We start from the raw sequence: 60,948 nt of genomic DNA on the forward strand, positions 1-60,948 counted from the left end.
ACAAAACGACAAAAACGACAAGATGAAACTTTAACAAAGAACATGAAAAGAGGCCTGATGAAGGTTGGCAGCACACTCTGGTCAGTTGATACCAAAATACTTTTTTTTTTTTTGGCGTGGACCTGGGCAAGATTTGCAGCAATAACTGCACAGTGCTGACCATGAAGGTGCCAATGTGCTGATAAGGGTCCTGAGTGCAAAAGGTGTTGGGCAGATGACATTTATAGATGACACCATGAATGCAGGTTTGTGCACACAAACACTGAATGAAAAGATGGCTCCCACTCTCAAAGAAAAAAAGTGAAAGCTATGAACTGGCCAATTATGCCCTCTGACTCGCAATAGAAATCACTCCGGCTAAAGGCAATGAAAGGCAGAGCATCTCTCCGCAGACCTGTATCATCCAAGCCCAGGAGGATCAACTGTACCATTGAAAATAAAGCTGGACGTACAAAATAAGAGGAAAAAGATTCACAAATTTATCAAAACCCACCCAGTAACAAAGGATGCAAGGTGGTGCTGTGTTCCTTATTTTTCTCTGAATCTGCTAGATGTGTAACTGTTTTACCTGATGTCAGTATACTTGATAATAATCTGTGTAGATTTCCTGCCCCGTGGAAGACAAAAAAAAGTATTCACGCATTTGAGGCTTAAATGTCTTGTATTCATTTTATACCTCTTCAAAAATGAATCTTTTTACTTGGCAAACAATAAGCTTCAGACACCGGAGGTACAGAACATCAAACAGCAAATAGTAATAATGCTGTGTTCACTTTCATTTTCACCTTTAAAAATCATCTGCATCTCTGTTTAAGACCTTTTTGACCACCATCCCCTTTGTGATTTCCTCTTGTTAAGCTCTGTCTGCACATCCAGTATTGAATCCACTGGATGAAAAGGAAGAGACTGCATTGACTCAAAATCCTCAAAGAAATAGAAGCTGGTTTATGTCACAGCTTAAACCTCGGTATTCTACTTTGTAAATGGTAAAGGTTTCTATGTTTTCACAGGAGATTTGACAGCATGTTGTTGCATTTTCATTGTCTGCAAGTTATGGGCAGGATGGGCTCTTGGCTCCCTAATCAGTTAAAGGGAAAATCTAAAAAAGCCATGAGAAATTCCACTGAATTTAGGTGACAAACATTATTTGAATAGGACACGCCAGCTGTGACTGTAGCAGTGAGGTGATGTCATCACCCTGCAGCTCTCCATCAGTGATTCAAATTCAGACCAGAAAGTTACACTCTTTATTGTCTATATTCAAAGAAAGGACCGCACTCTGAGGGTAAATGTCAGCACAGGCCGTATTATTATTCACAGTGTCGCCATCAAACGTCATCACTCGGGTGGGAAGACATATAAGCTACTGTATATGGACTACCAATATTACAATTTTCTACTCACTGTCATGCCAAGGAAGGGTTTGGAGAACTTTCTGAAACGTCCGGCTGGCAACACACACTATGAAACATCCAAATACCTTACTGACATTGTAAACCATTGGATGTATGATGTAAACACGGAAGAACATCTCGCAGCAAATCACGCGTATACGCACAAACATCAACAGAGCCACATGGAGCTACTAGTACATCAAGGCTAAAACAGAAATCAAATTATGTTTTTCCTAACAACTTTTTCATGTCACGGCTTCAGGACACTTGGGTCAGTATGGACGAGCAGTATGGAGGTATTTGGATGTTTCATAGCGTGTGTTTTGGACGATTCAAAAGTGAGCACTATCCACCGCCATTATATGAAAATCCAAAAGCGTTTTGATGACTCCGAAAGTTCTCCAAACCCTTCCATGACGGTGAGCAAAAAAAATGGTGAATTATCAATTTTGGTTGAAGTATCCCTTTAACGTCCAAGTGTTCACCACAACATCTGATATTGGCTAAAATACCTTGTTGTATGCAAGGTATATGCTCAGGTGTGCGTTGACTATTCACAGTTTTACTGCTTTTCTATCTTACATTATAGCAAGGTGGTCATATCAACATTCATGTTACTGCTAACGCTGGCTAATGTGTTTTTTAAATGTATTTGTATGATGACATTGGCTAACGTATTGTTTACCCACTCCGAGTGGTGACGTAAGGGAAAATGGCGACGTTGTGAATATGGCTCACCTTCTATTTTCACTTGAAAAGTTTTTGTATATCCCTTTTATGCATGTTTCACCTTTTCTCAATTTAATTGAACCTGCGCCTCTCTGTCTTTGTGTTGCTGAACCTGAATTTTTCCTTTGAAAATCAGTTTCAATGGCTTTCTTTGCTCGGGCCACAGAGAATCTAGGAGTAGGTTACTGCAATTATACACCAGCCTTGATAACCGATGAATTCATGTACTAATGATCAAAATTATGTGCAAAAGATTGCTTGTGCTGCCTTTAGAGAGACTCAATGTTTTAATGCATTTACACTTATCTTATTAATATTGTTCATGGTTATCAATATCAGCAGCAGCTTTTCCTGTTGAATGTGATTTATGTAAACCAGTGTCCTTGTCTGTGCCTTATCTCTGGCAACTAGTTTTTCGGACTTTTCATGTTTTAAAAAAAAAAATGTTTTTATGTCACGTGAATATTATGTTGTGTTTAGTCCACAGTGTATCTTTGTGGAGTTTTTCAATGTGACCTGCACCCTCATCTATGGAGTACAGTAGGCTATTTCACTTCTATTCATATTATGGAAGTGACTGTTTCTGTCACATCTCTCATGATGCCTGACCTTGAAACATCCACCAGGAGCCACTGATTGTGAATGTGTGGACGTCTCATTCAGCGTCCACCCACTCCATTTATCCGCTGTTGTGCAAGTACAGCAGCACTGAACTGTGGAGATGTGCCATTTTGACTTTAGTATGTATTAGAACAACAATTTAAAAAGTTAAGTTCCCCAATCAAACTTAGTGACAACAATGACATTAGTAATTTTTAATCTACACCGAATATCACATAATTACATTTTTTATGAAGGAAACCTGGAATGTTCTTGATGTAAATATACAGAGCATTTTCTGTTACATTTGAAATTTAGCTCAGCATCCTCTGTTGTTAATTTGACTCCATCTGTGGTCAATGCAATTGATTAGGTGTGATTAGGAAAGGTACACACTTGTCTACGTAAGGTCTCACAGCTCACAGCATCAGAGAAAAAAAGATCAGACCATGAGGAGGAAGGAGCTGCTGCAGAGCTCAGGATTGTGTGGGGACACAGATCTGATTAAAGGTTTTTGCTGTGTTGGAGGTTCTTCAGAGCGCAGTGGCCTCATGGTATGTATCACCTCCATGCATGGGAAGTGGTGGCGATTACACCGTCCCCTAAACCCAAGAGGAAGTCAACCACATTGAATTTCATGTGAAAATTTGAGCACTGGAGATTGACCATCTCAGCCTCAAATTGTGTCAGAGCAATTTCAAAAAGAAGTGTAGTTTAATTTCTCCATGTCTCCAACTGTCGTGTCTTTCTTTGACAGAAGTGTATATAAATCATCAAAGTCTTTCCACCAGAGAAGCTGCAGGACGTAAAGGTATCTAAAGAGCTAAAGCCCATGTAAAGAGCAGGTCACTTCACTTTGGTTTACACAAAGGACTTTGGCCGAAGAGACTAATGTTGAATTGTACTGTAGTTTTTGACTAGAGTAAAGTGGGGTGAGACATCCGTTGCCATTATTTCAAACATGTATTTATATTTATTTAAGCTATTAGATATTTTATGCATATCTCATGAGTCTTGATTTACACAGACTTTGTATTTATGAATAAGAAATAAAGAAATAGCATCTTCACCTTTTCGCAGAGAATTAGTGTAACTGTTCTATATCACACTTACTAGTATATAAAACTTGCCTACCACCTCTGAGGCTCACTAATTAATGCACTATATCTCTTTTTTTAATTGAGAACAAGACCAAAGTGTAAACATAGACAGAAAGGGTGCAGATTCTACTCTTAAATGAGCTACGCAAATTTGTAAAACAAATCAGCACAAAGAAGTTTTGTGTAAGTCTAGAAAACATTTGTCGGCCCAACAGTTTATATTACTAGACTAATGTGAATACAGAAGTGCTTTTGTGAAAGTCTGTGCACAGATGTTGAGATGTTGAACTAGGAAAGCATGAAAACAACACTAGTGGGCTTCATGAAGCCAAACTGGTTAACCACTGTGCTCTTAGATAATATTGTTTCATGGTTTACTTTTTGTATTTGCACAGCATGTGATAACACTTAATGCAAACCTTTTGTTCCAGCAGTTACTGCGCATACAGCCAAGCACGGGTCCCACAGGCCCTTTGGCGCACACGTCTTCCCTCAGCTCGATCGGTCCTGTCAGGCCCTTGAGTCGTGATCCATGTTTCCCCTCATGTCTGCCAGGTATCTGTATCATTAAGTGATGGGTTGTCCATAGTTTGTGAACATGGGCCGGCTGCTGCAATATCAACAAAAGGCTTTTTCTGCACAGACTGTAATTCACGCAGGACAATAGCTGTTGTCCTCATAACCGCTTGTCTCAGAGGACAACGAAACACAGGGGCTGTGTTTCATATTACCAGAATCAAGAGCCGCACATGGATAAAACCAGTCTCCCCCTCTGTGATGCCTGTGAGGGCTTTATTTCATCTCAGAGAAGTATTTTATCTTGCTTCCTGTTTTTATGTCCTCTTGAAACTGACACCTGCTCACAGACACACACACACGAACACACACACACATTGGCAGCAGATCCCAATGAAGTGCCTAAATATGGTGAACAAAAGGTCTGCAGGGGAGTGAAAGGAGAAGCAGAACAAAAAACAAATAAGTAATGAAATTATAACAATACAGAGAGAGGGGGAGATAGAGAGACAGAGAAAGAGAGGGAGAGAGAGTAGGGTTGCCACAATGGTGAGGAACAATCGCGCCGCGTCAATGGAAAAAGAGAGGTGGGGGGGAGAGGGCTATCTGGACAATAGTGCCGGTGACAGGAGTACAATGGCGGCAGTGTTTTCAATTAGACATTATCTCATAGACAGAGTGGCAGGTCTCATTGTGTGAGGGGGCTATTTCAGGGCTGCCTTTGTGTGGGGCAGTGCCATACTCCCCCAGCCCCCCACCCACCCACCCCCGCACACACACACACACACACACACACACACACACACTAATACACACACCCGCAAAGGCCCTGTAGAGAGAGGCCTTTTATGCCAGTTGTTATGTGCTTTCCATCAGTGGAGGGCAAAGTGGAGCCGACTACATAGGGCGGACGCTTTACAGAGAGAAAGAGGGAAAGGAAAATTGGAGGTGGGAGTTGAGGAGGTGTGATGGGTGTTGTTGCACCTGGTTGGTGACCCTAGCCAGCTGACCCGCGATGCTTAGGCCCAAGTCAAGTCACATTCGCCAACGCTTATCCGAGCATATTCTCTTCGGTCCTCTCAGTGTCAAAAAAAAAAAAAATTATTGTGCACATATCGGCCCAATCAGGTCATTGTGGTCTCCATATCTCAATGGGTAATGTTTTAGAAAAGCAGCTCTCGCTCTTCGACATATGTCCGCAGTGTTGTTTTGCTGCATTCAGCGGATGAGGGGTCGGAAAAGCGGGTGTTTCGGTGTGCTTGCTTCTCAGAAATAATGCGAACTTTGCTTATCGTATAGGAGCATCTGCAACACGTTGACACGCTCACAAAAAAAAGGAGTTGTTTCGACAAGCCTCATTCAGCCGACTCTCTGCGGTTTGCTGTGTGTCGGTATACGTGCATGTTGTTTGCCTTTTTTCGCATCTAGCCAAATATGACACCTTGTTCTGGGTAAATGCTCACATAGGCAAATCTGCACTTTCTCTCAGATATTGTGTCTGTTAAGCAGAATAATCTTATGAGGTTTTTCCACTGTTGGTGTTTATCTCAGTGTTGTCAGTCAGTCAGGGGCCCTCCCTCCCTCACTCCCTCTGGTGTTCATGGTACATTCCACTTTAAGGCTGGATGTCATGGGTCACTTCTGCAGGTGAAGAGTGTTACTATAAATCTTTAATAGCTTCAGGATGAAAGGTTGAATCTCACTATATACAGTACATATATATATACAATTTGTTTACATATTTACACACTTTAGGAGCACATTCATGAATCACCTTAAAATAATGACAAACCAATGCAGAAAGTTTACAAAGTCACTGTTCTCCAGTTAGTGCCACCATTAGTCACATAAATTCACTGTTATTCTAGTGTTTGGGCTGTGCATATGTATTTGCCCAGCATGGTAATGTGTCAAATTAGTCCTTCAGAACAGCCCCTGGTTACGTTTTGCAATCCAGTACATGTGATGGTGCTCACCCCTTCACAAAGGGCTTTTTTTTCTTTCTTTCTTTTTTTTTATTAGCATATTTCAGGATTTCCTTTAGATATCTGACAGGAAATAACAAGCTTTTCAATCACATTGTACATTTTGCATATTTTAATGAAGAAATTCTGAAACCCACAAAATCAGTTAGTAAAATTTAGTAAGTACACTATTGTAGTATACACAGTCTGATTTTAGGATTGTGAAATGACATGGAAAACCCCACAAAATGACCAAAATGTAAACCAAAGTTACACACAAACCAGTAATTGGTAATTAGGTTTTCAGGGTTGTTGTTTTTTTGACACACAGAAAAAATGTAAAACAGTAGTCTGTCCATTGCAAAACCTAACATAAGATAAAGGACAATAAACAATGAAGTTAATAAAAACAAGAACAGAAACCGTGTGTATCAACCTCTTCCAGTTTAGGATGGAGATGTTAGAGAGTATAAAAGCGTATTGGAATTGGTTTGTTTTGGCTAAAGGGAGTCTGAGGGAACCAGATGGCAGAAGCGCAAACTCATGATTCTCTCTTGATTTTATATTGCTGCTGGTCACTGCTTCTGCAGGCACCCAAATGTATATGTTTGTGTTTAATTATCCTTAAATGTCCAGAAAACAAAATATACTTAAATGTTGTCCTTGAAAATATGTTGAATTTTATTATCTAATATGTTACATGACAGCTAGGAGTTTTTTTTACTTCTGAGCAAAGATCTATTATATGGCAGGAAACATCAACATAGTGGTATCAGGCATCATAATCAGCACATGTTAACATGAGAAACTGGATTATTACTAGTTTGAATGAGCGAGTCTGTGACCCAGAACCTCCGGCGAGTGATGGCTGTAGGCCGACTTCTCTCTTTGCTCCAGTGTTTCTTGTGTCTATTTCAGCGCTAGAGCTGAACCACTTCTGTGACCCAACAAACTCCACTGTGCCTTTGTGACGGTCATCTTTTTTTTTTTTTTTTTTTGGGGGGGGGAGGGGGGTTTAGTCTCTCTGTGGTTTCCACTTGTCATATGGTCGACCAAGAGGGTGAAGGATTTTTTTTTTACTCTAATGCTAAGTGGTTATCTCCTTTGGTGTGGTCGAGTCAGCGTTAATCAGCTGATATTGTGTTTGGATGAAGGGCGAAGGCGACAGGAAGCTATTTGTCTAGTATTAAATTACACAATGATTTTTGAGAGTTAGATTAGTTCCTCATGAATTCCAACAAGAAGGAAGTTTTTAATAGTATGACATAGCTGAACTGCTAAATGATCCCTGATCTTTAAAAGGTCAGGCTGAAACATGCAGCAGTCTGAAGTTTGGTACAATATTTGCACACGTTTTCATTGCCGGTGCAACATCTATCAAATATCTAAATATTTGCCGGATATCACCCTGGACATGCCTGGTTGTTCGGCGTGTATTATATGTGTCTGTGTGTGGGAACGAAGCAGCAGGCGGGCTGTGCAGTCAGCAGCTCTCAGATAGAGCAGATATCTATCTAATAGCAGAGAGGAGATACAGCAGCCGAGTGACCTGATTCCAATCTCTACCATCAGGGTGTGACAACCCCAGAAAAGAGGGGCAAACTGGGACACAGGAAGGCAGTGTGGGTAATTGACTTCAGTTGAGGTTGGGGTTGTTATGACATGTTGCGTGTAGATTAAGTTGGGCTGCAAACACACAGCCTCCACAAGCCTCCAGCAACTGCCACTGCGGCAGAAGGGGTGTGTGTTGCTGTGCATATATATATATATAAAACCCACTTATCTGCTCTATTAACATAATTTCTGGTATTTGTCACCTTGCACAGTAAAATCTATGATGAATTGTTACGCTGTTTATAAGTATAAGTCAATATAAATAAACAATCCAACAATTACATGAAGAAATAAAATATTATATTCTGTCTGCCACATGATGCCATTAACTTGTATTGTACTGAACTCTAACTAATATACAGTATACAGTGTATATATAATTGTAGAATTAGAGCACTGAGTCTGATGTAACCTACTTATAATGCCTTTTTGGTCGTAATGACCTCAGCTTTACTGTGTGAAACCTGCAACACAACAATTCACCCATTATCTATTTATATATTCCACATTTTCTGATTTGTAAACAAATATATACTATAATGTCTGAATCTCCTGGTGCTTCAGTGGTGCAGCGGTCAATCCTGTCACCTCACACCAAGAGGGGTCTGGGTTCAAACCCCAGGCCTGACACACAGGTCAAAGACAACAGGACGTGAGTATGCTTGTCTGTCTCTATATGCAACCCTGTGATAAACTGGCAGCCTGTGCAGGACTGTATCGAACTCTGCTCCAATGTCGGCTGTGAATGGCTTCAACTCTACTTCTGTATGTTGTTTTGATGAAGATGGTGGAACACTCGGCTTGATCCATTATACCACTGATTTTTAGATTAAAACCTAGGTGTGAAGGCCATAGTAAATAAGTCACATAATTGTTATGCTCTCTAAACCTATTTTCAAAAGTATGTGAAACAACATTAAATCAAACAATGATTTCTTGTTCTGCACAAGTGAAATATGACAATAGGATGTTTTAATTTGTCACTCCCACTGATGTCGTTTTATTTGATTTGTCACTTTGTAGCATATTTTGATCTGTTTGACTCCAAAATAGCTTGATCAGAATTTTCGTTTTTTATGAAACAAAACTTAAAGCACAGCACAAAGGTGTATTGATTGTAAAGTAAAACAGAAAACGTGTAGCTGTGTGGACGGGCTCTGCTATATCTCTAAAGGGCAGCCGAGCAGCAAATTCATGCATGTAACTTAAACCTTACAGCTCGTATACTTCTGCTGTGTTAATAAATGATAGTGGAAATAAATACCGTCCTGGATTAGACAAGCTGTATATTTCAACCATTAACATAACCCCACACTGACAAGGAACTGATGTGCAGTCTGATATTATATTATTAGCCATGCAGCTCTAATGTTGTCCAACAAATGTGTATTAATTCACAGCTGGAAATAGTCCCAGCATAGTCCCCTGCAGTGTGGTGCTAGGAAGCAACAGCTGCCTGATTCCGGTGATGAGAATTGATGAGAACCTTGAGACTAGACCAAAACATTTAAACTGGTGACAATGGAGGCTGTAGAACCAAACCAGTGGGCTGAAACATGCCTAAAATTAGCATAATACCAAAGAATAAACAGAATACACTGATTAATTGTTCAGAACAAGTACCTACTTGTTACATAAGCCTCAGTATCTCCAGGTTTAGCATGCATTTCATTCATACTTTGGTCACCGGTCTGAGGCTGCCTTTACAGGTTGCAGTTCAATACCCCTATTTACTCTATACCTGTTTCCCCCTTTGTCTGCTGTATCCTATTATTTGTTGTTGCAACAGCTCAATATCCTCATGGGTATCATTAAAGTTTTATCCTCTAAACAACCTGGCACACTGCTATGGAAACTCTTGGTGCTTCCAAGAGTACAAATAGAGGCTGCGGTTGTACAGTAGAGCATGGTAATACAAGAATATGCAAAAACTACAGTCATCAGTGTCTGAAGGTGCTGTAGCATGGTCCAGACCTGAAAAGTAGGAGGGAGAATAAGGACCGAGATTTTTTTGTATTCAGGTTTGTGTTTACATCAATGCCGATCAGAGCTGGAGCTGATAAAGATCACTTCTTGACCAGGATGTGATTTTATTGTTCCCATTTCCATTGCCAACTATAGCTAGATGCTAAACATCTTGGATTTTTTTTTTGTCCTGTAGAAAATGGGCTTCATTCATGTTGCCATGCTGTTGCTAAGTTCAGACCAACCTAGCGGGGTGGTTCAGTTCAAACAAAACCAAAGCAAGTCTTTTTGACTGACTCGGCCCAGTGTCCCAGCTCTTATCTCTACGGCACCGCGACACAAACACACCCTGTAACCCGCAATCTCTTGTTTATGACAGATAAGACGACACAAATATACACATTGTAAAATTGTATATGATAAGTAACGTTATCCCCCGCTCCATGGATTGCTTTCTAGTCGGCTTCGTTAAAAACAAAAGCACATGGCTGGGAGGGGGCTTAGCAAAACAGCGGAAAAGTGACCGGACTTGCATAGTTCCCCTTTAAACTACAGTTCCCATAATGTTGTGTTGTTTGGAGATGTCAACGGGAAGTGTCACGATACCACAGAATCAGAGTGTTAAAGCAGAAGTAAGTGATATGTTTGTGTTAATATAAGTCTTAAATAGTTATATCTTCCGACAGCAATCACTTACATAGAGTGTTTGGACCGAAACACGGGTCTCTCAGTCCCTCTGCTCTGCTCTGAGCCGAGGAGAAAACATTTATCGTATCCTACAGTTTTTATCCAATGAGGAGAGAGAACGGCATGCAGGGCTGTGTGTGCAGCCAAGGGACGCCGTGAATGTGGCGACATAGGGACGAGGACTGTTATGGTGCGTTCAAGGAAACTCGTAGACTCGTGTTTTTCCGTCCTGTGAAGTTGTATCAGTTTGATCTGGTAGGAGTTCACGGGTCGGAAGTTATGAGTGGCCGTTATAGTGACTTTCACAGGTAAAACAGGTCGGAAAAACACGAGTGGGTTGCCTGGAACGCTACAAAGTCGTAAGTTGTGACTTGAAGCTGTAATTTACGATTTCAAAAGCCTGCCTCGAACGCAGCATTAGCGAAAACGACCGGATCGCTTACTTCTGCTTTAACTTCCAATAAATCTCAGTGGCTGTATTTGTTCACCATTGTCCGATTTGCTGTCGGCAGTTTCTGTTTGACTCGTGTTACTCTGACACTGAAGAAATTAAAATAAGATCATTCGCAGGCAGGTTCTGGATCATCTTAGCTGAGATACTGACTTCATTGGAAAGCACACTATAACTCAGAAAAGAGCACATACGAGAATATGTGTGTATCATGTCTGTGTTCAGATTTAACTGAGTTCAAAACAGTTTGAATTATGATGTAAATCCCAGCATTTAAGTGCTAAGTTTTTACATGTTTACTCGCCTCCTGGAGCTGAGTGGCTCACACTTTCAGAGTCTACTCTAGAGTAAAAATACATATGAGCATCAAAGTTCGTGTTTGACCTTGAAAACAGCAATTTGACTAAATATTTTGAACTCAACCTCCACTTTCTATCGTTTTCTTCTTGGCCCACCTAGTATCCATCTGTTGATGAAGACTGTGAAATGTAACTGTGTACTCAAGAAAAAGCTTGTATGTGTTAAATTTATTTTGTCAAAGAACAGGTAAAATTATTTATAATTTGATTGGATGTGTGATTTTGCGTCTCCATTATCTGTGTGGGTGTGCTGTCTCAGTGCCCTTTGTAGAAACAGTTTTCAGAGTGAGAACTCTATTGTAAAATAATTATTAAATTACAATTGCTATATTGGTTATATTGGTCACCCTATTTTGGTTAGTAGCTACTACAAATCAGAAAAATCAATTTGATAGTTTTACTAAGATATCTAGATAGCCACTTTGCTAAGAGCTAGCTGAACAATAATGTAATCTTAATCTTAACACAATACCAATATCTGGATCACAAGCCTGTCTGCAAACACCAGACATTATCAGATCATGTGGGCCAAACATCACGAAAACCCTCACTGTCCTTCTTGTGCTTTCAATTATACTAGTTTATGCTCCTTTCTGACTGAAAAAACTAAAGTTATTGGACAAATCTGTATGTATTGGTTGTCCAGTGTAGGTTTCAGCAGTCATCAGGTTTGTCCCCGGCTGTTCATGGTATAAAATGACTTCCCCTTGCAGCAAAGAAGGATTTAACCACAAAACCTTTGAATACGCCCCCTTGATTTGTCTAATATAGTAATAGCACTGGATAACAGAGATGTTACTGTAAGCAACAGTTCATATGTTTTATATGTAAAGTCAAACAGAACCTCTCGGCCCCATAGCAGATGGAAGTTATACATAACAAAATGATAATAATCAAAACATTGTGTTGCCACTAGCAGACTAAAGGTAGCCTAGTCATTCAGCAAAAGACAGTTTCCCTCTATTGTTCACAGTCTTTGTTAGAAACAATGGTGTGTGCTTTTCAGAACAGGTGACACAAACAACACAACCATGTTTCAGATTGCAAACTAGTTAATGCCCACTCTAAATGTTATTGTGTTCAGAGACTCTTTGTAGTATTATAAATCAAATTACTCTAAAAGAAAACAATCTACAGCAAAAAACAACAACAACAATAACAACAAAACCTTTGCTATAGACAGAAAACAAACCTCTGTTTTTGAAAGAGTTCACGTCTGCAGTGATGTGACACACATACACAAAATATCCTTGTCAATGTTATGTGGCCTGAATATAATAATGAAAATATGATTGGTTAAGCGCCTTCTTGCGATATAAAGATGACATGAAGAAGTACAGTGAGAGTTCTTGTTAACAATACAACACTACACTTTACAGAAAGTAGCAATTGCGAGATGAATGGTAACATTTCCTGGGGTTACCACATCTCATCATCATACAGTTCAGTTTTGGTAAACAGCTGTCACCATGGATACCACCCCTCTTGGTTTATGACTGTATGTGCTCGGCTACTTGGAGAAAACCGGCTCCTGTGTTTATTTCAGGTGACACACTGTTGCCAGAGAGTTTATAGCCTTGATTTGATATTAATGGTCGCTTGTACAGAAACAAACCTCCTATCTACATGTCAATGTCTGCTATGCTACTCACAATAATAACTTTTGTATTATTACTGACCAACAGGCTTACACAATATTTTACTAATAATTACTGCTACAGCTTGACATTTGTATGATTTCACAGCTGCACAATCACACACTTCTTCTTCTTCACATTACTACATTATCATAATGTAATTTCTACATAATGAATTCCTTATAAATTTAGTGATTTCTTAATTTACATTTGTTTTACATTGTATTTACATGTCTCTGTGTTAATAAAGTAGATGGTCCTTCATCAGCACAGAGTTGTATTGTGCTTTGATTGAGTGGAATGATCTACTACTATTTTATTAAACAGGCTCTATTGTAAAAGCACTACTGACTGACTGGTGCAGTTGTAATGTTATATACTAATAGTAATCATAACTTCCACTGCAGATCTTTTGAACCTGCCTTATCTCAAATCAAGAGCTATCGTTGAAACACAACTCTACTTTGAATTGTGTGGTTTTGCTTTGTCGCATTGTTCTAATTGATTCTGTCAGGTGCTTTGACACATACCGAGAAGGCTTCAAAGGCATATTTCATTCTCAGACATGTTGGCGGACAGATTAAGTTACTAACCAGTGGTGGTACAGTAATGAATGATAAACAGATACTAATGCAAATACACTTAAAAAAAAAAAAAAAAAAAAGCTGTTGAATTTGTGCCATAAGCATAAGGGATTCAAAGTTAAATCTTTTCAATTTAGTCAATGTTTCCCAGTCAAATAGTCAGGACTGAACTGGGTTCTCCTGCTTCCTCCCACACTCCAAAGACATTCACAATGAATGAATATCAATGTTTGTGTATGAGGTTGCTTGTCTCTGTGTGTCAGCCTGTCCAGGGTGAACTTCCTGGACTGCCTCGTTCCAGTCCTATACGACCCCTGCACAGGTAATAAAGCAGTGTAGACCCCGGATGGAGGAGCTGAAAGTCAACAGCTGATTTTAGCAGCCAACATATAATCACTTGATTGTGGGGACTGTATGACGATGGGTTTAGTGCTATGAAGAGAGGAAAAGTGGGGCAGTAAAACCTCAACTTTACTTCCCCCCAAATTGAATAATTTGGATGCATTAGCTCCACTTGCTCTGTTGCTTAGGTGGCTGCGCTTCAACCTGTGCTGCTGTGGTCGTTGAGAGGGTCAGGAAGTGAAAGCTGCAGCTAATGAAGAGAGAGTGATGTAAGCGAGGAGGAGGAGGAGGAGGACGAGGAGGAGGAGGACGGCAGCCAACATGCTGCTGTGGGAGAGCCAGCTGGAGCAGAAGCAACAGGTGAGACTGACAGCAAACACAGAGACAAAGCTGTCGATATTATTAATTGGTCACAAAGTACCTGACAAGTTGAGCATGGTGTTATTATTGAATGATTAATTCAAGGAGCCCCCACCACTGTTGAAGGGGCTCTTGTGTAGCAAACACTACCAGCGGGGCACTGTGACCTGTTTGTAGTTTAGCTCAATCCACGCAACTCCTCAGTGCCCCCCCTCAAAGGGCCCCCACCGCTCTGTCAGTCTGACTGCCACTGTTGTGCCAGGCTGTTAGATGGATTTCGGTTTCCTTCACAATAAGTGTAACAGAAAGTGTCAAAATCAGTAATTGCAAAAATCAATTAGTACAAAAACTACTAGTACTAAAGTACAATAATAATAATAATAATAATAATAATAATAATAATAATAATAATAATAATAATAATAATAATAATAATAATAATAATAATAATAATAATAATAATAATAATAAATACACAGAAAAAGACATTGAGGAAGATGAAAGTCTCTAAACTCCCCCTGTATGTTTTATAGATCATTCTGAATTCAGTTTTCTTGCATTCTTAATTTTATCACATGAGAAAAAAAATACAGACTAATTTATGTCTAAACCCACAACAGGCCCTTCATCTCAAGACATCTTAATTTTAAAACAGGAAAAAAGAATAAAAACGACTCAGGGTTTTAAATGTTTGTGACGTGTCATGTATGTTTGGGCAATTAAAATCAGTATGCAGCTGACTCTTGCACCTGTTGAGTAGGCCTACTTGTCACGTCTCACTGTTTCCACTTATTGTATTGTTATTGTGTATTTTATATAACCTTGTTTTTTTTTATTTTTAGCCACTCTCCCCCTCCCCCCTCAAAGAGCCTTTGCTCTTTGGTTCAGGCTGCATTTGTAAATAAGAAATTGTTCTTAATTGCTTGCCTGAATAAAGGTTAAATAAAAAATAAAATGAAAAAAAGAAAGTATCCTTTCATTTCCTGGTTAAGAATGTTGAGCCGCTGAATAAAAGTGTAATGTATATTTCATGGAAAAACTGTATTTTACTACTAGTAGATTTCTCAAATTTAGAAATCGTAAAAGATGCGTTCATGGTCAATTTCATTTTATACACTGATGTAAACTAGTAAATAACATTCAAAATAAAATATATTTCCAGATTTAAGATTATAAATCTCAGCAAACACAGGATCATTTGCAGTGCACAAACATTTATGAATGCAACCTCTCTCTCTGTCATCTCATCTCAGCTAACACAGGTCTTCAGACTCTCTGCAATGAGTTGTTGGCTGAGCTGTTGGCTCACAGCCAGAAGCTCCTTGGTTGAACCTGCTCTACAGGTTAAGAAAGTGAATGAGGGAAAGTTTGGTGATAATTCTAATGCTACCTATCTAACCTGTATGTGATGTTTGTTTTGTTTTTTTGTCCCCAACTACTGCTCTGATTTCATTTGATCTCTCTCTGAAGGCCTCCTCCAGTGCAGCCCTGCCTCTCACAGCTTCACTTCCTACACCCTCCGCTTCCACTTTCTGACACACTACAGTTTGTCACCATTGTTCAGATGCATTGTTGATGACAAAAGACTCAGTTTTAAAGAGAGACGACAAAAATAAGACAAAAAAAAAATGTGTTGAAGTTTTTGAAATTCCTCACAAACTGCAGTCAGGAAAATATAATCCTCTAGCCAGTGTCAGTTTACTGCGGTCGGTTAAAAGCTCTGTGTGACTGAAACAACCTTGACGTGACTGCAGTGATGGCGTTACGTGTCGAGTTCATGAAGCGATTTGAAGATAATTTCTCACTTTGGCTGAGGAATGGTGAGTATGTTGGCAAGTGGATCGGTGCTTATCTGGAGTTTCATATTTTCCAGTGTGACACTATAACAAACCGCATTCCCTCTTTGCTTCCACTTCACAGCAAGCACTATTACTTTGTCTCTTAAGTATCATGTGGATCTCCCTCATTGACAGTGATCTCGAAATACACAGAGTACAAAATTAAAATTAAATACTACTCTGCATGAACTTGAAGGCACAGTTTACACTTAAACATGGGGACCACCATCTCCACTAGTTCAAAAATGTACAACACCTGCAAATGCGCAAGATGCTGCAAAAACTCACAAAAACAAGTTATGGACCTGGCTGAGCTACATATTTGCAATGAAATCTGAATCATTCAAACTCACCTTATTTCCAAACACCACTAACAAGAACTAGAACTAGAACTAGATTCTGTGTAGAAATAACTCATACAAAGGTATTTGAGGCAGCTGGACCTAGTTTTCCTTTGAGTGTCCTTACAAACATTCTTCTCTTTCTTGTGTTTTAACATTCTTCTACTACTTTGAATGACAGACAGATGGTTTGACACTCTTTTTTTCCAAAGCTCCTGCCCCTTTGAAAAACACTTTCTCCTACTGAGGATGTAGTGAGATGCATTTAAGCTTTGCATCTCTGTCCGTCCATCCTTCAGAAGCCTGTTTTCCACCACACAGAGACAGCATGTCACCACGCCATCACATGTACAGCAGCACATTAGCTTGTTTACTGTGTCAGAGAGAAAAAGGACCAAGGAGATGAACTGAGAAGAGAGAGAAAAAAAGGCAAACGTTAATTTGAAAGTGGAAGAAAAGAGAAGAAGAGGAAAAAAAAGTGAAAGGGTAAGAGAGAAAAGGGTAGATGGAGAGAGAAAGAGAGGGAGAGAGAGAGAGAGAGAGAGAGAGAGAAAAAGAGAAGTGTAGAAAAGGGTTTTGTAATCTCGGTATAGTGGTGTTGTGCCGTCTCCATGGCGACAGGCACAAAGGCCCGTGGTTGGCCATTGATGGCTAATTGTATTCTTCACAGCTCTTTTGTTAATTGTTGTCTGCCCAGCTCCCACTTCCTGCTGGGCCACGGCACAAAGCCACGAACAGGAGGGATTAGAAATGGCACATCATCTCCCCCAGTGCACAGCCAAGCTCTCTCTACCTCATTCTCTCCCTCTCTTTCATTCTCTCTCCTCCTCTCTTTGTCCCCCTCTTTCTTTCTCTATCTCTCCCTGTCCCCATAGAGCCGCACCTCCTTTTATCTTCTCACCGTCTGCACTCCCATGACCTCGCCGCTTCTTTCTTCCTTTCTTTCTTCCTTGATATGAGGTCTTCACTTCTTTTTCTCACATTTCTGTCTCCGTCTGTTGTTCTTTGCCTCTTTCACTGTCAGGGTTATTCACTCAGATGCAGATGAGACGAGGCTACTGGACAAGTTGTCGACGACGCTAATGCAGACACATCTTTTAGTCACAGTTTCAGCTATGTCACAAAACCATCGTTTTCACCGTTGAACCCTGAGCATCGGAGTAAAGATAGTTGCTCAGGAGCAAGGTGGTGTTGGTGATGTACTGTATTTTGATGTTTCTACGGATCAAACTTTGATGAAACCACCGTTCTGCACAGATCTAGTCTTCTGACAGCAGAGACAGAAAGACATCAATGACAGCTACAGGGTGATCCAATATACTGAGACACAAAACAAGTAATTACAGAGTCAGAGGAGACAGACCCAAACAGAGTAACTGGTCCATCAATTCAGCCTCAGAGGGCTGCAGTAACACTGTGTTTACCATTTCGTGGCAAATACAATGAGCAGGAAGACGAGATTTAAAGATCCCATGAAAGAAGCACTTGAGCTGTCTTGGAAAACAAAGGCTTCCTGTAAAAGCTGTGCATCTTTCTCATGGTGCACCTGTAGGTACACTTGTGGAGTCATATTACACTCACATTCTGGATATATCAGCTCATCCTTCCATTCACTTCAACTATTAAATGCATATACGTATGTAGAAAAAGTCCACACTTGTTTATGTTTTATCTTGTTCAGTGGGCCTGAAGACACATGGATTATTTAGAAACTGAAAAAAAAGTGTTTTTTTTAGTGACGCACAATTGGTTTCTTCTGCAAAAATGTTATTTATTGGTCACACTGGAACTGTATCTCCCATCAAACCACGATAGCACAACAAACTGACAGATTGTGCTTGATATTTGGTACAGACATTCATGTTCCCCTGAGGATGGACTCGTCTGGAATAATGTTTGGTGATCTCTTACCCTTTTCTTTTGCAGCATCATCAAGTCAAAGTTTACATTTAGTAAACAGCTATTGAAAAAGAAGACCTTTGAGGATTTCACCTTGGGAACTTGTGACTTTAGGCAAGGCAAGGCATAGCGCATTTCATACCAAGGGGCAACTCAATGTGCTTTACATAAAGACAAAATATTTAACAGTAAGAACTAGACACGGAAAAATAACAGCATAAAATCATACCACAGAATAGTACAATTTGTAAACATTAAACATACTGTTAAAAGCAAGAAAAAAAAACAATAAAGAAAGTATTAAAGAAAAGAATATACATTAAAACCCTAGCCATTATTAAGAGGATTTACAGTGCAAATCCAAAATTACGATTAAAAGTTCTTAAAAAAGAGCTCAGCCATAAGCACATGAAAAGAGAAATGTTTTTAACCTGGATTTAAGTGCTTATGCTACGATTGGGGCTGATTTAAGTTCTGCTGGTAGTGTGTTCCAGTTGTGTGCAGCAGCTTTAGCAGCTTTGAATTGGATATTGATGTAATGAAAAAGAGAAGAGAGGCTATCAATTGATGGGAACTAACTCATCAATATCCATCGATAAAGTAGGTCGATATGTGTGTAAATTTGAGGGGGGAAAACACTCGCTCTCTCCCTCCTCCTCCTCCTCCTCCTCCTCCTCCTCCTCTCTCGCTCTGTGGCCCCAGCACCGTCACCACCTGGAAATCAGTCCCTCTCCCTTTAAGTGGGAGGTGAGCGGCAGGGCTGCAGCGGACGGTGACTGTTGGAAACCCAGACCAGCAGATAGAAAGTCACCGGGAGTGAGTAAGTGCGAGCGGAGTTCCGCTCTCTGCCTCCTCCACATTCAGGCACCGCGGCTGTTCCCCTCAGACTCTCTCTATCTATCTATCTCTCTATCTCTCTCTTTCCTTTACTCTTCCTTCTCGCGGCTCTCTCTCTCCACTTTTCTGACCGGGACCGGGATCCAAGAAGAAGAAGAAGAAGTGCACGCGCGCAGGCTACCGAGCCGCCTCTGTCCCAACCACCGTGCTTTGCATGCGGTGAGCAATTAAAGCGGGAGAGGAAGAAGAGAAGAGAAGAGAAGAGAAGAGGGGGAGGACGGAAGTTTTTTTTTCTACTCAGGGGGCGCACGGGGACTGGTGAGTGGAGGCTCGAGATCACACTGTAAAATGCTCATGTCAAAACTCTTGTCACCAACTAAATCCTGGAAGTGTGTGAAGTGAGAAGTCAGCGCGAGTGTAGCAGCCTATGTGTGTGTTTGTGTGTGTGTGTGTACTTATGTCAGGCTTCGTCTGCGTAGAAAACTTCCACAACTCTCACTGTCACGTGTGGATGTGATCAAAGTGTCAACGCAGTTTTTTTTTTTATCCTAACAACTTAGATCATTGTAAAACGTCCATCCTGATGCAAGCACATCAACCACTTCAGTCTGACTTGAGCCAACTCCTCTCCTCTGTCTCTCACCCTCATCCATACATCTCCTCTCCTCTCTCTGGTGACATCTTCATTTTTTCCCCCTCCTCTGCTTGAGCCAGAGAGAAGCTTCACTGCTCTGCTCTGCCTGGATGGCAGCGTAGCCTACACACTTCTTTACATTATGATGATGGTGATGGTGATGATGATGATGATGAGGGTGATGTCAACTCTGTTTGCAAATGCAAATGAGCAGGTATCAGCAAGCTGGTTGGCAGAGGTGTACAGGCTTCAACAGTATGGAGAGTTGTAAAGTGGCTCCACAGATGGATAACATCCTGTCAGGTGTCATTTATCTAGAAAGATATAGTTGATGTAAAGCTCAGGGTATAAAAGTGATAGTTAGTGCGCAGTGCTAAGTATGTAAAAGCCTGTGGGCATTATGCCACAGCGGGGGTCGCACTGAACAGTGAAGTTGTGCAAGTGTGTGTGTGTGTGTTTGTGTACATGTATTTTACAGTGGCTGGCTGAATACAAAGCTGTCGTCAGTGGGGAGTCCCTGACCTTTCTTTCCGTCAGTCTCCTTTTCTTTCGTCATCCGCTCTTTGCTCCCATCTTCACACCCCCTACTGCTGCCACCACTCCTTTCTTTCTTTCTTTCTTTCTTTCTTTCTTTCTTTCTTTCTTTCTTTCTTTCTTTCTTTCTTTCTTTCTTTCTGCATCTCTGTTGTGTGTCCAGCAACAACTGTCAGTGGTGAACCGGAGTGATGTGAAGAATCTGTCCGTCAACACCACTGGATAAGTGTATTTACACACACGCGCGCGCACACAGAATAATCTCAAGGAGTAGTTTGGCATTTCACCTTTCACCTCTCACCCCCCTCCTCCCCCTCTTCTTCTCTCTTTCACTTGGATCTTTGTCTTTCCAGGTGAATGGGTTCATGGAGGAAAGGTGACCCAGTCTCTCTCCCGCTATTGGTTGAGTTAAGTCTGACACCACAGCCAGAGGAGATACTAGTTTATGATTGGCTGACTGATGCCTGTTAGAATTGTACAAATCAAATCATTTATCCATGGTTTGGAATTATTGTGTAGTTAATTAAATATTAAACTACAAAACAAAACACAACAACAGATAAATTGACATCCATTATTGTCAACACTGGAACACTGTGGAGTGCATCAATAAGATTATAACACAGTCGCGGGAAAGACAGATAGAGAACCAATGCAAAGAACTGTCATCCATTTCTTTTTATTATTTTGTAAACCCATGCATGGGTTAGTTTATTATAGCCCCATGACATTTAATTCTTAGTGGTAATTATCAGATTTACCACAAAACAAATTCCCAGAGAACACAAAGGGTCATTTAACATCATGTCCTGTCTGACCCTCTCAGTATACATTTTTTTTTAAATCCATTTCAGAAGTTGCAGCAACAAACAAAGACCTAAACCTAAACAAACAAAGACGATGACATTTCTACTAAGATGGTTGGAACGATGTAGCTCCTTGCCTTTGTGAGTGGAATATAATGGAAACACGTAACAAAATGGAACCATGACAAACCAAGCCAACCACTGGTTTGCAAAAAAAAAAAGAATAGGAAAGAAAAGAAAAGAAAAGAAAAGAAAAGAAGAAATGGATGATTTTTTTTCTTTGTGCAGCTATGTCAGAATTGCTGTAATGCACTATGTTGTGTTGCAGTGGACAAAATAATGGACTTAGTCTTCTGCATCAGAGCACTGTCTTATGCAGTGTTTGCGCAGTTTTTTATATACTTGCACTAGAGCTTTGAATTTGCATGCAATGAAAACACTGCGTGTGTGTGTGTGTGTGTATATGTGCACTACTTCCTATACATCCGACATCTCCATAAGGGCAGCAGAGCACACAAAGGTTTTCCCCCTCTCTCCTCCTGACCTTCTATATCCTCTGGACATTGTTCTCTGAATCCTATTGAACCAGAGTCCACAGAGAAACACCACAATGGAGAATAATGGTGTGTCTGCATGTATGTATGTATGTGTGTATGTGTGTGTGTGTGTGTGTGCATGTGTGTGTGTTGTATGCTCCTCAGCCTCTCCTTTAGCGCAGTGTGAGGCCAAGCCAATCACACAGAACAATGCTGGGTTCGGGGGAAGCCGTGTGATCTCTTTAAATAAAATCCTGCGGCTCCTTCGGATCCTTTGGACGAATCAGTGGAAGTGAAAACACTCAGCTGGTCAACTGAAGCAGCCACAGTTTCCTCCACATGTCAGTCTTCGGGCCGAGTAGCGTCAGTGAGCGCAGTGCAGGGCTGAATCAGAAAGTGACTTTGACCAAGTGGTTAATGTAAAATGAAGTTTTTGTTTTACACATATAAAGACATTGGTGCTATATGTCTACATAACAGTGGAGCGTCAGTTTGATAATCATTAGAGATGAGTTGACAGTAATAATAAAAATAACAATTCATCCGCCAGTCATTGCAAACATTTCAAACTATCTTCCAGCATAGGTTTTGTTCAATCTTCTAACATTTTAACAAAAAATAATTGACACATTAATAAAAAATTAAATTAGCAATAAGAAGCAGCCTTAATTATTTAATTTTGCATACACGTTTAAACATAATGTGAGCCAGCCCCAGTTGAGATGTTTATTCAGTCTCATTTCCCTCTCATTTAACCATATGAAAAGTTTCATTGAGATCAACACATGTATCTGTGTTTAAAGAGCCAACAGGGCAGCGTAGGAATATTGTTAAACAGAAAATATAATATACACTGAAGACTTAATAACATCCAGTAGGAGTGAGTCAGAAATAAAAGCATTTGCAAAGGTCTTAGTGAATGCTCTTTCATAGATCCTCTAATTGGCCTAAAGTGCAAGTTCCTCTGCACATTGTTCCAAGCTTACCTGGCCAACCCCTTCTTAACTGACATCTGGAGGACGCACCGAGGCTCGTTAAAATGTGGGTAGATCTTCGCTCTGCCACAAGCTTACTTGACTTTCCCATGTTTTGCAGTTAGTCTACATGTCTTTCAGTTCAGTTTGTCTCAAAACTTAAATACATGACATTTAACTTTTCACACTTTGTATCAGTATCAAATAATCTGCAAGCGTCAGTAACTCTCCACTTCCAGCTTTTGTGTTTATGAGAGCATCGTCTACGTACATTCATCGTCTTTGCATTGACGTCGGAGACAAACGGTTTTTAAGTGACAAAGGTCTATTGTGTAGAAAAGCTGTTGAGGTGGTGCCGTCAATTATAAATCCACATTCCCATTCAAGCTTGATAGCTGGTTAATGTGTTTGTCTTCTGTTCTGCGCCATAAAAAGTGGATAAAGTGAGATTATTCGGGTTAATTCTTCACTACCTCCTTGATAAGGGCCTGATATCACGGCCAGTTTCTCCCCCTTTTTTGCATTATGTAACAGCCTCTTCTCCTCATGTTGAGCCGTTATGACCTGTGCACATATGGTCTTCAATGACTTTAGTGCATCGGTGTCACGCAGGGAAAACTCACCACGTTTAGTTTAAGTGCTGAAGAAAGTGGTGCTTTCGGCAGAGTTGAGAACTCTCGGTCATCTTTTAAGAGTCAGGATGCTTCTCGTCTTTTTTTTTTTTTTTGTCTCTCACGCAAACGGGGTGAGGAAGAGCAGTAATTATGAGTGGAGATGTTAAATGTGTCAGGAGAAGCTGTTAGGAGTTCTCGTCTACATGATGGAAACACAAAGGTGGAACCTCTCTTTGATTTGTGATGCCTCGTCTTCACATCTCCCGGTCGTTCGTCATGGGACTTCTGTAAAATAAAAAAAGACGAGTGCAGGAAGTTCACAAGAAACAGACACACACACACACACACACACACACACAAAGGACACAGAGGCTGACACAAGGCAGGTGATAAAGTGCAAGCCTTGTTCTGGTGATGAGCCACTCTCAGAGACACGTAGAGGCAACACACACATCCCTGTAAGAATCTACACATACATTCAAGGTAAGACTCTGCTTTAACAAAACTCAGTCATACGAGTGAGACTTGTTTGTTTGTTGTAGAGTGTTGTGTCTGTGTGTGTTTCTGGGGCATTATTTTTAAGCATCTGATAAGCAGTAATGTGATATCAACAGCTTCAATAAAGCTGAAGATAAAACAAGAAAAAAAACCTAGTTAGCATAGTACATTTACATTCTGCCAGCTGTGCGTTGGATGTGTACTCACTGGGAGTGTGTGCGCGCTGTCACAAGCTCATAATAACGTGTTAATAACACAGTGGGATAAAGCGCTGTGCTCTCAGCCGTGGCAGTGCTATTTATCAACAGACGTAAATCAGTTTGGAGCGAGAAAGGACGGAAGCATCCTTGAACGTTGCCCTGCTTCTTTTCTCACGCCACTTTTGAACAGTTTTTAATCCCTGGAAAAAAGGGGGGAAAAAACAAAACAAACAAAAAAAAAAAACGCTCAAATTTTCTGAATTTGTAGACGCAGGTGTGTCTGTTGGGAGCGCGCAACGTGAGGATACAAGCTCCTACAGGACTAAGGTGTGTTTCATTAAATACAGAGTTGAGAGGGAAGCTTTTATTGGGAAGTATGCGTTGCTATTTAAGTTCTGATTTTTGTGAAAGGGCCATAACCACAGGTTGCTTTTGTCTCGCTGTTCCCATAATGCTTGTCACATAACAGACTGGCATTGTTTGGCACACATGGACATGAATAAGCAAGTTTATGTGCTTTATGTGCAACAATTAAAACATTGTAAAAGCTGCCTTTCACCTTGCGTTGCCTATAGAGATGTTGAGCTGCTGGGATTGTGATAAATGTTGAGCTTACATGCAAGAAGCATTGTGCAGGACATAACGCAACATACATAAGCAGTTTTTAAAACATAAATGTATCAAGTTCCCACACTGTTGGATGTTTTCCTCTGCCATGGAGACAAAAAGCCCCTGTTTGGCTTTTGATATTTACTACTTTCTCAGCACTAACCAGCAGATTTGCATCAGCATCAGAGAAGCGCCAGCAAACAGCTGTTTTTTTGTTCACCCAGACTGAGGATAAAGGTACCATCAGCTTGTTTCCATCCTCTTTCCAGCTGATTTGTTTATTTCTGCATCAATTGAGAAAATTCACAAACACTCTATTGATGGATGAACTCGGCACGCACAAATAAAAACACACCCGTTTCCTCGTTCATTTACATGACTTTCGCTCAACAACGCTGCTCTGTTGTAATGTGAAACCTTAAGTCGAATTTTCTCTTTCAAAACACAAAACTCATGCTTGACACCTGCTTGTTGTGTGTGTGTGTCTGTGTTGTCATTTGCAAATTACCAGAGACCGTTTTGTTTGCGCCACAGTCGTCCAGTGGTATGATTTGCATTTCCGTTCAAAATCTGTGAAATCTAAAGCGACAGTCGAGCCATTATGTGCCCGCTTTGTATAAGTTGGTTTCTTGTTTGACTTTAGTATCTGTGGTGTGTGTGCGTGTGCGATACGTCTTTGAGCTAGACCTGTCATTAATGGTGCAGTTCTTTTAGCTTTGAATGAAGTAAAACAGGTGGCTAACTGTGTCCTCTGTTCTGATGTCTCTGTAAAATGTTTGTGACAGCTTCTCAACTGTTTATCTCCATCTGAACATGATAACTTTTTGAAAATCACATGTTTACATCCTGCGCACATTATCTTTGTCGCTGTTGAGTTTTCACCGCCATGAGTGATCTATAATGTCAAAGGAAACAGTATAGGCTAATGATGTGTGGGGTGTCTTAGTAAGGCCGTACGAGCGCATGCACTGTCCCGCTGCACAGTGTCTAAACTTTTGTTTTTACGCTTCCTCTATTTTATGTTCCACTGCAGGCAGATAAGGATTTTTTTTCCATGTTTGAATTCTTTTTCATGTATCTCCAGTTTATCATTAACACAACTGAGTGAGAAAAAGCCCAGATAAATTCCAGACTGTGACATTTATCATCCCGTCACCTCAGAAAACCAAAACAAAGACCCCTGCCATGAAGAATAGTGAAGTTTCTCCACTTATTTATAAAACTATATTTACCTTCACTCTGTTTTTAACAGTATTTCATAAGAACGGCACTAAATTGCAGAAGAAGAAGTTGGTAACTGAAGATAAATATTTAAAACAGCTTAAGCTCAGCTGCTTCTGTAACTTTATAAGCAAACCTTACTCAAAGAAAGGGAAGGGGAGCCTTGGCTTGGGACTATTTTCAGCGGTGGATTAATCGACATTTGGTGCTCTGGCGAGTGTTTACGGCAGCAGGAGGTGTGGAGCAGCAGTGTATGTTGGACTGAGTTAAAATGAACAACATGATAAAGGAATGTGTCACCCAGAGCTACTGTGACTCACTGATGTGTTGGGGGTACAAAGGTCTACGGCATACAGGAGGAATGATATGTCACTCATCACTTGTTAGTTTGAATCATTGTTGGTTTTGCTCTTTTTTTTTAAATTAGCTCTCAATGCAGCAAAAATAAGCAGCTTTATCTTTGCTGGCACAACACAATCACTATCAATATCAACCGAGTGTTTTATCCTTTAGCTGCTATACCGCTCACCTCAGGGATGCAGTTTTCTAGACAGGCTTGTCATCTTCAAAGGTGTTTGAAAATCCTTCTCTGTGTTTTATTTGAAGTGTTGATCCATGAGGAGATATATTTGTGGTTTTAAGAACCAAAAAGAGAGGAGGCTCTTAGTCTGTCTTCTGATTGACTCACCAACCCATTGTTTTCCTAGTGATTAAAAAAAAAAGAAAGGAAAAAAAAGCAGATTTCAGGAAAACCGAGAGTGTTTATTGTGACATCACAAAGTCACAGATGTCCTGGCGGCTTGTTGTAAGGTTCCGTTTCTAAATACGGGCAGTGTGCTTTTTTCCATGGATGGAACATACTTTAACGTTGTTTATATAGAGCGGAGACCTGCTTTGTATTTTTTTTAGAAAAGAAAAGAAATGTAAATCTTAATTTATATGGGACCTTTAAAAGAACCACTTTTTTTTTTTTACCTTGAGGAAAGTTTTCTGAAGGACTTTAATTTTCACTCACTTACTGACCTAGCCAGTCTTTTTCTTTTACCAGAACAACATGAGTTAAGATTCAGGAATTTTGACAGAAGCACAGTTAAAATGTCAGGTGACATTATAGAGAAATAAAGCCGGTGTAGAGAGGAAGTCAGAGTGGATGGATGGGTCAACAAAACATGCTCCACTATGTCCAGCAGCTGGTCTCTTAACTGTGTGTGTCTGCTGTTTGCTGCTGAGCAGGTAGTGTACGCTGAAAACAGCTGCCCGCTGCGGCCGAAAACAGCACTCTGAGGACCGCGAGAGTGAGGAGAGACATTAAAGTTGGGGAGCGCACGGCCGAGCCACACACTGGAAACTCACTATACTGTAACGCTTGTGGTGTGGAGTGTAGAGTGAGGCGAGCTGCAGATTCAGGTGGTTTTTTCCTTCGTGTTCAACGGCACGAGCAGCTCCTCGTTGTTGAAGTAGTGACATCATAACAACACAGGTTATTGCTGCCTTTGACATAATTCTATAATCACTGGCGCCTGCTTGCTGCTCTTTCCTGTTCATCTCTCTCTCTCTCTCTCTCTCTGCATCTTGAGCTAGCATTGCATAGCTGAGTGGATTTCTCTATGAGCCCTAACATAAGGGTTAATGGAGCATCTCTTGGCCGTGACTGTGTTCAAAGCTAGGAGTCCTGTCATTACCGTGGTCAGCCAGCTACTTCAAGCATGATCTCCAGCTTATTGGAGCTGGTTAAGACCTGCAGGACTAAGTTGTTTGTAACATAAGTAGCTATACTTGTGAAGCACACATGTGCACACATACACATGTGCAAACACACACACACACACACACACACACACACACGGAGCAAAGACCTCCTGCAGTTTCTCAATGCTGAGACGAACAGGCCCTCGGCAGAATCACCTGTTGTGTTCCTTACTGCTCAAAGGCGTTTCCATAGTAACACCTCAGAGCCCTGGCCCCTTGGTCTATAAGACCCTCAGCAAACATAGACCCCCACCACCACCACCGCCACCACCATTACAAACTCCATAAAAACACACATGCACGCACACACACACACACACACACACACACACACACACACACACACACACACATTGTGCACACGTGCGTGCTCTCAAGAAGCGGCAGTGAATGGAGTGAGGATATAAAGTGTGCCGGGCTAAAGGAGAGAGCACATTGTGAGAGTCAGGCCTCCTTTGTCTGAGCTAGCCTGAAGGAGCAGGGGGTGGGATGGGTGTGGGGGTGGGGGGGCTTTGTGAAGGAAGAGAAAAAAGTGGCCTTCATACACATCCTTTCTTCCCTTTCTCTTGTTCTATCGCTTTATTGGGAGTGCGTTTTGTCTTCTTCCCCCCCCTCGTCCTCCTCCTCCTCCTCTCTGATAAATGCCACAGTAGCCTTTCGCTAGCCGCCACAATAGACGACCTGTTTCAGAGAGCGCAAGAGGGAGAGAGAGAGAGAGAGGGAGAGAACAGAGTGGGGGAAAGAGGGAGAGAAAGAGGGATGAGAGAGAGGCATGAAAAGAAAAAATGGGTGCTTTTTAACCTGTGCTTCTGAAAAGCAGAAGAATAAAAGGGGCCGTGACTAAAGCCAGAGTCCTGTTCTCCTCTCTTTTCTCTCTCCTCAGTGTCTTTGTGAAGGGCACAGTTGTGTCATCAGCCTATTTATACATCTTATTTAGAAAGCCTCTGAGAGAGAGAGAGAGAAGAGAGAGAGAAGAGAAAGAGAGAGAAATCAGGGGGGTCTGTAGTGTGTAACGCAGCAGACATGTTAGACTTGTTTAGCACTTAAATTTGATCATCCTTAATACTCACTACATAACGTGTCATGAAGTCTGTAGAGCTCCGCTTTGAAACGACTTCATTCTTGACAGTGAGCAAAATCAATCAATCAATCAAAATTTATTTGTATAGCACTTTACAGTAGCCAGACGGTACCCAAAGTGCTTTACATCAAGGCAATAAAATAATCCATAAAAATAATACATAAAGAACAATACATAGAAATCGAGGAAAGTGCCACAGTGCTGCAAGAAGACACAAGAAAGTGCTAGTGCTGCAGGGTGTTAAAAGCCCTCTCAAAGTGCATACAGTAGAATAAAAACAGACAAAAATAAGTACACTTAAGAGCAGGACATCCCTAGTCAGAGTTAAAAGCTAATCTAAAAAAGTGCGTCTTTAGCTTCGATTTAAAAAGGCTGAGGTCAGTAATGGTGCGAATGTCGGGTGGCAGTCTGTTCCACAGCCTGGGAGCTGCAACAGCAAACGAACGGTCGCCCCACTGTTTGTATCTAGAGCTTGGGACCTCTAACAGAAGCTGGCCGGAAGAACGGAGGGCCCTGCCATGATCGCGGATAGTTAAAATCTCTGACAGGTAGGAGGGAGCCAGGCCGTTGATGGCATAAAAAACAAACAATAAAAGTTTAAAACTTTTATGATCAAAATGATCAACCATCAGTGACTTGTTGGTTTTATCCTTTTTTTTTATTGATGAACATTTTTACAGAATAATGGCGTTTATTTGTACAGCACTTTCCAAGAAGAAGTGCATCTCAAAGTGCTTTGTAACAAATTGAAAAGACACAGACTGAACATAAGAAGATGATATAAAGTCAGAGGATAAGAAAACGGTAACACAGTGCTGAGCGGTGCATACATTTCAAGTGAAGAGATAAGTTTTGAGTTTTCTTTTAAACATACTTCTCAACTTGCTTTTCAAATTGCTCATAATGCACACTGTTCTTTGAGCAGATCTGTAGCAATAACATGTTTAGATGGATGCAACAGCGCTTGCAGCACGGGAGAAGTGATTTGCTGTCACATTGAGGCCACAAGTTGCATAGTTTCAAGCAGGTATACGGTGAAGGCTGCATGCAGCAATAGCAAAACACTGGGCCGTGCACCTGCAACTGGGACGACTTGTCCTGTCATTATTGTTTTTGAGTTGACACAGAAACACAAATTCTACTAAAAGTCACAGCAGCTGAGAGTCAAACCGAGAGCATGTAACCTCGATTCACCTGCCTGTTGACCGGGAGGAATATTGGAGTTAGACGTTATTTGTGAAATCCTTGGATTTGGAGAGTGTAACCCATACAGACTCATGTTCTTTCCACAAGACAAGGATGTTAAAAAACAAAAACAAAAAACAAACAAAAGACAATGGCCTATTAAACAGACACATTTTCCTATTTAACAGTTACATTTCCAACTGCGACAGTCCTTCTGCTTTGCACATGCTGCTCCATCTGACAGGACTACTCTCTCCAAACCATTGAAGTTGAGCCAATGGAGTTGTTTGCATATTTAGTCGCTACCTGCACTTTTATTTACTTGTAAGCAGCAGCTTCAACTGTGAGCCAGAGTTGAACGCTACAACAGTGTGTGTACTAACATGCTAGAAACCAAAGCTGACTCCACTCGAAGCTGTTTGTTTCTGCCTTTTATCAGCTCTGTAGAATTTTGACCACACCACAGAGACAGATGAATAAAACAGAAACCACATCCCTCAACTTTGGCAGTCAGGGGGAAAGTGCACTCGTATGCATAGCAGCGGCACATATGACTTTGCACAACTGATCTCCTGACAACAGAGTCAGGTTTGAGTGGTTTTATTTAAGAAAATGAGCTTATCTAAGTGGTCATGGGTGAGTCATGCAAGCAGTTTGTTCAGCAAGTCTTGTTAAAAACGCATCAGGACAATAATGTAGAGAGTCATGGTTTAAAAGAAACAGAGCAAAGCTGCAGATGACTTGAGCTTGGGTGAACCTGTGTGACAGCCGGGTGCTGATCAGTCCAGTTAGTGGATGCAAAAAGATAGAGAACAACTGCAGCAGATATTCAAGTGATGCACCACGCAACTTTGCATGATGTTCATAAGTTCTTGATCAATCAAATCAATCTGGTATCAGACATGAGACAATCATTAGCATCCTGTGCCCCAGTGTAGATACATAGGTAATATGTCCTGCCCTCAGTCAAGTGTCAAGAGTGTGAAGAGAAGAACATATGGCAGTATTTCTTTTTTTTAAGCTGCAGGACAGCAACTTAAAATTAAACAACTTGATCTCAGATCTATAACACGCTTTGGTTTGAGCCAGTATTCAATATTGCAGTAGGGTATTTCCCACGTGCAATATTTTTCATAATGTCAAAAAAAGGAAATTATTATTCATCTGTTTGCTGTTTTACCAAAGCAACTATAATGACTTTACTAGAATTTGATTTTGTACTTGTGTCCTGATACCAGAGGGACTACCGATATAAATTGGCATTTTTGCTACAATCTTGCACGTTTACTTGGTGTAGCCTATTTGATTTGGATGCTCATTATGCATTGTGCCTATCAAATAAACAAACAACTTAACAGATAAATAAATATAACCCCAAATTATCACATATCATGATATTTGGGCAGGACTCCATCTCTATTGGCAGCTACGGTGCTAACGTCACCTCCAAGCAAGCTAGTGTGGTTCCACCAACGTTATAGCTTCTCTAGCTCAGTGCAGTTTCTCTCACTTAGGGCTTTTTGTTATTCAGTGCAGTTTTATTTGAAGTTTATAGTGGCAAATCGAAACATAAACTGATTTAAGGTTTATTTAAGATCTTCAAAATTATTTTTTTCTAAGTTTTGCCATCAGTATTCAGATGAATACATGCTAATTTATTTAAGGGGGGATTTGACGTCATAGCTGGTTTCTACTGTAACATAGATGATATCCACCAATGCTGCAATAACTGTGCTGTCATACCTTCCATAAAGGTTTTAATAAACTCTTTACAACCATGTCTGAGATCTGAGCCATGATAATGGCTCCTTCATCTTGTTGGATTTATATTCTGATGAACAAAAGAGTATTGGTAATATTATATATTGGTAATATTCTAGTAATGGTAGTCAATAGAGATGATTTTCCACCTTTATCTCGACACAGAGTGAACAACACAACAAACACAAGATGAATCATTCTTAAGGTCACACTACAGGTCTGCAGACTGCCTTATTCCTCCATGTCCTAAGCATAAAACACTTTTTGTCAGCTTGTTTTACCACCGGTCACGCATTAACCACGGGGCGGTTTGTTTGTGTGCACATGAGAGAATGTGATCCTTTTCATCCCAACGTAACGTGGATTATGAAATTACTTTGCCTGTGCCTCATCTGTTAAAGTAAATAACTCATCAGAAGCAGAAACATAATTATGCAGCAAAAAAAAAAAAAAAACCCTACCAGCTAATTTGCTAGTGACTTATAATGAAAGTGAGAGAATGAATCAGCATCACTCTTTGTTCTTCTTTCCCTGTCAGGTCATTCTTTTGTATAACTTCTCTGGTATTTATCTTGTATTTTGTTGCATCATTGGTTATAAGGGAAATTTGAAGAGATAGATGTGTGTGTGTCTGTGTGTGTGTGTGTGTGTGTGTGTGTGTGTGTGTCTGTGTGTGTGTGTGTGTATGTGTGTGCGTGTGCGCCGGGGGTGGGCCTCTATGGGGCTGCCCCTGGACTCCAAGAGGAAAAGGGGAGTAAAATGTAGTCTTTGTGATGTCTCTATCAGTCAATCGCGGCGCTGGAGTTCCCAACACTGCCTGTTGTGTGTGTGATGAACTGACCAACGACCACAGAACAACAGCAGCTTATCAGAGCTTGTATCTCTCTGCGTTCGCACACACACACATAAAACACAAACACACGCTCAGTACAGGATTTAAAAAAAAAAAAAAGAGGAAACTGAGTGTGTATTCTTGAAGAGCTTATTCTTTGGACTGTGCACTATGGTTCAGTACCCTTGACATCAAAAGGCCACGAGAACAGAGGAAGAGAGGGGAAGGAAAGGAGAAGAGAGCGAGGCTTTTGTGTCTCCAGTCCTGAGAGCTCATTCTCTAATGAGGCCCAGTCAGCAACGCAAGGAAGCTTTGTTCAAGGACTGTGTGTGTGTGTGTGTCTGTGGATGTGTTACCAACCCCTCAATAAAAGAAATTCAAGACCCAAAACATGCACACGCACTTCTTTGAGACTTCATCATCTGTCTGTGATCTGCTCTGCTCTTCGTTACCTTTTCTCATTTCCCTGAAAACCCTCTCTTTGAACTTCTCTTCAAGTCAGTCAGCTAGCAGTAAATACAAGTCAGGTAAGGTGTTTGACAATGAAGCAAAAAAAAATCATGTCGACAGGTGTGTATTTTAGACTTAAGATCAGTCTGTGTTTGACGTTCAGGGAGCTTTTTACCATTTATTTTTCAGATTTTGGTCCTAATTGTGATTATTTTTCCCATCTCGTGTCAGTATACACAGACACAGACTATCAGCACATTAGACGCCACTTACGTCTTTATGTTGGATCGTACGTTCAGCATGATGAGAGAAATTCCTACTCTCTCTACCACGCACATGCAGCAGGAACTTGTAAAACTAAACATAGTGAGCTGTGCAGCGTGTGGTCAGAAGCAGAGCCAGCCATCTGACCGGTGCCATGGTACGTCTTCATTTTCCCACTGAGTGGTTTCTGATGGTGGCTAGGCTCGAAGTGGTCTCAGACTCAAACAGTAGATGCACACGACGCTGCTCTGTTTATTCTATATCGGGCATCACACATTCAGCACATGCAGTTGACACATATGGTTGACGAGTACAACCCCCCTGACGTTGTCTGATGAAGACATTGATGTCAGGCCGACCTTTTCCGCCACGCAGACAGTCGGCATAATTTGACTAATTTGAGTTATTTAAACTTAACGTGGCACAGTCTTTGCACAAGCATGTGTGCATTTTATTTATTTTTTGTTCGTTGTTAGTCTTTGGGTGGTTAGTTTGGAGTCAGAGTTCGCTTGGCGGTTGAACATCGAGGTTTCAAACTTCAAAAATAAAAAAGCAGAACTCTCACTCTCAACGCGTGTCGAAACGCGTTGAGTGACAGTCCTATTAGGTGAAATCTCTCATTTGCATCCTTCTAAATAAACCTGAAACACTTCCCTGTGTGCCATACATCTAGATCGGACAAGAGACAGTAAACAAAACGTAACCAAGAGATGAAGCGCTGTATGTTTGATATGATTTTCTTACAAGCACAAATCTGTAGCCATATTGCCACAAATGCAACTGCATCAAAAAAAAAAAAAAAAAGTAAACAGAAGATGTGTTTAGGATGATCTTTCTTTTGATTTGACCAACTTGAGACTTAATAGGCTTTTTTGGTGCAGTTCAGTTGAAAATGATTATGAAAAACAGATTGATTTCACTGTGTCATCTACATGTTGCCTTACTCCCTGGCCTTTGTGCCACAGCTCTCTCTTTATTCAGACTTTGCGTTCCAGTTATGTTCGCACGTCCAGGAAATCATAACCGTGCATAAAGCCGACTTTGTTAGAAAGCATCCGAGCTCTATGAATGCTTGTTATCACACTGTTATCGCACCTGTTGGATGGATTTTGATCAGTATCGTACACATCAGGGCCGCTGTGAGGTTTACCTGTGACAGTGTGCTAATTATGCAAATGAGGCTCATGTACGGTGGGGTTTGAAGAGGCCCTTTGTACTTCCCCTCGTGAGTGGAGAGGTGGGGGGTAGGAGAAAGGGAAAAGGGAGGGAGGAGTGGGTCAGGGGTAACAGAGGAGTAGAAAAGACAGACGCTACTGGCGAGGGAGTCCCAATCACTATGACTTGTGTCAGCAGCTCTGTTGCAGTCAGGAAACGTTGCTGGATCTCCTCACATCTGCTGCTCGGCCGTCCCAGGTCAGTACCAGGATCTGGTGCCAGGTAAATTTAGGATTTTAGACATAAAACCAGCTTTGTATTCATTATTGATGATGTATTTTTTAATAATTGATTCATTTCTTCAGTTTTTCCCCAACTGAACTTGTGCACAAAGTTTAACTGCTATGAATTATCTGGAACATTATAGTGCTTACCTACTTGATCCAAGCACAGCAAAGTCCCTCACTGATTTTCAATGAGAGGTTCGGGTTTGGAGAATCCAGATGATTCACACGCTGATTACAAATGAAAATCAGGATGTGATGTTATGTCTGTCAGGTATGTTTCAGTTTACTGGCAGCACTTGCCGTGATCAGGCCGAGCCAGGCCCCATGGGCAGACAGGCACCAGCTGGCACAGGTCACTGGATTGTTTTATCATCCCTAAGCAAATACTGCTAACTGTGAAACATTTCCCCAAACATTTGTTTATACATTGCTTCGCACTTGTCTTAACACGACTGCGCAGCAGGTTGGAAACTTACTGTAAGAGCCCTGTCACGAAACGCTGTCAACAACTGAACAATGTGCGAGAACAATTTGTTGCGTTCAGCGTTCAGGAACGGTGTGATGGAGCCGGCTGTGTAAATAATGCAAAGATCTAGTTGTGAGATGTTTTACATTTGCTTTCTTTTGTGTGGTAGACTGTTGTGTTTGAGGCAGCTGAGTAAGACACGCTGTGGTTTTCAGTCTTTGATTTGTTCCTGCAGGGAACCTTCTGCCATTACAGCTGTCAGTCTCAGGGACAACAATGAGAAAGTCTTTATTTGCTTATCACCATGTAAACCTCTTTAGATATCTAACACTTTATCCTGCTGCTCTCAACTGCTGAGACCGGCTCCTGGCACTCTCTCCCCGTCTATTGTGCGCTCTCTGTTATTCAGCCTCGGGCACTAGTTGGAAAGCGACAAGGACGATATAAACCCAACAAGCTGCTCCCAGGCAGGAGGGGGAAGAAGAGGAAGAAAACACAGAGAGAAAGAATAAAGAAACAAAGGAAGATAAGAAAAGAGAGAGAGAACAACAGAGCGGATTTGCATTGACAATTCCCTCGTGGGGTGGTGGTGGTGGTGGGGGGGTATGTTAGGTTTTTACGTGTTACAACTTGTTGGGTAACTGAAGGTTTTGTGTGAAGTGATTCCTGCGTGGTGGGAAGTGTAAGGTTTCAGTGTTGTCATCGCTCAAAGGAGAGGAGCTGATTTTTATCAGAGGGCAGAGGTATGTTCCCCCCTCCGATCACTGTCAGCCTCCCTCGCCTGCTCCTCCTCTGTGACAGGAGCCCTCAGTTCGCAGCAGGCGGGCTGGACAAGTGTTGCTCTGTAACAGCCCAGACACTACTGTGGTCTCCCATAAGGGGTCGGTTCACAGAAATCACATCACACTCTTTCTCTTTCTCTCTCGCTCTCGCTCTTGAGTTTTTGAAAAGCCGAGCTCCATGTATCAGTTACTAGAACAGCAGAAAGTCTGATTAACACATCTAACACATCTGCAGGAGGGAAAACTCTGATACCTTTATAATGTTTCAATACTCCACTGTCAGACACAACTTATGTTAATTTACTCACACCAGTGTTGGGCCAATTTCCTTCGCAGCTTTAAACTTGATTTTCACGAATTCCCAAGAAACAACTCAGAAGATACAAGTGTAATGTTTTAATGATGCTTGATTCTTGTAAAAATGTAAATGGCCACTTGGGGGCAGCAAAACAAGACAGAAATGTTATAATAGCCTATAGCGTATGTGGTCACCGGCTAACATTTTAACATGTTATCAGTTACCCATGTTCATGTGGGCTTTGACACTAATTTCCGTGGAGTTGTGTAGAACTTATATTCACTCTTCCTAGCTGTTTTAACCAACACTAACTAACGACAAGACGACAAACGTTCGTAATAGTTAGCTGTTCGCGTTGATCGTTGAGCTGTAGCGTTACTTACAGTGGGTCATTAGAGCTTTTTTAGTTGAAAATTGCAACATGATCAACTGGAATGAGGTGAAGTTTGTGGGTGGGAAATAATTCAGATCAGCAACTGAAATGATTTTTACAATTAAAAAAGGGGATATCATGACAGAGGGTTAGGGTTAAGAAAGTAGATTTTTTTGTTTTTGCTTGCCTTGTGACAACGTTGCCTGCATGGGTGCTTTTATTTCCTGTCAGTGCTGAACTCACCACGGCAGCCAGTCAGTAATTTGTTCAGTTATATATATTTTAAATGTGAGTGAAATTGGTTGCAGAAGTCTCTAATAGTAGTTTTTTGGTCACTTTGCTCTACTTTGTTTAGCATAACAGCTGCTCTGAGGTCTGTTTTATTGTGATTTCTTAGCAGCATGTGGTGAGCGCCTATAAAAGCTGTAGGTGGTCGGAAAATGGGCCTCAATCAGAAAACCTCGTAAGAATGCTACTCAAATCATGCCACAACACACATGACATGCACACACTCAAAGACGGTTTCCACATGAGTGCATGCAGTCAGCTGCTGATAAGTGTGTTTAACTAGATGAGAGAAATGTGGAGGAGGGAAGAGATAACCTTGACTAGTTTGCATTGTTCTCTCTAAGACACTAAAGGCATTGTTTAAAAAAAAAAAAAACCCTTTGTGTTTGTGAAACAGACACACACACCTTGATGCATTCCTCGCTGTCAACGGCTCTGGGTTACTAAGATTCTGTGCATACCTCTGCATTGGGTGACACACACACACACACACACACACACACACACACACACACACACACACACACACACACACACACACACACACACACACACACACACACACACACACACACACACACACACACACACACACACACACACGGAGGCGTGTGAAAGCCACCTGTGGCAGCTCTGCAGTCCAGTCTCTGTGGAACATAGAGGGGTTGAGACCCAGGAATAACTCAGTGTGGGACTAAACTCAGTGTGCTGCTTGCTGACACTCTGACCCCCCGCCATCACACAATCAACCCCTCGCCGCTACTCACGGCGGTCGCTGCCGTGTTGGCTAAATAGTTTGCCACCTTTCCTTCTTCATCCCTCTGTTCTCTTTCCTCCTATACAAACCCACACACCTAGCCTGGAAATAGCAGTCAGGCATTTTGATACAGATTGTTGTGGGTTAAAGCTGCTGATATTTTATTTCATTGGTTACAGATGACAAGCATTCCCAATGCTGGAAGCAGCGTTTAGGAAATGGGACACTAACCAAAAATATGCATTATGTTTTAATTTGAAATTTCAATTTTGGACCTTTAAAACAAAATCTAAAGAGACGCATCCATACACACACACACGCACATACACACGCACATCACATCACACAAAAACTGTGATATCACATTCAAAGTCAACAGTAGTCAAACAGGTGGCATCAAATGAGTTTGAGTGCTGTTGTTCCCTCCATTTGCAGCTGTATTTAATGTGCCACGGGGCAGCTGTGCAAAATGGATTTTTTTTATGATTCAAAGTTTGAATACGCACACACACACACACACACACACACACACACACACACACACACACACACACACACACACACACACACACACACACACACACACACACACACACACACACACACACACACACACACACACACACACACACACACACACACACAATTTGCACAGGTTTAAAGCCTTGGCAGACAGGTGGCTGTGTGTTGAAATGCAGCATTATCACGCATTTGGCAAAATGCTGGCAGTTTTTTTCTTCAGTGTTTCCTGGTGGAGTGCAGCACAGTGCCAAACTACATGATGCTGTTCAACTAATGTGGCTCTACTTATTGGGGAAGGTGCACACCTGGTTTAACATATGACTGTGACTTTTACTGAATTGTCAGAATTTGCTCTTCAGTCCAAATTACAGAGCAAGTTATTTCAAAAGAGAATAAAATAGTTGTGTTTTTATATCAACGTGTACGTTTTAATTAGACATGTAATATGATATAACATGTATTTAATATATTCCACACAGTCAACTGTTTTTAATGCATGAGTGATAAGTATTAATCTGTGTTGGATAAATATCTATTCTAATATTGTGGTCCTGGATTCAATCATATTTTTGGCTCCACAGATGACATGATTTTTACTGTAATAAAGAAAAAAAATCAGTTCAGTAAAATGGGATCAACACGAGGTTGTTTTTGATTGAGTCAAGCAAAGCAAATTAAATATACCCATGACGCTGATGATGAAGACACCTCACTATCAATAAATTACAGCAGATGTTGCCATCTTGCCCAAACCAGGCTGTAAGAGTTGTACTTGTAATACAAGTTTGTTAAAGTAGCAGTCATGGGGTTATTAGTGGAAGGAGCAGCAGTAGTTGTAGCTGCAGTAACTGCAGTAGGTGTTAGGTATCAGCGGAGGCCAATTCATCCTAGTTTGCCAAATGTTTAGCTTTATTCTTGATTTCAGGGTCATTTTAAAGTATGTATGTACATAAATATGAATATGTAGATGTAGATGTTTATGTAGTACTTGTTTTGAAGCCACAATTCTCCACAGATATTTGAATTGCAATCCTTCCACATAAGGGGTTTATATTGTGTTTACCAGCGATGTTTGTCAACAGTATAATCACATTTACTGTATTTGGCATTTCCAACAGACTTATATTCCTCTGGAAAATACTGACAAATCATAGTGAAACTCATACATGGAATAATGTTTATTTGAATGCATTGTGCAGCTGCAGTTGCAGTTACATTATTAGGCCCAGTGGGTGAAGGGAGTTTACTTTACCTGAACTCAAAGCTACTTCTGTGGAGTCCCTGATTCTCTGACTCATAAGCTGGTCATTGTTTTGTTTAAATCCAGCTATGTGTATGGATGTCATGTGATCCACATGCTTTCACTCGCTGACATTTGGCAGTGGAAGTTACACATATGTGAAAGATGTAGCATCACTTCAGGTGAAGGTGCAAACAAGTGGAACAGCATTAGCAGTCAACAAGTTTTGACAAATTAAACAATTAGCTTTGCGACAAATACTTCCTCACAGGCAGTGAACAAAGGCGAGACACAAAGAATGTAAACGTGTTCAGTTATGAGAAGAGTGCACCATACCTAAGATGGTTTCTATTCTATTATTGCAGAAGAACAGATCAATTGTGTTGTGACTGTCACACAAAATTGCAGTTAATGATAGTTCATTAACTTGTGTGACCCGCCGGAGGTTGAGCGCAAAGTTTCTCTGCCGGCTCTTCGTCACCGTTGTTTTGAACACACTTTTGTGTTGCACTACTTTTTGATTCATCACTTCCGGTGTGGAGATTTCCAGCAGTGACCACAAAGAGGTCGAGTTCATTGCACCTCAGGAGACGACATGGCCTTTACTGGTTTTGCTTTTAAGTTATAGGTGTACTTTATTGTGCAGCTTAAAACACACACACATGCATATACATCATCAAGGCTTTGAGCCTTAGACCCCTGGCAGACAGGTGGCTTTGTTCACAAACACAGTGTGCAGGCTGGGAGAGCTGGGTGAAGTGGAGGGGTGGGGGGGTGGGGGGGGTCTAATCATTATTATGCTTTCCGCAGAATGGTGGCGCTCCGCATTTTTTGCCGTGTTCCCGAGTTGGTCGGCACATTCCGCTGGCATTGTTATCCGGCCCGTTTCCTGCGGCCGGCGGCTTTTGTCAGCCTCTCCCCCATTGTCCCGGCTTCCTTTGTTCCCCGGCTCCAACAATGGCTTTTTTTCTGCCTCTTTATATATATGTGCACTTTTTGCCCTTGTGTGTTCTGTTTGTTTTGTTCTGCTGTCTGCTGTGTTTTTCTTTCCTCCTGCTGCAAAGCTGGGAAATAACACACACATACACACACACACACAAGCCTGGGTTGATTTGTTCAAGTTCACTGTGGTTCAAATCTGTCTCACTCAACCTGTCCTCTCCACCTTTCTCTCTCTCTCTCTCTCTCTCTCTCTCTCTCTCTCTCTCTCTCTCTCTCTCTCTCTCTCTCTCTCTCTCTCTCTCTCTCTCTCTCTCTCTCTCTCTCTCTCTCACTCTCTCGCTCTCTCTCTCTCTCTCCCTCACTGCCCCCCCCCCCACCTCACCCCCCCATTACCTCCTATTATTTACTGTCACACACTCTGTGACTTCAGGTGGTGGTAACACAACCAGCGTATAGCCCTGTGCGGTGTCTTCTGCAGTGACCAAAAAACAGTGGCACTGCAGGGCATTAATGTGTGATGGGCCAGTTTATCAAAAAAAATAATTAAGTCAGATGTACTGTAACCATAATAAATACAGTCAACACAGCCTTTGTTTCTAAGTTTTACATGTACAGTACTAATTCCACACTGATCACAATCACCTTTTTTCTTCCTTGAATAAACTACTGTCAATGAAACTCATGTTTCCAACTACTGGCCTTTTTTTTTTTTTGCTCAATGTACATAATCTGCAACACCTGCATGAAGTGTGTTATTGACAATAGTTTAATGAGGAAAAAAAAACAGCAAGCAGAATTGACTGAGCTGAACTGCTGAGGGAAAAGGATAATTCATGACTCCATTGTTGCACTGATGGAAGTCAGAGATGGACATTGTTGGGGTTTTACTTCTAAGATACCCTTTCTCCTTTTCCATTTCACTTTTTCATCTTTTTTGTAACTCTAGAAGATGTAAATGTTTCCATCCATACAGTTTGTTCAAGACAGGAAATATACCGTCTTGGCCTTTCTGTATAAAAGGTGCAAACATGGACGGGAGGGGCATTGCTGCTCTGACAATAAGCTGGGAGTGGAGGTAGAGCCAGATCAACATCATCAGTGTAAAAGGCAGACCCAACATGGTGGGGCAGACGCCAATGTTGTTGTGTTGCACATCACGCCTCTTGAGTATGGAGCGTATGTTAGGTGTTTGGTTCATTATAATCAAGGATAATTAACGTTCTTAATGGCAGTATCTCGTGTATCCTGTAGCGTTTTACCCCTTTTGTGCCACAACACATTAATTTACACCTTTACACCTCTGATTCACTGGGTCCAAGACACAGAGCTGTAGTCCTGCTGGGTTGACTTGTTTGTAACAATCATGTATAAGGTACTATAGGAAACAATGCCAGGGAGCGATCCATCCTTATGCACATGCACTGACAGATTGAACAATGACTGGGATAACCTTTATATAACAACTATTCTTATTATTGTGCACAAGCCCATTCTTGTTTTGTGATTCATGGCTAACGATATTAGTGGCTCATAGTGCATGAGGTGGTTGACGGGTTTCTCTGTTTTGATCCAAACATTACACATACAACATTACTTGACAACAGTTTGATGGGTTACTATTAAATTGCTATGAAACAGCTGTTTCTCTTTAAGTTGTCTTAACTTGTTTCTGATTTTAGACCAAGTGGGCATAAAGATGATAAAAACAGATACAGTATTTACATTTTATTTCTTCTAATGACCAAATAAAATGTTGGTATGGCAAGCAGCCAAACCTGACCACACCTAAATGACACTCATTATTATGTGTTTTATTGATCTTCCAACAGAATGGTTGAGCCCAGCCCTCCAGCGCTGCACCTCCTATCCAGCGGGGATGTCAGCATGGCAGGTGTTGGTGTCAAAGTAGAACAGGAGGAGTCCAGCGAAGGGGGCGGAGTCGCCATCAACGCCGTACCTCCAAAGACATCTCCTTTACGTGATTGGTCCGGAAATCAGCCACTGGAGGCCCGCCAGCTGACCCCGCCGCTGTCCCGCTCGCCTTCGGTAAGGATATGACGAAAGGTGTGAAAGTGCAAGAAAGGCTGTTGACAGGCATTTAAGAAACGTGGGAAGCGTCACGGATTAAAATGTCAAAGTCAAACATGTGCTTTTCCTTATCCTGGTCTGAGGCTTTGTCAGTTGATGTTCTCTTTTTTCTCTGTGTCCTGACAGGAGGGCTCTCCAGGTAAAGAGCTGCCTCACAGGCAAAGCCCCATGGGACTGAAGGAGGTCAGGACACGCGATCGACCAGAGGGGCAATCCAACTTCAAGGAAGGTGTGTCTAAACTCTTAACAGGGTCTCTTATCCACTTACTGCTCTGCAGTGTCAGGACTAGTGATGACAGAGCTGCCAAGTAATTGTACTCGTATGAAACTGGAAAAATATCTCCTGTTTGCGAAGTTGAACGATGACTGTGCAGGCTGAGTGTTCATTCTGTTTTGTTTGGCTCACCCTGCCACACTGTTGATATCCTGTTTTCAATATTTCTTTTCAAAATAATCTTAATGCGGGGTCCATTTACCAGCTTTTTCTGGAAATGTTTTGCTGTTAAAACAATACGCTCATTAAGAGTGGAAAGCTACTTTCTCCAGCCTTATTTCATACATCTTAAATCAGTTACATTCTTTATTCATTCACTTAGAAAACAGTCAGCCAATCAGAAAAGCAGCACAGTCTCCTCCCTTCTGATTGGCTTACACACATTTTCTCACGAGAGCTTCAGAAGAAGCTTGAGAGATGAGCTCTTGAATCACACTGAGATGGTTTGTGATTCTTAAAACTATAGGCGACGTATATCTTTTTATTATTAACATTTAAAATAAGACAGGAAAAGTGTGAAATAATATAATAAAGTACTGGATTGATTCCTATGACATTTTGTACAGATTAATGTTCCTCTGAGGATGCATGCTCTGTCTTTATCTTGATCTTTACAAAAGAAAAGGGCAAAGAATAAACATTCAAGGATATTGAAGATGATTAGCGGATGTCAGGGAGCTTCTGTCAATATAAGGGAGACCCCAGGAAAGGTGGGATGTCTATGATCTAATATCAGGAGCTGAATTTGGGGTGAATAGCTGGTCGACATAGACACGATTGAGATGATGTATCCGCTGAAACATGGGGATAATGGCACACATTCTCACACTGTCTCACCTGGAGGCATTCGTAGTGTTAAATTTAGTTCATGTGAAAACTGACAAAAATAGTTGTGTCAAGAGCGAAAATAGAGAGAAAGTCAAACCCGGCCATAAGATTGTTTGAGGGTGGGCAGGAATGGCATCTTTAAACGATTTAACTGGTAAACATTAGGCTAAACACCAGTTAGCATGCTGATGTAGCATTTAGCATTTTACGAGCTAAGGCGGCCCATAGCACGGCTGTGAGCTCTTTAGTCATGTCGTAACTTTGGATGTAATTTCTATTAGGCTAGTTATGATAAAACAACCCAGGGATGCAAATGCAGCACTGCTACAGCATGATACACGAATGGTCTGATGATCAGACTAGGTTATAACCAACATAATCTATGTAAATGAGATCCACTCTGTCATGAAACCTATTCTGATAGCAAACATGAAAGCTTGAGATAACCTCTTTGCACTGTCTATACAGTGTCCTCAGTGTCTCTGGGTTGTATCAGTGAGGGCACTTCCACCAGAAGAGGCTTTTTCCAGTGGTATCAAATATTTATCAGATATTTAATTTTTAAATTTGATCAGTTAAAATTGAAGATGATGCAGTGGTTAATTTTTACACAAGGCCGTTTCTACAGCATTCAGCAGCAGTGGCTGTCAAGCGAACTGTATTTGGATCCAAGCTTGATCCACCTCAACAAGTTCTCACCATTTGAAAACTTTTGTATCAGTGCAGCTCCTCAGTCTGTCTCCTTTTTCAGCTTTATTTGCTTCTATGAGGGTCTTTCTCGCTCACTCTCAGACATGTCCATACAATTTTCTCACCAACCAAGCTTTGAAGACTCCATATCTTATGTGTTTAAGTGCACCACATTCTGCGACTATTCAGCATTAAACAATGATGTCTGCTGAAAATCGATGCACAGAAGTGACGATTTGTCTAGCGAAGTGAGGGTGTTGTTTGGTTCCTGAATGGGTTCAGGGAGATCGGGGGTGCTTCTTTTTGTTCAGTTCCTCATATGTGTAGTAAAAGCCTGCTCTTTGAGCTGCTGCTGAGACTCTCTCTGCCCTCAACTCTTTCACCAGCCTGCACTCCTCGTCTTAAATTTTTCTCAAATTCTCCCAACTGGCTGACCTTGGATTGTTCGCTGTCCAAATATTGATCCACTCAAACACTCAAAACTTCTCCCAGATGCACAAACAACCTCTGCCCTTCGGCACCTCAAATGCCTTCTTCAATCAGTGCCATTAGGGAGGCAGAGAAGAAGGCTGAGAAAGTAGTTTGGTGTCAGATGGATTTTATTTGACAGAATATATTTTTCACACCATGTAGTGCAGCTCTGTGTGGTTCTGCTGAGTACCTGTTGTGTCCTGTTAACAGTAATGCCCACCATTGAGAAGCTGCTGAGTGCTGACTGGAAGGAGAAACTTCTGGATAAAAGCACAGTGGGGGCAGGACAACTGCGAGGTCAGCTTTCAGACACCACCTACACACACCTCTGTACTATGTCTATAGAATTATTTGTTACACTTCAGTCTATACACTATTGATAGACATATCTGCTTTATTTTTTTCCTTTGCCTTATTAATTGAAAAATTGTTGTATAAGTTGTTGCACATTTCAAAAGCAAAGCTTGGCTGTGTGCAGTAATGTGATGCACCGCTGGATAAAATCTGTGATAAAAACAATGTCTCAACACTCAATTCTTCCACTCAAATGTGGTTTTGTTGTTTGAGTACAACTCAAGTGTTTTCACTTGTAGTCCAATTTGTAATTTTGGTAAATGATATATAAAAATACATCAAAACATTTAATTATCCAATGCAACCCTTATCTACCATGTCTCATCTTAACTGTATTTCAAAAAGAAATGATGATGAGATATTTTTGGAACCAAAATGGTAAAATGTAGCACTTTTAGTGTAGTACCTAAGTTTCTTTTCTGATTTTCCGCATCCTTAATATGACTTATTGTATTACTTTATGTATTCAGTTTAGTTTTTATTGGTTTGAAAAGCACAACGTTGTACTTTAAATGCATTTCTATGCCTCTGGAAAACACTTGAATTGCCTTATGTCTGAATGGTGCTACATAAACAAACTTGCCTCACATTACCTCTGACTTCCCCACAGGTACCCCCGAGTCTCTGGCGGAGAAGGAGCTCCAGCTGCTGATGATGATCAACCAACTGAGCGGTCTGAGAGAGCAGCTACTGGGGGCTCACTCCGAGCAGAGGAACATGGCCGCCCTGCTGCTGGAGAAACAGCAGCAGCAGATGGAGCTGGCTCGACAACAGCAGGAGCAGGTGCCGTTCAGAATCCACGCATCTGCCGTCATTATCATAAAAAAAATAAACACACATGTAACTTCAAAACAAATGATCCCCATCTAAAAATTCATAATGATCCTTTCCGACCAGGCAGACCACAATCAAATCAGGAGCTAAAAGTTGTCTGTGTTCATTCATGTTAATGTTTTGACTGTTTCTGAAGAACCCTGAAAAGTTGGCACGATAGACGGATGTCAGATTCGCACACAAAGAGTCAACAGCTTTGTTTTTCTTTGTAATCCACTACTGTACAACGGTATTTACATTTGAATGACTGTGAATGCAGTGTTGACTGGGAGAGTAAATATGTCAAACAGGAAAGACAGCAGAGTGCTGCTTCTTCTGCTTTATTCTTATCTTAGTTTGTAACTTGATATAAACCACACTTCTTACCTGTCATTCACTCACCCACTTACTTTCACTCCAACTTTTTTTTCAAAGAAGAAAGCATGATTTGACCTTTTATTCTCAACTCCCATCTCCCGTTCTAATATCAGCACTAGTTACACCTAGTGGCCTGCAGTCTGCAGAAGCACTTAAAAAGTATAATACTGTTCTATGATTAGGGTGCTGTAACTTTGCTACGACAGGCAGTTTGGAAAATAAATATCCAAATCACTGAAGCCGAGCCAGAGGATTTCTCTTCTTTCATTCTATGTGCTTGTTAACATCTGGCACCCTCAGATGTATTATGCCAATAGCACCTACTGTAGGCTGAAGCCTTACACACACACACGGCTACAAAGAGCTGCAGGGAGCTTATTTCTGTCTAACCTTTCACCCCCAGATTATTTGTCATGGTCAAACTTGTTTTAACCCTAAATCAACAGTAATTACTGTGATATCACACCGGCCACCAAAGCCAATTTTGCAATTATACTGTATACCTCAAGATCTATAAGAAGATTTTGACACGTATGCAAAATTTGTGGCATCCTGTGTGTCAAAGAAGAAAAAGATCCAGGGCCATCAAAACAGACCAAAGACTCAAAACTAAAGTTAGGTTCTAAAAGGTTCCTGTGGTTTAAAAGGTTAAAACTGGGTCAGTGAGACCAGTAGATCAGTCAGTGCTTAACTAATGTGCCTCACCCTAAACCCATATCTACAGTAAACCCAACCCTAACCCAAACCTAAAAGACAAATATATTGTATATGTATATAATTGTAATTCAATGTAATAAAATGTAGTAATGTCTTACTGAATGTTGGCATTTCTCAGTATATTTTGAATGAAAACTTTTGTTTGTGAATGAAATCTGAGCAGGAGAAATGTTTCATAGGAGTCGTACAATCCTAGAGTGAATTGAATTTGGTGGAGCTTCAAGCAGAGTTTCTGAATGAAGCCTTGATCGTGGTGCAATCCATGCTTTGTGCTTTGTGTGAGCCACTTAAATACATGGCGCTTGTGTGAAGGTGAACGTGTCTTGTGTCTCAGATCGCCAAGCAGCAGCAGCAGCTGATTCAGCAGCAACACAAGATCAACCTGCTTCAGCAGCAGATCCAGGTCAGCTCCTCTCAAGACCCTCACACGTCTTCACGTGTCGCAGCACAACACAACACAGAGCTTTTATGTAAGGTGTGTATCCTGCCTTGTCCCAGCAGGTAAACATGCCCTACGTGATGATCCCGGCTTTCCACCCCAACACCCAGTCCCTGTCAGTCACCTCTGACCCCCAGATGACCCTGCCACTTCAACCAATCCCCTGCAAGCCAGGTCAGTCATCATTAAGCTAGCATAGGTTTACAGTAACTCTCGTTATACTATCAATCCAAAGCGGTAATGGCAAAATTCAATGGCGTTTTTATTTTTTCAGATGGCTTTTGTTAACAAAGATATTTCTAAATCTTTTATTTTTATTAAATTTTTTGATATTGTCTGTCATTATAATGTCTCACTGGGCTGAACAGACAGAGCATGGATTCTTGATTGTTGACCTCAACAGTGGTCACGATCCACATTTCTATCTAAATACATACAAATTGCTACTGTGAAAATATCAAAGCCTCAGTCCACAGAGTAATGTACAGAGCCTGTACTCAGAAACTGTAACTGTAACTTTATGATGTCACAACTATGCAGTCATTGATCTCAGTCCTGTCCCACCTGTTCCCATAGTTCAAACTTTAAAGAGTTTGACCTCTCTGAGTGTTTTACCTGAAAGCTGCTATATTATATATATATTTTTGAGAATGCTCAGAAAACAGCCAATCAGTAGACAGACTCAGAACCTCTTCTCTTCTGATTGGCTCACTGACCTGTAATTCGAGAGGCCTGAGAGAGGAGATGTAAAACTAGATGATTTTTGGTTCTCAGTATATCCTCTTATAGATCAGTACTTCAAATAAAACAAAGGAGAAGCATAAAAACAGACAATCTTTAAAAGTGAACAAATGACTAAAAACAATATGGAGGGATTGGGATATGGGATATGGAATGCTGCCAAAAATTCAAAACGCTGCACCTTGGTCTGGAAATGTATCCAAGTCCGTCTTTAAAGATGGGGTTGCTTTGTGCCTGTGGAATTAAGTTTTTCTTTTCCATTCTGTCATCATAACTTTATTATTTAAATTATTTAATTGCAATTCTTAGGTCAATCTACCCCCACCACCCCTAACAACCAGCTGCTACAGTATATTGATAAGGATGTGTTGTGTCCCTGAGGTGATTAGATATAACCGTGGAGGGGTTTGAACAACACATCTATGACTTATCTGGCACAAAACACTACACAGTGATTTATAGCAGGCAGGATTTTACATCATGCGTTATCCCAATAATTTTTTATCTTTCATCTCTCAGGTGAACAGTACAATTACGCTGTTTATATTACAAATCAAACCGTCTTCAGTGTGTATTGTGGTCTTTTAATAATCCTCCCAAGGTTTCTCTCCAATGCTGAGAACGCTGAGGTTTGTTAGTTCTTTCAGTCTACTCTCACAAAGCACGTTATAATGGGAGAATGAACACTCAACTTATCTTACAATGGCCATGTTCTCTGAAGGCCAGAAACTTAAGGTTGGAAAATGGTCACCGTCAGCGCAGCTCCAACTCTATGAGTTGCCATCCGTGCTGCAACATCCTTGCTCGAGTGTTTTTGGAAGAGACTCAACTCAAGGCCTGTTCTGTAGAAAATGGAACGACGTCAGCGAGACACAAACGTAGACTTAAATTGAACAATATGGCTGATAGCACCTTTCATACACTTAATGCTTGTACAGTTTGCCGGCTATAGAGGGCACAGCTTAAAAAGCCACAGCGCTGTGCAGCCTGGCTTTCATGAGTCTTAAAAGCTGCGCTCATGGGTGACCTTGCCTTCTCTATCTTTTCAAACCTGACTGACACAAGGTCAGCCTTTAAAACATTGTTGGTTGAATTTGAGGATAGCCATTCATTTTCTTTCTTTATTTTAAGAAACTTGTGCGTCTGTGTGTGAGTGCTTCATAATGGCTTGACAGACGAATGTAATAAAAAAAAAATGGTATAGCTCTGTTGGGCTGCATGGAAGAGGTCAGCAACTGTAGGCAGAAATGAAGTTGTATTTTCTTTAATGTGAAAAGAGTGAAGCCTTGTGCGTTTTAATTTTGGTAGTGTGTTCTGTTTGTTTGCTTATTTGCATATGAACTTCTCTATCAATTGGACGTTGTACTTTGGGGAGTTTCCCTGGAAGTCCTAACAAAATGTTCCTTATGTTTTTACCTACGATGTTGAGAATCGTGTGAAGCAGCATGTCACCTATAAGTGAAAAAACACGCCCTGTTTCAGAGTGGATTTCATAGCACTGTAAGGTTTTAGATAACAAAGTCAGCTGATAATGTCATTTGTTCAAATTAATCGCAGCACCATGTAGCCTAGTTCAGGGGCCTCATTTATCAAAAAGGGTGTAAAAGTGCTACTAAAATTTCACGTACAGCGAAAAGCCAAAACATGGCGTACACCCAAAATATTTACACCCTTTTCAGATCTAAACCACACCCGTCGCTATATTGGGCGCGCCCTCAAAAATGCTTGTGCCCCCCCACTTGAGGCACAGATCTCTTAATTTATTTTCTTTCTTTTTTTATCATAGTAGATAATTTTGTTTTAAGAGCATTAATGTTGCATTATTTATAATTAAGACATTAAAAATATAAAGAAACAATGGTGTGATTATGTTTGATTGATGGGAATCTACAGTACAACAGCCTTTCACGGCCGTACTGAAAAGAAATTAGGCTACTTACGTGACATAGTAGACGTCATTGTAGCCGTGCAACAGCCGCGCGTTTTTAAAGTGAAGATGTAGCCTATGAGTTTTCGCCTGCTTACTATTTCTTTGCCGGTTCATCCTGGTTAAAAAACCCTAGAACAGTCTGCTCTGCAAAATGTTTGGTTGAAAAAAGAGATCAGCACCACTACTTCAAAAAATCCTAGCGGAGACACTGCATAATCCGAATCGGGGGGGAAGGGTGTAAAAAAAGGTGTATCCACAATGATAAATGAGGCCCCAGAACTGTTTGAAGAATCGGTACTATCCACCAAACTCCTAAGACCACAGACGGAGAAACAGGCAGGATGAGCAAACACATACTCCTAATGAAATAATGAAAACGTGTGATTTGTAGTGACCTACAACAGAAAGAAGCGGCAGAAATCACAACTTCTACTCGGGACTTTCACAATGAAGTCAGAACTGAAACAGGATGCAGATTGTGATTCAGATCACAGATTGCGATTCCACCTGAAAAGATTGTCAAATGATCTTTTTGCCAAATTACCCACTCCTAGTCTCACCACTCAGCAGACATCTTGGCAGTGGACCTTGGCAACCGTTTCCGTGATCAGGCTCCTACCTAAATGAATGGGGAGAGTGCCATATCTGCACTTTAAATTATCTTCATGAAATAAAAACTTCATGTTTAGTTTACTTCTACTATGCATGCACATGGTTTGGCTTGCACAACAACATGATTGGCCCAATATATTTCTGCTCAGACGTTAGCTGACGATTTATTTCATATAACGTAGGCTATTATTTATTTATTTTGTGTCTCCTTAGTTTAATTTAAAAGATATTCATCAAACATATATTCGGTGCATTTGAATCTGTGTTTACAAGTTTTTCACGCAGAATATTGTTTCATCTTTTACAGCTGTGGATTATCCCATGCAACTGCTACCGAACCCTCATCCTGCCCCCGTGAAGAGGAGCAGTGGGTCCTTCCGACAGGTACAACATCACAAGGTTGATATGAGTTTTATATTATCTCACTGTGACAAACTCGTTTCCAACAAACATCAGTTTTGCGTACACCTACATTAGAGAGTTCATGTCTGTGGAATGTAAACAGGATTGAGGTAGTTCATGTGTTGGATATGTGTGGTTGGAGTGGTGATAAAGAAGAAGAAGTTCTCCTGATTAAACAGATAATGTGCTTTCTTGGTATTTTTTTTAGGCTGAAAAGCTTTTGGAGCACACCACACCCTCTGTTCAAAGGTTTAATGTGTGTGGTATAGGTGTGTATGTGTGTGTGCGTGTGTGAAGTATGAACTTTATTTGCACGGCTTGTTCTCAAGCAGAGATAGAGAAGCACGGCTTAAATAAACAAAAGGGGAGAGAGGATGAGGTGAACGTGAAGACAAAAGACCAGAAACGCTACAAAGGTGTGACAGATACGCTCCAACATGCCAAATCTGCTGTGCATAACCGGAATACATGCACAACCTCGCCCTTTGCAGTTACGCCTGAATGTGTGTGAGTGGCCCCACCCCTGCTCATCTGCTCTTGCTGTGTGTGTTTAGGAAGCCAGTCAGCCCTTGAACCTGACCTCCAAGCCAAAGGGGCTGGAGCTGGGGAAAACACCCAGTCCACAGAGTCTGGAGATGGGATCATTGGCACTGCAGGGAGCCTACAGACCCAGAGATCTGCAGAGAGAAGTATCCCACAGTCCACCACGCTCTGCCCTCAGTGAGTTCCACAATGTGTAAATCAAAGTTGTTGCATTAGTCACCGTCTGTGGTGACATGGTGAACCGTTTAGCCTTCTCCTGGGCCTGTGTTGTGTGTTTGTGTGTGTGTGCAAAACATTTTTCTTTTAAAGACAGTCTTTGGGGTTAAATTGTGACCACTAGAAGCGCTATGGAGCAATACTTTAAGTAGTGCGCGCCCATTTACAGTAGCTTGTATCATTGGGCATTTTCACAGGTGATGTTGTGACACTGTTGTAATGCATCAAGTGGTTTGGCACTGAGCCAACACTGGGCAGGGAAGAAGAAGACTGTTAGTTGGCAGGCATGGGTGTAAACAATATCAACAACTCTAAATTCCTCCATAGAAATAGCTTTGCAAAGACTTTATGAGAAAGGAATTGCATTCGAAATTCATTGATTTGGCCACCAGGACACGGACACACACACACACACACACACACACACACACACACACACACACACACACACACACACACACACACACACACACACACACACACACACACACACACACACTGTGTGTTTACCGTGTAACACCAAATGAAAACATAGGATATTCTCTAAGTCCCATGTGCTGGCTTCAAATAATTCAGAATCAAATTCTCATTCAAATTGTGGTGGGCTTATTTTTTGTCTGGAAGGCATCAAGTCAGATCATGCCAGAGTCAAATAATTTTAAATTTAATGTAAATTGATTGATTGAGATCTTTATTGACAACAGACAAATGTTTACAAAGAAAACATACATCGACACAACTGCTGCCAAAGGGATAAAAACACAAAAAGAGCCGACAGCTTATTTCCATTGTGGTCCCTTTAGTGAGTGAAATGAAAAGATAAATATCAGGTTTTTTCCATCACTGATTCATACCACTACATCCTTGGTGTTGTGTGGTGCAAAAAGAAAAAACATTTTTATGCATGTACTGTAATGAGCAAAAGGGAAGTTAGCACAAACATTGATAGCCTGCATTGAAGAACGTATAGTACCACCAACAGTGTTTGATTGACTGTGTGCCAAGTATAAATACCACAGTAATGATCACTTGAAAACAAACAGGAACAAAGCGGGGGCTGTAGGTTATCACACTAACATGCTTAAGCTTCATAGACATAAAACTGAGCTACACCGAATGCACAGTTGCCTAATCTCTATCTTTGTGTTTCTGAAAACCACATTGTCATCGGCATCATTTCATCACAGCTGCTTCTTCGGCTTCCTCTGTCTAACATCGCCTTCCTTCATCATCACCTCATTCCTCATTTCTGCTCTTTTCCTCCCCCCTCATCCTGTCTTCTCGTTGTCAGGTTTCCTCGGAGACGGCGATGTGGTCACCCAGGCCATCCACGATGCCCAGCAGCTCCTGAGGGGCCACAGCAGCGGAGGGCGAGAAAGGGAGCGAGACAGGGAGAGAGAGAGAGACGGCGGTGGAAAGATGGTGAGTTGAACCTCAATTTACACAAGATTAACAAACACAGTCACAAGGTTTCTGTTTGGAGCCTTTTCTCGCATGCACATTATTAAGTAAATGTTGGCACATGTCTGCAAAAAGGGACGAGAGCTCCTTTTACATTAAAGCTGTGATGGCAATTTACTAATTCACACCTTTCTGTAACACTTCCGATGTGGCACAAGTCTGAGTGAGTAGAGAGACGGAGTAAATACACATTTCACACTCTTACCTGAGGCTTCTTCACATCTTTTTTCACATCTCTTATTTTGGTAGTTGTACCTATAATTCCCTCCCCAGTTTTTGTAGTTTGTTTCTCCTTCTAGGATTTACTGATCGGGACGTGTGGGTCACACAAATATATCATCCATTTTATTTTGATGGTTACATTAATATTCCTAATGCTCATAGCTCTGTAGCTTATGTCATAGAAACAAAGAAAGCTGAGGTTCCAGGCTACAATCTTTTACATGCATACAGTGAGTGTGTGTTGGGTTGTGAACTTTTGACCAACCCAACACTGTCTGAAAACTTAACACCATGCAGCAGCGATGATAACGACGACAAGTGCCAAAAACTGCAGTTCCTAATATGGCCACTCAATGCTAACTCCAAAAGTCAGCCATAGACTGTTACAATGTCCAATTTTACAGCAGAAATAACATGTTCACAGCCTGTTACAAAAACATTTTTGGTCTTGTTTGCTGCTTTTCTCCTTCAGGACACTGAGAATGTGTGAATATTTTACTACATTCAGTGTTATTCAGGTGTAAAAATCTCCTCAGAAACCTTTGGGTGACATTTCAGAGGCTTTAATTACAATTTATAGTAAACATGTGCAGGACACCAGGGCTGCTTCTGCTACTTTACTAATGAGTTACTCATGCTAGGTCTCCTGTGTAGACACAGTGTGGCTCGTACTGTTATTCAGATCTTCAGACACGTTTCTGTCCAGTTCAGCCGATTTTCTGCAGAAACGAGTAGTGAGCAGAACATTGACCTTATCACCTTTGAAGCTAATATGGCTAACATGTTAGCAGACAATTGCTTATTTACAACATTACAACATTATGAGTGATTTGGAGCCATGTTTGTGACAATCTCATGAATGTAACCTCAGTATCCGCTTATTTGTTTTAGCTCTGTTTTTGGTCTCTACCAACTCCTGAGGGAAATGCATGGCTCTTCAGCTGCTTAATGCTCCACTATGTTTACCACACTTAATATGAGGACACAGTCTCAGTGTCTCTCTCTCTCTCTCTGGATAACGTGTGTGGGTCTAATTAGGGGTCAGAGTCAGGTTTAGCATTACAGGGAGTCATGTACTCCTCCTGAGGATTTAACTGACGGAGGATTGTCCCAGCTGTAGTAGATTCACACACAGAAGCGTATTGTTTCGCCACTGTATTTTAGGTGTTGCCCCCTGGAAACTACTGATAAGTAAACAGACAAAGAAGTTTATGTCTGTGTTGTTTCCATTATTAGTAATTGAAAAGGAGCTTCCTATTTCCGAACAAACACAGTATCAGCTGCTGTTATTCTACATTTTGTGAGTACAGTACCGAAAAAGAACAAAATACTGTTTTAACAAACAAATTCAGTGAGACATGTGAATCTTTGTGTGCATCTATGTGGATATATTTGTTTTTGGAAGCCTTTAAAGACTCCATAAACTACATATTTCCTCTGAAACCAAATTATAAAATTCCTGGTTGTTATTTTTTGCTTTGGTTCCTTCAAAAACTGTCTTCTATTCTAGTCTTGGTTTTCATTCTTTGAGGTGGCTGAAGCTTTGGTCCCAGCCTCATCCTGGAGCAACAGCTGTTGCAGCCTCACAATACCACAAAGGCCTCAGTGTGGCATTGACGGAGCCACCTGCCCTCTCTCTTTGTCCACAATAATACTGTACTCTGCGGCTCTCCTCCTCTACTCCATTATCCTGCTCCATCTCGCCTGCGCTGCCGCTTTAACCCCGATACAGTTGACTGACCTATTTTGGTATTCCACTCCACCACACAGGGATAAATAATGTTTTACAGCACGGGAATAAATGATAGATAAGACACTGATGGTGTGATAGTTTTGCAAATGCACAATTTGTTGCGACATTCCCATCTCTGCCTTTTCTCCTTCACCTTTTCTTCCTCAAACAATAAACACCATTCTTCCTCCTCTGTAGTGTTGTAATTCCCTTTCTTTGCATTTACAGCTCTGCATTTAAACAGCAGCTGATACGGGGAGTGTGTCGTTTCTTTACCTTAAATAGCTCTGTGTGTAACACATGCGTGTCTTGAATACACCCCATGGACATCGGGTCATCTTTTTTACTGCAGCAGAAATTCAAATTACCGCTTTGTGCTCTGGTGTGAATATTTGTGTGCCCTTGGTGCATGTCTGACTTCACCTGTCTTTGTCTTTTGTGTGTCTGCAGGATTATAAAGATTCTTCACACAGTGAGAGAATGTCTCAGTCGGAGCGGGGTGAAGAAAGGCATGGCCTGCCGTCCACTGAGGAGCACCTCAGCAGTGACTCTGAGGGTGGGTGTCCCTGTGGGGAAGTGACATATTAATGTTAGAGTAATACGTACTGTAACTAGGTGGTGTTATTTCAAAGGCAGTACACACTATAGTCTTTTATTATTGCTCCCTCACTATATCACATTGACATTTAGGTATCCAAAAATAACGTCCACCTCCAGATTCAACTTTCTCAAAATACAACCTCACTGTCTTCACGTTTGGAAACTCAAATGAACTGAATGAAACTGATGCAAACATCAGGATGAAGAATGTAGGTGGGAAAGTGAATCATAAGTGAACAATACGAGACAATACAATAAGAAGCTTCCCTTTTATGAGTAATGGTTAATAAGGTGTGCTTAAAGATATTCACCAATTTTAAGGGTGTAACAAAGAAAGTTTTACAAGAGATGTACCACTCCTTGGGATAGTGAGTAACATATTCCTGCTTGGTGTGGTCGCCTGATTGTATCCTTTTTTATTATTATTCACCCTGTGCCTTGCCTGTTTCAGTCCCAGGCAGCTACGCCGAGGCTCGGCCCCCACCCTCCTCAGGCCACATCAAGAGACCCATGAATGCCTTCATGGTGTGGGCCAAGGACGAGCGCAGGAGGATCCTGCAGGCCTTCCCTGACATGCACAACTCCTCCATCAGCAAGATCCTGGGTGAGCCCAGCACTGGGTAGGGGTGGGTTTCACTCTGTGTCTCTATTCTGAGACACTGCCTGGAACATGTGAGGGCACAAATATCCACCTGCTTCTCCAACCGGACACACACAGACACACACACATTGGCCTGAATCCCTTTCCTTGGATGGGACCAAACATTTACTTTCGTCTCCGTTGTTAGAGAGTTTATGTACTTGTATGCAGCCGCCGTTCACACAGACACACACATACAGTATGGAGACATGAATACACACACATGCCTTTTAAGCATATCAGTAATCTAGTTGTGTTTTAAATACACAATCTTTTTACTAAATACTCTCAATTTACAAGGCATGAATTGTTCTTTCCCACCGTCACCTACAGAGGTAGGACCATTGAAGTCATGCTTATGCAAGTTTTGACGTCATTTACTGTGTTTCACACCTGTCTGTTTGAAGGTGTTTAACCACACCTGTGCACAAAGAGGAGGGGCTTCACAACTGAAATTGGTTTGGTAGAAATGAAACTACACATGAATACAGTGGGCAGGTCTCAGACTTAGAGAATCTACTGGTAGAGAATGATGATGTTATGTAGTGATCACTGGACATTTGTAATTTACTCCTCTTACAAATTTACAGCTCAAGTCATAGTGAAACAAACTACTGTAAGTACTAAGTACTTGGTCTTGGGCGCTTCTAGATGTTGCAGTAGATATTGTTGTGTAACCAACTCACCAATGAGGAGTTTGCTGACTGAATGTGTACTCGTGCATCTGTTGTGCTACATTCCAGTTTGTCAAAGATTTAACTTTAAGTGTTTCTACCACAAACATTAAACATGTCATATCTCACCTGGCAGCCGTGACACAGCTCTTTCAGTCTGTGGGCCCCAAGAACTGTCCAATGTCCACGTCCGTCTTTGACCAAGAACAGTGTAAATGTTCTTGCTCTGCACATTTTATCAAGTGCAATCGGTGTGGTGAGCCCTGTCGTCCTATTTACACAGGAAACAGAGTAGACTTGAAGTGTGGTCAGAGATGCGATCCCACAGTAATAGCGCTATGAATTATCTTTTATGTTTTAAAGATAAGACAAGATCAATCTCTGCAGATAAACTTCGTCCTCAGTATTGCAATCTTAATTGTTGCTGGAAACAGGTTCACAGGAAATAAAAAATAAGCTTCTCAGCTTTTACTTTATCTGCAACTGTAATGAAAAAAATTGCCCAATATGAACTAAAAAGTAAACAACTTTCAAATAATGCAACAGCTGGAAATGGAGCGCATTGTTCCATCCTGTTCTACTCTGCATTGACAAAACCCTTAGGAGACGTGTTTATTGTTTAGTGTTTCAAGTGTTTAGTCGCTTGAAGTCTTGTCACAGCCACAGTGAACGTTGTTCAGCAAAAGTCACTCAGCATGTTCTCACAGATTTACTGATACTGATGTTTTTGAGCCAGTGAGTCACATCGGTTTCAATTGTGATCACAAAAGACTGAAATGTTGATTAAATGCTAAAAAAAAAACAGGTTTGACTATTTTTATTTATTTTAGATGATCTGTTCTGGCATTTTGCCTTTATTGACCGCAGACAGGAAACAAAGTGAGACAGAGGTGTGTTAACCATACGGCAACCTGGACACCCTTCACAAGGAGTTTATTTTAACTAAAAAGGAAAAAAAAAAGTCATTTATATTTTAACTAATTATACGACAACTTAAATCAGGCTTAAATAGAATTGGCCAAATCTGTCAAGAGTCATTTTAAAGCAAACACACAAATCCCAGCCAAAACTAACACATAAACTTGTGGCGCAGTGAACCATCCCTCCATCCAAACCTGACATTCAGCAGCTAGAGAAGTTAGTTTTGTTTTCTCACTGCCTCTGTGCTGACGTGTCTCTGTCTTCAGGCTCCAGGTGGAAGTCCATGTCCAACCAGGAGAAGCAGCCGTACTATGAAGAGCAGGCGAGACTGAGCCGGCAGCACCTGGAACGCTACCCCGACTACAAGTACAAACCGCGGCCCAAAAGGACCTGCATCGTGGAGGGACGGAGGCTAAGAGTGGGGGAGTACAAGGCCATGATGAAGAACCGCCGGCAGGAACAGAGAGCGACCTACACACACAGGTAGAAACCAGAGAGACTGGCGTGCTCAACATAACTTTAAATAATATGAGAGAATTTGTCCCTGGCAGACAACACTGACAATTCACTCCATTAACAAGGGTTTGCTCTGAACCTCCACACACTGTAGACAATGTCTGCAGCTCCCAGGGCTGTTTTTTGTTGTTGTTGTTGATGTTGTTCTTGAAGACTCAAATAAAAGGGGTGTATTGATACTGAAGCTGGGCTGTTTTCAGTCTGTCCTTGGCGATGAATAGCATCTCTCGCCATTGTTCCCTCCAACTCCTCCAGTGAGTTAAGCTGAAGGAGTTGGAGGTGGCGACTGTTACCGTTGGTTGGTTTTGTTTTGAGTGGTTCTTTGTTTTAGTTGTTTGCCTCTCTTCTAGACTCTTTTAAAATACTAAACCTTAAAATCTGAATGTGGCTATTCAGTTCTGATCATTTTTGGGGGTTACATAGATATTTGTATGACAAGCCACATTTCTAGTTGTTTCTAGTGTCTTGAACAGTCAACCTGATGTGTTTCTTCAGGACTTAGTGGACTAAGTCAAATTTTTAGTGAGTGGGACGGATACATTGTAAATCAATAATTTGCAATGTTAGTTGACAATAATTTAAAAAAAGAAAAAAAGAAAAGGAATTTATTGAGGTTTTTAGTTTTCTATTTACCATCACCTCAAGTCGACTTATGGAAGAGTACTAATGTTAGTAAGACCTCACACCCCAGTGTTGATCTGTCAGTAAAAAACAGCACTGAGTGACCTGAGCATTGAGTATAGCGTGAGTCAGCACTAACATTGGTTGGTAAGTTAAGCTAACTAATGCTATTTTAGCACCAAAGGACTCCCCCATATAATAAAAGTCATATCATGTTATAATCATCAGATGTAGCCTAATAATTTTCTTTCTGAGACATCACTGTGATAAATGCCTAATTTGTAATAACTGTAGCCTAACCCAACTCATGGAGAAGCCAGTCAGTCGCTGAATTCATCCTTAACTGGCCAAGTATCCAAGATGAAATGGATTTAAGCTGTAGTAAACTATGCAAGTCAAGTTTATCTTGACTTTTAATCAAAGAACTAGACATGTGTGAATCATTTCCACATAATTGAACCAAGAGAGTTTCATCTGAGCTGTAGAGGTGCTTCACCTAACACTGTCAAGTATCATCGTAGTGTTTCCTTGCACAAAAGTAAATTCAGTTCAAATTCCATTGTGCACAAAGGTTGAGCATCTCAGAACGCTGAGTCATGTTATCGTCTCTTTCTTCGTGTCGTTTCAGTCAAACAGAGCCCCAGCAGATCCACTACTCCCATGGCGAAGGCCAGTACCCAGGCAGCACTGGCTCAGTCTCCGTGGCGACCATGCCCTTTCACCCCGCGTTGCTGGAGCATTACCTACCGCAGGTCCCGCCCGCCCCGCGCAGAGCAGAGGGCCACGCCCCGCCCACTCCCCTGTCCAGAGAGAGAGACAGGGAACGAGAGAGGGAGCGGCCCCCATACAGCGAAGGGGAGGAAAGCGACGGTGGAGAAAGGAGCGAGGGGGAACTGGTGCTCCTAACGGACTGAAAGAGGGGTGGGAGCGTTTATTGAAAAAAAAAAAGGAAAATGGAGGCGAGGGATGGGAGGGATGGGAGGCGAGTGAGGGATGGGAGGGGTGGTGAGGAAGGGGTTGACTGACAGTCAGAGAGGAAGAATAGAGGATGAACTGAGGAAAACATGGAGGGAGGAAGTTGTCAGTGAATGAGAAAATTGCTTCTCTGTGAGGAAACACTCACTCATTCTCGTCAGTCAGCAGTCTCGCCCACACACACACATATAAAGACACAGAAACTCTTATCTTACTCATTTCCCATAGTAGCCTAGCCCTCATGTCATCAGCTGCTTTGTGTTAGAATACAGAAGTTTTGATGTACGAGGTTTATCGTTAAATCCCTTATGCTGTGTATTTTCCTTCCACGTTGGCAAAACAAATAGCCCACAGGAATTGGGTTCAATGGAGGATAGTGTGAAAGGAACCATAAAGGTTCAATAGAAGCACTGCTTTCACCTGCTCCACTGCTGAAGGACCTCAGAGCAGCTGAGGAACTTTTCTTTTGGTCGGAGCGACGGGGCCTTCAATGTCATCCGTGTGTCAGTATCTCCCCCTGCTGGTGAAGGCTGTTCATTGCAAAGTGAAGAGATAAGTTCAAATTCACTTCAAATATCCTAATACAGCTATAATCTATCCCATGTAACACGTGGGATTGAATAACTATTATTACACTTACATCACATCGGTGTTAGGATGTTTAAAAACAACATTAGAGACAAACGGTTTGCACACAAAATTGCAGTCAAATTTGGATTTTAAAAAAGAGACAAAAAAGGAAATCAAAAAAATAAGTTAGTGGAAGTTACAATGCAATTTTGATAGACCAATTGGAAAGTTGATGGGTGAAAAGT

General features: G+C 41.2%; 1 protein-coding gene across 1 annotated transcript; it reads left to right on the forward strand.

Annotated features, from left to right (window-relative positions):
* Positions 1 to 19,139: 19,139 nt before the first annotated feature.
* On the forward strand, positions 19,140 to 60,072 carry sox13 (SRY-box transcription factor 13; the record flags this gene model as incomplete). The annotated part of the gene is made up of 14 exons (XM_083971613.1): positions 19,140 to 19,535; positions 42,105 to 42,321; positions 42,490 to 42,592; positions 44,837 to 44,923; positions 45,591 to 45,763; positions 47,223 to 47,291; positions 47,387 to 47,501; positions 50,918 to 50,994; positions 51,567 to 51,732; positions 53,063 to 53,193; positions 55,637 to 55,742; positions 56,238 to 56,390; positions 58,288 to 58,504; positions 59,787 to 60,072. The coding sequence occupies exons 2-14, from the start codon at positions 42,106 to 42,108 to the stop codon at positions 60,070 to 60,072; spliced, it is 1,899 nt and encodes a 632-aa protein (XP_083827739.1). The 5' UTR covers positions 19,140 to 19,535; position 42,105.
* Between the last annotated feature and the right edge of the window lie 876 nt (positions 60,073 to 60,948).

The sequence above is a fragment of the Trachurus trachurus genome, assembly GCF_905171665.1.
Source record: "Trachurus trachurus genome assembly, chromosome: 5".
Classification (NCBI taxonomy): Eukaryota; Metazoa; Chordata; class Actinopteri; order Carangiformes; family Carangidae; genus Trachurus; species Trachurus trachurus.